Source organism: Eulemur rufifrons, chromosome 19, assembly GCF_041146395.1.
Source record: "Eulemur rufifrons isolate Redbay chromosome 19, OSU_ERuf_1, whole genome shotgun sequence".
NCBI classification, from domain to species: Eukaryota; Metazoa; Chordata; class Mammalia; order Primates; family Lemuridae; genus Eulemur; species Eulemur rufifrons.
Genome location: NC_091001.1, coordinates 49,719,841 through 49,791,929, shown reverse-complemented (window position 1 = coordinate 49,791,929; position 72,089 = coordinate 49,719,841).

Sequence of the window (72,089 nt, the reverse complement as noted above, 5' to 3'; positions counted from 1 at the left end):
TGTTATCCTTATGCTGAGTCTTTTAAAATCTCAGAATGTGTTATATTTTCACATTTGTTCAAATTTTCCTTAATATCCTTTAGTAGCATTTTAAAGTTTTCTTCATATATTTCTTAAAATTTTTGAAAGTTTATTGCGAGGTACTGTAGTTTGAATGTTGTCCCCTCCAAAATGTAGCTGTTGCCAATGCAACAGTACTAAGAGGTGGAGCCTTTAAGAAGTGATTAGGCCTTGACAGCTCCTTCCTGGTTAATGGGATTAAAACCCTTATAAAAGAAGCTTCAATCAGTGTTTGCCCACCTTGCTTTCTTGTTCTCCCTCTTTCAGCCCTGTGAGGACACAGCAAGAAGGCCCTCACCAGATACCAGAGACCAGTACCCTCATTTGGAACTTCCCAGCCTTCAAAGTGTAAGAAAATAAATTTCTGTTCTTTATAAGTTACCCAGTCTCAAGAATTAATTTATAAGCACAAAATGTACTAGGACAATTTAGTGCTTAATTCATGCTTCAAAATGTAGTATTTTCTTTTTTTATCATCTAAGTAGGCTATATATATAAATGCTACTGAACCCTGTATGCTATTTTTTACAATCTACTATTATATAAATTAATATGAATGTTCTTGTGGTTTATGATTTGCTTTTTATTAAAATAATGCTCCTAATTCCCTTACCAGAACCATTCAAAGTTTTCAACTTCCATTCATCTAATTACACTAAATAATGAAATCAAAGGTAATTAATAATGATAATAGAGCATCTTTCTTTTCCTCCTTCCTCAAGCAGAAATGATTTTCAGATTTCCCTATTAAGTGAGATGATGTCTTTGAAGCAAATACATATTTTAAAAATTACAGAAGTATCTACATATTCATAGCTATTAAATGTTTTTAATTGAATTATTGACTTTTTTGTTTTAATGCCCCACCTTAAAAATATGACTGTCACTAAACCACTGACACTTTTCACTTTGACTATGTAGGACATACACTCTACTGACCAAATCCAGATGCAGGGACCATACTCAGATTTCTCCATTTGTGATCTGTAGCCTTTGGCTCTGTTCAATGCTACAGAACACTGTATTATTTGTATATTTTTATTATACACTATTTCCTATATAAATGTCACCACATGTACAAAAGAAGTCCCTTTCTGAGGTAAATGTACCTATCTTCGAGGTGCTCTTTTGAGAGAGACATAAAAGCCAGCAGTCAGCTGGTGGCCCTCAAATTGTACTATGTGATATTTAAATACTATGCATAACTTTAAGGGAGACAATGTCTCCTTTTCTCCTTCCCCAGGACTAAAAATGTATTTTTGAGAAGGACTGTATTTGTTTAAAGTATTAAGTGAGTGGCATATTGAAAATATTTAAAATTCATGAGTATTATATTTAAGTCAAATGCAAAAATTGTGTTTTAATATTTCAAGAAATTTTCTGTGCCAGGCTGCAGAAAAATAAAAAAAAGACTATTTATGAAATTCAGCATTATGTATTCTAGCATAACTTTGGGGAATTATCTATTTTACCCAGATTTCAGTAATTTATAAATAGAGATGACAAAGAAGATAAAGGAAGGCTTTCGATGCAAATAGCTACATATATTTAATGAGGACATTAGCCTCAACATGAAGTACCTTGTGGATTTCAACAACCTGCCCTCCAGTGACTATTCAAATCATACATAGTTAATAATTTCTAGACTTTTCTTGTTAAAATGTTTATGGAACCAAGGTTCCCACAGCTCCTTTAGGAATTGGTACACATTATTCAAATTCTTTACTTTCATTCATTAAAAAATCCAAAATATATTCCTTCCAATACAGAATATTTTCACTTAATTAACGACCACTGAGTACAACTCTCTGCAATAACCTCATAGTCTTTCACATATTTAATGATGGCCATTGTTTCCTTTGCCTTCCTTGTATTAAATACAACTTTATATCTTTTCTCATATAAACTTTCCTTACTTACTTTCATTGAATAATTTAGTAATGGTCAATGAATGCCTAATTTATACCAGCAACTGTTTGACCAGTGGTACTAAAGTGGTAACCAACAAAGAAAAGGGCTCCACTCTCACAAAAATTATTTGTGGAGTAAATGAAGGCATAAATAAATGCGTGGCTGTTATTGTTTTGTTGAAGACAGAGATTGTTCCTTTTTCATATTTGCAATTCTTTGCCTAAGTTTGTCTCTAGTGTTTAATAAACAAATTTGATTAATAAGGATATGATAGAATAGTAACTAAACAAATGCTCAGTAAGGAGAATGAGTGTATAAATTTAATACCAGTTTTATTATGATAATTAAGCGGAAAACCAGGATTGTTGGAGTTTTATTGGTGGGTGTGTGGGTGTGTGTGCGTGAGAGAGAGAGACAGAGAGAGAGAGGTGGGAGAGAAAGTGAGAAAAAAAGAAAGCATAAGATTAAATGATGATAAGCAGATAATTTTTCAGAGAGGTAGAGAAACAAAATTGTTTGCCACCATTGAATTTAAATGGGCAGTGCATTTCAAACACTAAATGTTGGTCTATAGGGGCACAGCTATAATAGACAAATCCAGAAGGAAACTGGAAAAAATGTCTTCAGATCTCATATGATGTCACAGGTTACTTTGAGAGACAAGTTTTTTGGTAGTTTCAGGTGTGTAAGATATTTCTTCCCAACAATTTAGAAGCACTTGTCTCAAGGGCACATAGCACATATTAATTTTATACAAACCCTCACAACTGCTAACACACAGATTTTGTCAGATAGGATTTGTTTCTTGAAAACATGCTGACTTATTTTCAGCATCAGTCACATTACTTCACTGTCTTCTATATCACCTGATTTTCTTATTTTTTGAATTTATCTTTCCTATTTCCAGGATGATTCTATGTGCTAAATAATCTATTCAGTTTTTCTATCCCTTTCTTTCTTTTTTTCCTCCTTCGTAAATATCAATATTTATGAAGATGAGTAAAGAGAGTGGGTTCTTCCTGTTAGCTAAAGCTGGAAGATAAGGAGATGATAAGTGTAGTTAAAGGTGGCAGAGTAGGCCTCTTGAACAATTGTACCACTGCAGAAACATCAATGTGAACAATTGTCTGTACATGAAATTACATCCTCAAAGCTAAGGGGAAACCTGAACACAAGAGTGAGGCCATAAAGCCTCTTTGGACTGGAAAGACAAGTAAAACCACAATTGGCTGGTAAGAAGTTCAGTTCTCTGTGATTATGATCCACATAGAGTGGCTGGATGCATGAAAAATAATGCCCAACTATATACTTTCTCCAAGAGACCCAATTCACCTGTAAGGACATGTGTAGATTAAAATTGAACAATGAAAAAAGATATTCCATGAATATAGAAACCAAAAGAAGCAGGAATACCTACATTTATATCACATAAAACAGATTTCAAGTCAAAAATATAAAAAGAAACATGGGGTCAATAAAGCAAGAGAATATAACAATGAAAAAATATATAAATTTAACATTGGAGCACCTAAATATATAAAGCAAACATTAATGGATCTAAATGGAGAGGTAGAGAGCAATACAATAATAGTAGGAGCTTCAACACCAAACCTTCAGGAATGGAAAATCACCCAGATAGAAAATCAACAATGAAGCATCATATTAAACTGCACTCTAGACCAAATGGACCTGACAGACATTTACAGAACATTTCATCCAATAGCTGTAAAATTCAAATTCTTTCAACCACATGTGGAACATTCTTCAGGATAGGTTATATGTTAGGACACAAAACAAGTCTTAACAATTCAAAAAAGTTGAAATCATATCAAGTATCTTTTCTGAACATAATGGAGTACAACTAAAAATCAACAATAGGAGAAACTTCAGAAGCTCTACAAATATATAGAAATTAAAACATAAACTCCTAAATAACTAATGGGTTAATGAAGAAATTAAAAAAGAAATTAAAAGTTTCTTCAGACAAATGAAAATGGAAACGCAATATAGCAAAACATTGGATACAACAACAAACATTTCTCTTTAGAGACATGTTTACAGAAAGAAACACAGACACACATATATAAAAGGTGTTGAATAAACAATCTAATGATGCACCTAAGGTACTAGAAAAACAAGAACAAATTAAACCCTAAATTATTAGAAGGAAAGAAAGAATAAGGATCAGAGAAAAAAATCAACAAATAAAAAAATACAAAAAAATCAATAAGAGTTGGTTTTTAAAAAATATAAACAAAATTGACAAACTGTTAGCTAGACTAAGAAAAAATGAGAAGAGTCCAAAAAAATCCAATAAGAAAAAGACAACATTACAACTGATGCCACAGAAATATCAAGGAATATAAAATCTACTGGGAAGAATTATATGTCAACAAATTGCAAAACCTAGCAGAAATGGATAAATTCCTGAACATATGCCACCTATCAAGATTGAATCAGGAAGGAATAGCAAATCTGAACAAATCAATAATAACAAGACTGAAGCAGTAATAATAAAATGTTTCATCAAAGAAAAGCCCAGAACCTGATGGCTTCATTGCTGATTTCTACAAAACATTTAAAAGAAAAAAAAGAAAAAAAAAACACAAAAGACCCTGAATAGCAAAAGCAATCATGAGGGAGAAAAAAAAAACAACAAAACCACAGCTGGAGGAATCACATTACCTGACATATTGACAAAGATTACCAATAAATTCCTGTCTGATACATCTATCAACTTCGCTAAATCATCTTCCCTTTTTCACCTTCTGTGACATATTAACTGTTGACTTATTTCTTTATTTATATTGGCACACAGTAATTGTGCATATTTATGGGGTACAATGTGATGTTTTGATACATACGTATGTACATTATATAATGATCCAATCATGGTAATTAGCATATCTACCACCTTAAACAAGTATCATTCTTTGTTGTAAAAACATTCAAAAACACTCTTCCAGCTGTTTGAAACATACAATGTGCTGTTGTTAGCTATGATGACCCTACCGTGCAATGGAGCACCAGAATTTATTCTTCCTAATTGTAACTATTCTACTTTCACCTTCTATGAGATAATAGGCAAAATTGGGAGTACCAAAACATGTTATAAAACTAAAGCATTACAAAAGCATTATATTACCTAAAAAAAATGTGGGCACAAAGATCTGAGTAGAATCCTTAAAGAAAGAAAACTACGTGGTATAGTTGGTTCATCACATTGGCATTTCAGATCAATCAATAAATTAGATCTTACTGAATACACAATTTACAATACCAAAACAAGGGAAAAAAGTAGCTTTCTATTTCACATAAAACATAAAAGTAAATTTCATGAGTAACGACTAATATATTGAAAACTATTAGCTAAAAATACGTCCCCTACACAATGATGGGGGCATGTAAAATGAATCAGGAGCCAGCTGAAAGAGTTCCCCATGGCCAGAGATGGAGTAATTTTAGCATCAAAATAAAATCGGTAGCATTGGATAATAACCCAAAATATGAAATAAATATTTATGAGTCAATTCTGATGATATATTTTTAATAAATAAAGACAAATCACTCATGCAGAGAAAAATCAATCATGCAAAAAAATTACAAATAATTTATATACTTTCAACCAAGTAAGACATAACTGCCTACTTCCCAAATGTGAGCTATGCATAGCAATTAAATTCCTACGGGAATGGAAGAAGGAAAAATAGTAACTTTATAATAGAGAAACTTGACAAACATAACTTCAGCCAGGAGATCAGGTTGATATCAACCCTTATGAGTTATGTTGGTAGTAGGTATTCTTGATATGATGTGATAAGATGGTATTTCACCTCAGTGGTCTTCCTCCCCAAAACACAGTACCCCAGTCTAATCATGAGAAAAAACAAAAAACAGACAAATCCCAATTGAGGCACATCCTAACAAGTGCTGACCGGTACTTCTCAAAACTGTCAAGGTCGTCAAAACAAGAAAAGTCTAAGAAACTGCCACAGTTAAAAGAAGTGTAAGGAGACATGACAACTAAAATGTTGTATCATGTATACAATACTACATCTTGGAAGGAATCCCAGGACACAAAAGGACATTTGGTAAAAACTAAGGAAATTTGAATAATTAATTATGATACATGAGGTATGTTGCAGGGCATATAGGAACTCTACTAAACTTTTCCATTTACCTAAAACTATTTTAAAATAAAAGGTTTATTTAAAAACTCTCTGAGATATACAATCTGCAGTTATAACCTGTGTCATCTTATGATTATCATGAAAAACTGACAAATTGACAAAACATATACTTGACTTTTACAACAATGCGAAACCAGCTAATATGCACAATCACCACTTTTCTTGAACCCAACAGAAAGCTGAGGTCTCAGGGCAAATAACTAATCAAAAATCTAAGGAAAGACAGGTCTCCAAAGCAATTCAGGACCCTTGGAAACTTCTTTCCCTCCTAGTTTTTCTGGATATTAATAAGTATTCAGCTAAAGTAATGAATTTTTAAAAACTGAATGTAGGCTTGCAAAAGAATATAGAACATTTGGGGGCTGACACAGAAGAAATCTGTACTTACTCACAGGCTCTTCTCCACAGACCTCAACAGTTTATGGAAACTATTGGAGGGAAGGATATAGACAGGAACATGCCTCAATCATAGTGAAGGCTTAGGTGAGGGACTTAGAGACTACCGTGGGAAATTATACAAGAACTGTCTGGATCCTGCCGTCCTACATTCCATGTGGAACAAAAGCCTTAAGATGCTTAAGGAAAGGCAGCAAACCCTGTCATTCTAACAGCAGATGTGCAGGCTCATCCTTGGTCACGGGCAGGGAACTCCTGGGTATAGGCCATTAGAGGTCCATTAGTAATGGAGGAGGGGCAGGATCCCATGACTTTGGCACACAGCAGCTGACCAAGACTGTGACTGAACCAGAATAACAGAGAATGCTGTACTCCATCCACACCTGGCAAGTAAGCGTCTCAGCAACAGAGTGAAACAAGAGCATGGAAAGGGGGGATCTCTGAGATCAAGATGCAAAGAGAAATCCTACAGTTTAGGGTAGAATAGTCATTGTGGAAAACCCTGTGGGAAAACCAAACTGGTTGGTCCTCATCTTAAACAAAATATAACACTGGAGAACTTTGAAGCCTGTAGTGCACTGAGGATAACAACGATGAAAACACTTATAACTTTGACTTGAATGACACAAAAGCAATTTATGTAACCAAAAAGTCTGTACCCTATAATATTCTGAAATTAAAAAGAATAGGGAAAACAAAGCCTAAACCCAGCACAACACCTAACTTGATTGATTTAACTCTACCTTCAATAAAAACCTAGCTAAAAAAGTGTCCATTTTCAGTCATGAATATTATATTTTAGTCTCTGTTGCCCTCACATAAGATGCCTGACTTTCAATCAAAACTTACAAGATGAACAAGAAATAAGAAATAAAACAACATACTGCAAGAGAAAAATCAATTCCCCAAACCAGACCGAGAAATGACCCAGATGTTGCAACATCTGGACAGGAATTCAAGATAACTATGATTGATATGTTAAAGGTTCTATTGAAAAAACTAGACATCACACATGAACAAATGGAAAATTTCAGCAGAGAGGGGGAAGGAGAAGAGAGAGAGAACAGGTTGCAATAAATATTTCAAGAGAAGATGTCTGAAAACTTCCCAATTTAATGAAATATACTCTTAGATCATTCAGGCTGTTATAACAAAACACCATAAACTGAGTATTTTATAAACAACAGAAATTTATTTCTCACAGTTCTGGAGGCTGAGGAGTCCAAGATCAAATCACTGGAGATTTCGTGTCTGGTGAGGGCCTGTTTCCTGGTTTGCAGACGGCACTTCCTACTGTGTCCTCATGTGGTGGAAGGGGTGGAAAAGCTCCCTTTGGGCTCTTTTATAAGGACACTAATCCCATTCAGGGGCAGAGCCCTCATGACCCAACTACCTCCCAAAGTCTCCAACTACTAATACCATCATTTTGAGGGGTGAGGTTTCAACATATGAATTTTGGGAAGGCACAAACATTCAGACCATAGCAGCCACCAAATCACAGACCATGAAGCTAAGGGAATAGCAAACATAATAAATGCCAAATAAATAAGTATATAAGTATTAAATCAGTAAATAAACAAGAAAATAAAAACTCAAGATATATCAGATTCAAATTTCTGAAAACAAAATACAAACAGAAGATCTTGAAGGTGGCTGGCAAATAAAATACACACTACATACAGAGGAGCAAAGAACATCAGAGTCTCATCAGAAGTTACACAAGCCAAAGACAATGGTTAATGCCTTTATGTGATGAAAGAAGGAAATCTGTTGGCCCAGAATTCTATATCGAGTGTAAATACCTTTCAAAAATGAAATACAAGATCCTTTTTTCAGACAAACTAAAACTGAGAGAATTCTTTGATAGTATGTTTGTACTATAAATAATATTAAAGGGACTTTTCAAACAAAAGGATATCTATTTATCAGATATAAATTGAGACAGCACACATACACATAAACAAAGAATATTAGAAATTACATAAATGATGGTAAATATAAAGTTTAGCTTTTTCTTATTTTCAGTAGCTGAAAATATATAACACTAATTAAAAATAACAGTAACATATTGTATGTTTATGGCATATGTAAAAGTAAAAGTTATGACAATGATTCCACAAAAAAGGGAAGGAGAAACTGGTGGCATAGCCCTGTGAGATCCGCACATTACACTTAAAGTTGTAAAATATTATTTTAAGGTAGACTATAACTAATTAAACATTTATAAACTAAGCCCTATACAAACAACCAGCACAGAGCAGTTAAAGGAAATGAGATATGTCTCACACTGACCTCTCCCTGCTGGGTGTACAGAGAGAGCAGCTCTCCTTCAAGGGGAAACTGTCAGAAGCTTTAAGAGGTGGCTTTCAGCAAGCAGAAAATTAACCAGTAGCCCAGCAGAGAAAAGCAAGAAGAGCCCAACACTGAGTATCAGATGAAAGGACATGAATAAATGTTAATAGGAGGCAAAATCTCTTCTTTTTCCATATACACTAAGGTAAAGCCTGAAAGCTGCCACAGCTACAAAGGACGATTAAGAAGATACGTTCATAAATGCTGAGCATTCGTGATGTACTGATTAGGAAAGAGGGAGGGAGAACACCCTTGCTATGCTGCCTTGGAAATACGAAGTAATTCAGCAGGCTTGCTTTCCTTACAAGGAACCTTACCATCTTAAGAACAGCAAGAGCTACTACAATTATTCCCAGACTTGGCTTACAGTCATATTTAGATCTGTGTAAGTTGAGGTTGGTTGCAAGAAACAACTCACTTAAGGCCATAAATAACCACCTATGTCAGGGCTAAATCCATTACTTCAGGGACAAAGGAGTGAGTTATTGACTCCAAACGGACCATGCTTAATACATTTGTATACAGGAAGATTAACTCAAAAGCCTCTTAACCCTGAAAATCAATTCTTCCCTTCTTAATATCTGGCTCATGTGGAGACAGTGAAGTTTATAGCATTGCATACCCAATAGCACCAAAAAAGGAGACTTTCATCTTCAGAACAGTCATTAAATCAGGGGAATATTTCCAATCCAAACAGTGTCCGTGCCAGCCCCTGAAGGTTTATATTTATATAGTAAATCACCAAAATAAATATTTGTGAAGTGCTTGTCATTCTAAGATAGAAATTTTGTTCGGCTAACACTGACAGTTCTCAAAAACAACTTTCATTCCAACACATCCTGCCCCCCCCCCCGCCCCCCCTGTCGCCCCGCCCCCCACTCCCGGTGTGGGCTCCCCATGTCCACCCATCCTCTATGATTTTTGGCATATTCTCTAAATCTATAAAACAATAACGGAGCATTTCAGACTAGATTCTTGCAATTTGTTTCTGATTTAGAATCTGGTTTCAAACTCGGATCCATGGATAAAGGAATGCAAAACTTGTATTCATTTTTCCCCTCTTTCTATGCTCTAGAATGCTAAATATGTTGCTAAGAGGAGGTTGAACTAAAGCTTCAGGGAGAGCCTGTGGCAAAACACTGTAGTGGGGAAAGCTTTGGTGTCACCCTGCAATATTCATCTCAGGGCCTTGCACACACAGGAAATTTCTGTATCATGTTTCACTGTTGAAAATTAGAGACTGAGATTTGAGTTCAAGTCCATTTTCTGCTTCCTTGTAATTCGATGACCTGTGACAGTCTCTACATGCTCTGTGGCTTCAGCTTCCTCTACTATAAGTGGAGATCATGTCTACCTGGGACTGTAGTGATATTTAATTAAGGTAATGGGAATTGTCCATCACAGCACCTGATATGTAATGTGCAATTATCATTACTCAGAGTATGCTAACTTCTTTGACTTCCAGAGTTTAATTAACATAATCTCTTATCTTTGTCTAATTATCCTATAAACATTCAGGTAAACTATATATAATCCATTCTTTGAAAGAAAAAAGTATGTAATTACAAAATGATTAATATAGCTTAAGATAGGTGCTCCAAAATATTTATAAATTTTTATTGTATTGTTTATAATATAAATTAATAATATAAAATATAAAAGTTAATCAATTAATTTCTGATTTTTCTATTGTAATAATCCAAAACAAATAAATAAAAAAAAAATTCATACAAAAGATATTCATTACAACATTATGTATATTGGGGAGAAATGTAAAATTTTCTGAATACTCAGTGAATAAGTAAATGTTGGGTCTTTCACAGAATTGAATGTTGTATAGCCTTTGAAAAGTCCTTCTGTGAAGAAATGTTATTAAAATATTAAAATGAAATATATTTATATTATATGCTCAAAAAATCAGGACATATTTTATATGGATTATTAAGTCAATAATATAAAACATACTTATATTATGTATACTATATATTTATACATGTATATCCACATATATACAATTTAAATAATTAAAATATATGTATATTATGTATGTATACATGTAAAGCATGTTTACAGACATAAAAAGTGTGTGTATATATATACACGTATATTTGTGTGTATATAGAGAGAATATATACTAGGCATAGGACATTTATTAGGCATTTATTAAGTGCCAGACAGTAGGCTGAATGTTTTAGATGAAATACTTAACATTTTCATGTTAAAACCATGAGTTAAGTTCTATGTCTTTATTTTACAAATAAGGAAACAGAGACTTAGAGAGACTAAATCATCTAAGAACACTGCCAGAAATTTCACACTTGAAGAATGGCGAAGACTTGACACTTGACATCCAGTCTGTTTGATTCAGTGTGGATGTGCACTGTCTCTGTGCAACACAGTCTCTGAGTGCCTAAGTTCTATGAACATTTGTTAAGTTAAAATACATCCAATGCAAAATAGGGGCTTTCAGGCATATTGATTGCCTCATTGAAGGTTATGATCACTTTTTTGTTTAAGTGTAACTCCAGGGATCCACAGAATTTGGCTTCTAATTGTGATAGTGCTTCAACTGTTGTTTTTGATCATGAATATTTTCTGGGATATTGACCATGACCTGATGCTTCTTGCCTGATTTCAAGGTTTGACTCTAACTTTCGTGATGGCTTCTGTCTTCTGAACTGTCATCTACGGAGTTAATTCCTATTTAAAACACTAAGCTTTAGCCTAGGATTATTGAAATATGTATAAGAATTTTACCATTTCTAGTATTTTGTCATACAGACCAGTAGATCTAGGAAGCAAAATGCCTAAATTAAAATACTAGCTTCAATATTTTTTATTGTGATTTTTGGGGCAGTTAAATTTGATTCTGTTTCTGAATCCATAATAATACTTATTTTAAAGATTTTTTTATGAAGATTAAACAAATAATTATGTATGTAAAAGTACTTAGAATAGTTTCTGGCAATTTGTAATCACAATAGTTTCCCTCTTTTGGTCAATTTCTGTTAAATTCATAAATATGTAAAACACATAGACAATGTCTGGTACATTATAAGCACATTGTAAATTACTATTTTTCTTATTAATTTTTTAGCTTTCTGCATCCTTCACAATCCCCCCATTCACCTATAGACAGTCACATTATCTGGGGTGATTTGGAATAGTATGTCTTCCAAAATTCAAATTTATAAATATCTTTTAAATGCAACTGAAATCTCTGTGTTAAATAGACCAAGCACTCCTCTGCTGTCCACATCAGTCACTTGCTTTGAAGCAGCCTCTGTAGCCACACAGGAGGGGGAGTACAAATGGCCTCTATGTTTACTAACCACAAATCTGCTGACATGAGAAGGTAATTTGAGAATAATGAACACTCCTTCAAGGTACACGCTGAATCTACTGTAAATTCTTCCCTTTAAGTTTACTCATCTATCAAATAGAACAGGAGGGTTTCACCTTATCTCCTGGAAATTGCTGCCAAGTGGATATATTGATTTAGCTGGCCATTTAATGGGCTGGGTGTCTATTATATTTTACCACATTGGTAAATGGGGTTTATTTAATCCCATTCTCAGTTTAAAAGGTTTCAGCATTGATAAAATCTGCAAAGACAGATACGAAATAAATTGTGCTCTTTTAATGGAATTACTACGGAGAATAAAATGCCAAGGAAAGATGCTCACCCCAAAGCGTAAATCGCCTAAGGAATTCTCCACTTCAAATATATTTTGAAAGAAGCGTTGTTGACTAGTTGAATTATTTAACCCTTGTAAATACAGCTTCTTTTTTAAAAACTTATTTTGCTCGTGTCAAAATCATTTGCTTGCAAGTAAAGAAAAGAGAAAGAATGGAAAATTATATAATCCATTTGATTGATAGATTCAGCAAATTGGGATAATGTAGCAAAACCAAATTTAACTTTATACCCATGACTTACCCCTCCTCCCTCCAAAATAAGCAAGCTGTGCACCTTAGTTAAAAAAAAAAGTTTAATATGGCCCTTCTTCCTTCCTGTACATCCGATTATCATCGGTGTACTGTAAATATTTCTGCAGTGCTAAATGATGTTTGATATCTCATTGTTTCATTTATATATTTCTCACCCTATCTTTCATTTTCCAAGCCTCTTAGGAACGATTAAATTCTGTTGCTCTTTCAGACTTTACAGAGATTAGATCCAAACTAATGGTTATTAAGACTAGATGACCAAAGTTTGTATCCTCAGAAGACTAATTCATGTTCATAGTGATCTCAGAAAAAAATGCAAAAGTCTGGAACAGGGGTGGGAAACATTTTCATGTTGAAAGACTGCATTAATTTAGCTGTAATCAAATAAGGCCGCATTCAAGAAACTTCAATTAGATATACTTAAAAATGGGTTATACATTATTTTATAAAAATCTAACTACTATGTACTTAATAATTTCAAAAAATGAAAACTATTTGTTAATTTTAAAGTTACTTAACTTTTACTGACTTTCTTGTGTCTGCTTTTTGTTGGAAAGCATTTGAATATTTGGTTGCAGCGTGGAGGTCCACAGTTTCAGTTGATCCTCTAGATTGTATTTATTTTTTCCCCTCCTTCTATGCTCTAGAATGCTAAATATGTTGCTAAGAGGAGGTTGAACTAAAGATTCAAGGAGAGCCTGTGGCAAAACACTGTAGTGGGGAAAGCCTTGGTGTCATCCTGCAATATTCAGCTCAGGGCCTTGCACACACAGGAAATTTCGGTATCATCTGTGTATACAATGTTATTTTTTGCTTTGATTTGGTATTATATAATAAGCATCTCCTCTAGTCATCAAAATTCTATTTAAACATCATTTGTTATGGTTCCATAATAGTCCATTTAACAGATGTAGCATCATAGTTTCAGATACCTACTTTTATTTATAAATTTCAACTCTTGTGTGCAATGCCTTGAGATATAATCTAAATTTGAGATTTCTTCTTAAGATATCACTCAATCAGCATGTATAGATTGTTTAAGCTCTAATTACATATTGCCAAATCGTTTTCAAAAATATTGTAAAGTGCACAAAACTTTATCAATTTAAATCTAAAATACCCTGATATCTAAAATCTTCTCATAACTCATTTGGTACAAAACTCGACTTACCTGAACTTATTGTCTAAAGCTGACCTAAACAGACATGATGTGGAGGCGTCAAAGCCCTCCAGCCAAAATCACTAGGAACATATCTTCAGCTGAAGAGGTTGAATTTATGACTCAGTGTAGCAAGGAAGAACACACACCATGAGGAGCCATAGGGTATCTGAATGAGAAGGTGTTAGAAAGAACCTATTATAACATTTGGGCTTTTCTTGGGTGATTTGGAAAAGGTGTAAGGAAGTGGGATGCCAAAATAATAATTTAATGCTTAGGGATATATTTAAACAAGGAGTAGACAAATCATTTACTGAAAAGTGCAAATCACTGGATGAAATTTCCACACAAGTGGAAAGGATTCATGAATTGAAAGACTTAATGTATATCAAGAAGACACTAGTCCTTAAATTGGTTTTTAGACTCAGTACAGTATCTGTTACAATCCCAGTGACTCTAAAGCTGACTCTTATATTCACATGTAATTGAGAGTGATCCCCAATATCCAAAACCTCCCAGAAAAAAATCAAAGTTGGGGAATTCACACTTCCCAATATCAAAATTATGACCAATCTATAATAATCAAAACAATGTGGTACTGACACAGAGATAGACATATAGATACTGACACAGAGATAGACATATAGATCAAAGAAATATAATTGAGAGTCCATAAATGAACACATACATTGATGGTCAGTTGATTTTTGACAAGAGCACCAAGACCACTCAATGGGAAAAGAATAGTCTCCTTGACAAATGGTGCAAGGACAAATGGGTATCACACTCAAAAAAAAAAAAATAGTTTGGATCCTTCTGTCACACCATAAATTTAATAATTAACTTTAAATACATCAAAACCTAATATATAAGAGCTAAAGCTATAAAATTCTCAGAAGAAAACATAAGAGTAAATTTTTATAACCTTGGGGCTATCAATAAGTTCATAGAGATCACGAGCCACAAAAGAAAAACAAAAAGATATCCTGGGCTTCTTCAAAATTCAGAAATTTTGTGCATCTAAGAATGCTATCAATAGAGTAAAACTACCTGAAGAATAGGGCAAAATATTTCAAATCAATTTATCTAATAAATGTATAGCATCTAGACTACCAAAAGAAAACAAAACCCTTGCATTTAAAAAAAAACAAAAAGGCAAACTACCCAAATAAATGGGCAAAGGGCTCTAGTGGACATTTATACAAAGAAGATACACAAATGGCAAAAAGAAGTACATGAAAAGATGCTCAATGTCATTAGTCAACAAGGGAAACATAAATCAAAGCCACAATGAGACCACCTCACCCCCACTGGAATGTCTATAATTTAAGAAACAAAATGAAAATGGAAAATATCAAATGTTGGCAAAGATGTGAAGAAATTGAAACCCTCATACATTGTTGGTAGGAATTTCAAATGGTACAGTCACTGTTAAATACAGTTTGACAGTTTCTCAAAAAGTTAATTGCCATATGTATGACATCATGTATCTATTTCAAGACAAATACTCAAAAGAATTGAAATCTGGGGTTCAAATGAAAACTATTAACAGTACTTTAATGTTCATAGTAGCATTGTTAAAAAATAGCAGTATTCATAAAGCCACTATATTTCCATCAACTGATTAATAGATAAAGAAAATGTGGTATATACATGCAGTGGAATATTATTCAGACACAAGAAGAAATGAAGTACTCACACGTTACAATATGGGTGAATCTTTAATACATTATGCTAGGTTAAAGAAGCCAGAGAGAAAGGTCCACACACTGCCTAATTTCATGTATATGATACACATGGAATGGGTAAATATAGAGACACAGTGAGCAGATTAGTGTTTGCCAGGGGGAGTAGAGACAAGAGAATGGGAGTAACTGCTTAATGTGAATAGGGTTTCCTTTTGGGGTGATGAAAATATTTTGGAACAAGATAGTGGTGATGGTTGCACAACATCATGAATGTACTTAATGCCCCTGAACTGTACACTGAAAATGGTTAAAATGAGGAAACGTATGTTATGTGATTTACTACAATAAAAATATGTGTTTTGCTCTTTGATTTCAATCTTGAATGTAGCCTCAGAAGAAAGATGAAGAGGGGAACAAAATCATTTAGAGAACATCACAATAAGATGCACACATTGTAGTGCTGTGGCTCTAAGGACTGCCACCTTCATAAGTTGACCTGTGGCAAATATTCCTGACCTGCTAAGCATAAAAGAATGTATAACTGCAGTGCAAAGGCTAAAAGTCGAAATACTAGTGGGATTTGTCAAATGAGGCACCTGAAAAATTGTGTACTGTAGAATCAGGCACAGATTTTGTGAAGGAACAACAGCTAAACACAAGAGGGAAGCTGTTGCAGCATCTAATTCATCTTAAGAATTTCAATGATTAGTCATACAATAAATGTTCTGTTTTTTTTAAAAAAAAGTTTGTTTTGAATGTTTTGAACTAAAATAGTGATTTTACAAAGGGAAATTCTTTTATCTCTCAAAGGCATCAATTGAATTTTTGATTATTTCTATTAAAGGTATTTATTTAAGTTTATCAAATGTATCAAAACATGATTTTGTTTTATTATCCTGCTACATGCTAAGCTAAGCCTTTACATGTGACATAACAGGCTTATAAGAAATATACTGTAGATTGGAAATGCCATCTTTAAAAAAAAAATGTAAGCTTATGGTATTTTCTCCCAGCCTATTGATGTGGTAAGCAATAACATATGGTCTTGTGATGGACATTTTTATGCTCTTAGCCTAAACTTGGCAATTGAAAATGGAATTGAAAATGGAAACTCGATAGGAAATTTCAATCTCTCTTTTCATGGTTCAGCTCCTTTTTCCCTTTTGATGGTTAACTCCTACTAAATAGACATTTGGGCTAATTTGTTTAGGTCAAGAAATAACAGCCTCTTTGATCTTTCTGTCTTTGGTTTTAGGCTTTAAGAGTAACCATCTTCCTTCCCACATGACAACATTTTCTAGGTGTATGGTGGCCATTACTCTGATGGCTCCAGTATTTTCTGCTATAGGCTCAATGTCCTACTGTGCTAGTAAAGTCCCGGGAATAATATTTCCTAGATCTGCACTGGCTTCCACCTCTGAATACTTGTATTTGTCAGTGTCATCTATAAAAGGCAGAAGTATCAATCTCAGTGACTGTAACTATGTCTATTCTTGAGAATTGCCTGGGAAAGTTCTACTTCAGTGAGTTAAGGAGGGGCTCACATGTTATAATTTTATAAAGAATTTGAGTGCCACTGAGCTAGCCATTACATGATTCTCAGTATTCCCAGCACAATTTCTCTGTCCCTTAGGCTAATCTGCTTGCTCTTCCTTGAGCATCATTTCCTTATACCCACCATCTGGCTTTATAAAAGGAAACAGCTTCTCTTTAAGAATACCTTTATATTTTTCTCCAAAGACCATAGGCATTATTCACTAAAAGTTAACTCTTTGTGGAATGCCTCTGAACCCTGTATGATCAGTCTATTTCTTTCACATTTTCTCAGCACTTCTGAAGAATAAGTTAAACATCGCTTTTTGTAAAGTTCCAGAACAGTGACCTAGTGGCAAGTAATGTTTTTCTGCACAATGGGTCACACATTTCTTTTTTTTTTTTTTTTTGGTCTCTTAATGTTTATTTGACCCAAAGAATGCATATACAGCAGACACGCATTTACATATTTATATTTCACACAGAAAAATGAAAGACAGTTCCTCCAAGATATCAAAAGTAAGCTACATCTGGGTAGTGGAATTAACAGCTGATATTTTTTTTCTTTTGGATTATTTTTCTTTTTTATTTTTTTAAACTTTAATAGATTTATGGGGTACATGTTGAATTCCATTACCTGTATATATAGAATAGTGGTAAAGTCTGGGTTTTCATATATTTCTTAAAGGCAATTATTACCTCAGTTACTGTAAATCACTAATTACATTAGATAGCAATGCAGCACAATGCTTGAATCAAAGGAGTTTCTTCCTAAATATTCATACCTCTCTCACATTTCAATCCTTCCTCAACTCCACCATAACAAATTACATTTTAAGTTCAGGAGTGATATTTATTGTTTTCTTAAGGCTACTACTTTGTACCAATATTTAAGTAAATTCTATTGAAACCATCTCTCTCTCTCCAATATAGCTTATTTGAATCTGTTTATAATGGTCCTTCTGTCTCTCAGTACCAGGCCATTTATTTCATTATCCTGGATTTTAAGAATTGGATTTTACCATTTCAATACACAGAAAGGACATGCAAACAAAATTGTCTGTGCCACTCACCTGGTCAACAATCAGGAAATGTGAGCAGAGACTCAATGTTGTGGATACTTACAGAGCTTTATGCTACTTGGTAAAAGGATAAGGAAGAACTGAAACTAGCTTTGTCCTAGTCATTCTCCCCCAAGAGAATACTGAAGAAGCTATATACAGAAAGAACAACAGCAAATAGTATAGAAGATACTAATTTTTTTTTATCATTTTATAGTGGCTTTTGCCAATATTTTTGGTAAAGGTGAGTGGACTCACATTGATTAAAAAAGGCTAATAGAGGTGACATTGGCAGAGCTCTGTGGCTGGAGACCACAGTTCTGGATGGCAGATTAGTTAAATTCTAATATCACTTTACCCTTATGGATTTAACCCTTGTAGATTTTAAGCCAAATTAGAAGGCAGGCCAGGCAGATGTTTGCCTAGAACAACTCATAGATGCTAAATCATAGCTAGAAATATCACATGATGGGTAAAACATTATCTTTTACCAAAGCTCCTCTTAAGAAGTTCAGTTTTAAAAAATACTCTGATAAATAGCCTGGATTAGTAGGTGTTCAGTCTCTTAAAAAATGAGCATCATGTTTCCTGTGTTCTTTCGCCAGCAAACATATAAAAAAAATGCTCAACATCTCTAATCATTAGAGAAATGCAAATCAAAACCACAATGAGAGATCACCTTACCCCAGTGAGACTGGCCTCTATCAAAAAAATCCCAAAACAACAAATGCTGGCGAGGATGTGGAGAGATAGGAACACTCTTACACTACTGGTGGGACTGCAGATTGGGGCAACCTCTGTGGAAAAGAATCTGGAGATACTTCAACGAGCTGGGAGTGGAAATACTGTTTGATCCAGCAATAGCACTGTTGGACATCTAACCAAAAGATCAAAAGACATTCTATAATAAAGACATCTGCACCTGAATGTTTATGGCAGCACAATTCACTATTGCAAGGATCTGGAAACAATCCAAGTGCCCATCAATTCATGAGTGGATTACTAAAATTTGGTATATGTTTACAATGGAATATTACTCAATTATAAGAAATGACAGTGATCTAACACCACTTGTATTTTCCTGGATTGAGTTTGAGCCCATTATCCGCAGTGAGGTATCAAAAGATCGGAATGGTCTACACATATACTCACCGTCAAATTGGTACTAACTTATCAACACTATAGTGCTCACATGGTAGTAATATTCTACAGGGATTAGGGGGTTGAGGAGGGACAAACTCACAACTAAGGGTCACAGACATGGTGAGCATTGTAGAGGGGAAGGGCATGCCTCTAAACCTCGCTTGGGTGAGGCAAAGTCATAAAATGTAACCAGAAGATATTTGCACTTCAGTGTTTATTACAGCATTATTCACAATGGCTAAATTATGGAATCAGCTTAAGGGTTTATCAAGGGATGAATGGATAAAAATGATGTGGTGTATGTACACAAAGGAATACTATTTAGTCATGAAAAGAAGGAAATTTTGTCATTTGCAGAAACATGGATAGATCTGGAGGACATTATTGTAAGTGAAATAAACCAGGCACAGAAAGACAATTATTTCATTTTCACACTCAAATATGGGACCTAAAAAAAAAATTGATCTCAAGGAAGTAGTGAATAGAATGGTGGCTACTAGAGATTGGTCAGGGTGGTGGGATGGGGTAATGAAGAGATATTGTTGAAGGGGTAATTCTGTTTAATGGAAGGAAGAAGTTCTTTTGTTCAGTGGTACAATGGGGCAACTATAGTTGATGATAGTTTACTGTATTTCAGAATAGCTAGAAATTTTCAAATGCTCCCAACATAAAGCAATGATGAATGTTTCAGGTGAATCTTATCCCAGTTACCCTGATTTGATCATTGTATGTTGTGTGCTTGTTTCAAGATGTAACATGTAATCCATGAATATGTACAATTATTGTGTATCAATTAAAAAATGAGCATCAAACAAATAATTAAATATAGCCTGTTTAAAGATTTGAAAAAGTATGAACCTGTTTTGATCTAACCTGCCTGTATAGTATCTTGGCCAAAGTATGTCAGAATTTGACAGAGCAAGAAATGACTGTGTTGTATAGTCATAAAAATAACAATCATTTATTTAATATTTGTTAGCCAAGCATTTATTCAACACCTACTATTTGTCTGTTATGGAGATCCTACTCTTATGCTTCTAACATTCTGGATGAGTAGGACAGAATATAAACAGATAACAAAAGTAACAAACATGCAAATGTGGGTTAAATTTCTTTTAAAAAGAAATTTAAAAGAACAATCAATCTGTTATGTGTTAACCATGTAGAATAGATAATGATTAAGACAGGAATTCAGCATAGGGAGATACCACTTTGACTAAACTTAGCTCAATTTGAAAATAAAATATCAAGGAAATTGGAGTATTTTAGCTGGAAAAGATTTTAGTAAAATGGGACATAAAATATGGAATTCTTTAATTTGAGAAGAGCATGGACATTAAATCCAAACCACCTTCCCCCATATAACAAATATCATAGATAACTGGTTGGAGTTGGGTTAAATGCAAGGGTTCTAGGGCAATAGAATCCTTTAAGAATTTTATAAAAGTGAGAGATATATACTACAGGAAAAAAATTATGTAGTTTCAGAAATTCATCAGCCAACTTAGGAGAATGACAAGACCATGGGTTAGAAATATATCACTATTTCCTTTGGAATTAATAAGTAACTTTGATACTTATAAACTGAAGAATTGACAGTACCTGTCCAACTCAGACCCTAAGAATTATATAACAAGTACATGTTATCTTGTTTTACATATTTCTGCTAGAAAATAAAAACATAGTTACAATATTATAAAAATGTTGCCACAATGCTGATAATTTTGTAAATTTGTTAAAAATTTAGAATGACATGTAATATTTACCAAGCTCTTTCAAAGTATATTTGAGTAAAATGTACCATAATATTGTCCTTCACATTTTTACTGATATTTATCTTCTATGATCCCAATACACAAGAAAACACAGGGAACATAAATATTGAATTAGAAAGGGATAAATCTTGCTCCATATATGATATTCCTTGGTACATTCCAGAAAGACATGAAATACAGTTCTGTAGATTTCTCTGCACTCTACCATCATGCCCTGAGGGGCCAGTCACAAATGTTCTGAGAATTTATTTTTTGAAGAACTTTATTTCATTTTTCTTGGCAAGTTAAATTTCTCTTGAGTCATTATATGCTCTTGAAATATTTCTGTTCAGTATAAGCATGTAAAGCCAGTGCATCCTACACTCAGATTCCAGGTTTAATTTCAAAGTGATTTTTATTCCCCATATTGTCATTTTCCAAAGCATAATTTTGAATTAATATTGCTGTGATATTACATATTGTGAATAAAAATTCATAATCTTGATTTGCAATCCAGTTCATTTGAAAGACGATTCAAGTGTCATTTCTTTTGCCTTGTCATTTACTGAGGGATAGGTATTCATCTTGATAAATTAAGATATTCTAGAAATAAATGAAGCAATGTAAATCATTTAAATTTTATCAGTTCAACAAAATTCATGTTTTCTCAACCTGCTCTTCAATGTTAACATTTCATCTTTTTGCAATTTTTTAAAATTATTGAATAAACAATCAAGGAAATTTTTCCCTGGAGTGGGAGTTTTTATTGAGCAGCATGTTAGTAAAATGTACCATAATATTCTTCAAATTTTTACTGGTATTTATCTTCTATGATCCCAATACACAAGGAAACACAGGGAACATAAATGTTGAATTAGAAAGGAAAGGAATAAATTTTGCTCTGTATATGATATTCCTTGGTGCATTCCAGGAATGCTCTTTTCTCTTCATTCCAATACTGTAATGTTCAAACCTTAGTGCACACAAATGATTTACCTGGGTGATTGTTAAAATCGTAGAATGACATCCACCACTCACAGACATTCTTATTTTGTAAGTTGAATATGAACCGAGAAAGTGCATTTAAACAACTTCTCATGTGATTCTGTTACAGGAGACCACTTTGATAAACATACTGTCAAGACTTCCTGTTTTGTAATCTGTGATATTTGGAAAAATTTTACTGATTTTCTGGCCTCACATGTTTTCATTTGCTATAATTGACCATAAACCAATTCAATCATTATTACCAATTTTAAATCCAGAATACTCTTCAGAAAAAAACAAAAATAAAATGAGCCTAAAATAATTTCCCATGACTGCAATTAGAATAGTTCCTCTACTGTAAAAACAAATAACATGGGGCTTGGTGATAATTTATCATGGTATCAATCCAAAATAATATATTATATATATATATATATATATATATATATACACATACATACACACACACATACATACACACACACACACACACACACACACATCCCACATTGTTAACAAATAAAAATTTGGTCACATTTCAACCTTGTATGACCAACACCAGTCTCTGAATCATGCTGTGGCTCTAGTCTAATGCAACCCAATTTAAAATAAATAAGAGGTTTGTGTGCATGTCCTAGACTTGTGAAATATATAGCCTTTGTGAGAAATAAATGCAATCTTCTACAGTTTCGTATTTATGATTTCTAATCTTCCAATAGAGGTATAATTTAAAGAAGCAATCTACCTTCCCAATATGCAACAACAGACAAGAAATTCATCTATTTGTGAGAATGCTCACAGCTCTGTCAAGAGCTGGCTTTAGGTTTTGTTTGCCTTATGTTTACCAAGTTGTTTGTTTCTAGTAACTCTTGCCTTATTGGCCTAGTTTGAATGAATACACCAATACTTCTATCTCCCGTTTAGCTTAATGGTGCTCTGTTGGAGCCCAGGTTCACATGCCAGTAAGACTCATTGTTGTTCTTGCCGGCCCTCTTGTCAGATACCCTCTTTCTCGCACCCTTCAGATACCAGTAGAGGTCTGATTCCTGTGTACTGGTTTTCTGTAACCAACATGCTTTTTTTTTTTTTTTTTTTTTTAAACAGAATATCACTCCCTTGCCCTGAGTAGAGAGCTGTGGCATGAGCCTAGCTCACAGCAACCTCCAACTCCTGGCCCTCAAGTGATCCTCCTGTCTCAGCCTCCAAGTAGTTTGGGACTACAGACACACACCACAACACCCAGATAATTTTTCTACTTTTTAGTAGAGATGGAGTCTCACTCTTGCTCAGGCTGGTCTCAAACTCCTGAGCACAAGTAGTCCTCCCACCTTGGCCTCCCAGAGTGCTAGGATTACAGGCATGAGCCACCACGCCTGGCCCAAGATGCTGCTTCTTAATCTCAATTCTGTTGTCTGCCAGAATGGTAGAACAATGCTCACAGCCTCTTATAATTCAATTTTGAAAAGCCTTGGGTGGTAGAGTGAATATTATGCTTTGTAATGGTTCATAGAGTACAGATATTTTCATTAAGTACCAATTCATATGGTTTAAAATTCTGCCAAGCTGGGAATACTTCCATATCTTTTTGTGTGGTTGAGAAACTCATAGATGTATTTATACAAAAATTGGCAGTCAGTCTGAGTCAAGATTTTATTGTTTGCAATTAGGGCAGGTTCTGGCAAAGGCAGAGAGTTCATAAATGTGTGAAAATAAATTAAATATTTAATTATTTCTAGCTTCTGTTATATTAATAGAATATAGAAGAAAAGTGATATACTGTAAAGGTCATGGAGTTGAAAATATGCCACAAAGCTGAGTCTAGATCTAGCGCTTTAGCAAGTATCCGAGGCACTTCGGAGTCAAGTGTTAAATTTTCTACGTGTAGGAGAAATATGATGTTGGATCAGAAAGGTAAACTGGCATACTAAATTGACAGATTTCCTTCATAACACACCGGAAAACTAAATGGCTCACATTGTTCTATTTTCCCTAGTGTCTTAAAAAATTCCCTGGTGATAAATAAAGTATACTAATTTTCTTGGCCTTGCAAACAGTACTTTTTATATAAAATTACAAATGCATGTTCCAATAGGTATTGGAAGGCTCTGTGTTAGAGAATTATAGTTCTAAATGATGGACTGAGAACTTCTCAGAAGAAAGCTATAATAATTAGTCTTTGAATCATCCAATGCTGAGAATGGGACGCCCTTGGACAGTCCTGAAAACCTAGGTGAGTGCTCGCACGCGCACACACACACACACACACACACTTGGGTGCTTGTGCCACTCCAAATAGATTTTTCTTTATTGCTTCTTTATTTTCTTACTATTGTTTACAACAGAGAGAAAATAGAAGAGGATAGAGAGTGGAAAGGCCATACAGCTGCCCAGGAATCATCTACTTGGCACTGGCCAACACATTAGAGAGAAGAAATTTCTGCAGATATATTCTGCAACCAGATGGCTCTGGGCAACATTTGTGAGATATATAGGTGGATATTGCTATTTACAGTCATCCCTCTGTATCTATGGGTGATTGGTTCCAGGATATCCCATAGATACCAAAATCTGCGGTTGCTCAAGTCCTTGACATAAAATGGTGTAGTACTTTTATATAACCTATGCACATCCTCTCATACACTTTAAATTATCTCCAGATTACTTAAAATACCTAATACAATGTAAATGATGTGTAAATAGTTAGTATACTGTATTGCTTGGGAAATAATTACAAGAAGAAAAGTCTGTACGTGTTCAGTACAGACACAGTTTTTAAACAATATATTTGATCTCCTGTTGGTTGAATCCATGGATATGGAACCCATGGATACAAGGGGCTGGCTATCTATATATAACACAAAGTCTCAACTTTTTAATCAGACTCACATAAGTCTTATCCAGCACCAAGCTTGATTAATGCTTAGCAAAAAAATTAAACATGCAACCACCACAACATATGCTACATCAATATCTTTGGGGTTCTGACTCCATCAGACACAGAATTCTGCATCCTTCTTTTCTACCTGAGATGTGTTGGTTTTAGATCATGCCCATTTTAATCCATAGTTATAGAAATAATTTACATATAACTCCTGAACTATGTATGATTAGAGAAACCAATCGAGTAAGAACTTTTCTTAACATCAAACTCTTTTTACTAGGTATAGGAAGAAGATGAAGATATATAACATGAAAAGGAGAGGAATATATCAAACATACACTTTTCTGACTTCACGAACTCTTGGCCAAGAAACAGTATTTCTCTTTGGCTCATGATCCTTAGGATCAATATAATCAGGTAAACTATCTGAGGCAGAACTGTTGATCAATTAGTTCTGGTTTAATAGTGAGTACATGTGGTGTTTGTTTTTCCATTCTTGCGATACTTTGCTTAGAAGAATGATCTCCAGTTCCATCCAGGTTGTTACAAAGGGTATGGGTACAATGCACGCTACCTTGGTGATGGACACACTTATAACTTTGACTCAAGTGGCACAAAAGCAACTCACATAACCAAAAGGTTTATAATACTCTGAAATAAAATAAATAAATAAATAAATAAATAAATGGTGGCGCAGGGACTGTGAGTTTTAGTTATAAATCTCATAGCACTACTTGATTTTTAAAAATTACTCACCTGTGATAATTTGATTTTAAAAATAAGCATTTATTTAAAAATGATAACAAGGTTATATTAGATAATCTTTAAAATTACTCCAAGCTATAAAAGGCACTTATTGAAAACTTCAAAGGAAAAAAAAATCACTTGAAAGAGAAAAGTATGGAAAGTAACTTTCATGTTAAAGGACTAAATAAAGACTTTTTCCTGCAAAAAAAAAAAAAAAAATGATGATACAGAAGAGACAGGATTTAACCAAAGGAATCAATCCTTCTGATTAATATCCCTTATGACTACAACACATCCACCACTTTCCTAGGACTAAAGCATGGTTGGTAAAACCTTTCTAAAATACAACATGATTGCCTTAGAATCAGAATGAGAGGCACCCAGGGAGCAGGAGCTGACTGTGAGGATCAAGGATGGCAGGAGAACAGAAAGTAAAATAAATTCATGCCATCAGGATGAAAAAGCCTCCACTTTTCTGCACATTTTCCCTTGGCATTATTGACACAGTATCAGCCTGCTCTAACTGAGCTGCATTAATGAGTAGACTTCGTTTTAAATTATTCCAGGGAGGAAAATTAAGCCCATTTGCCCCTTGAGAAAGAAACTTCTGAACATCCCGCTAACCTATGGCCATCAGCTCAGCTCTGCCCAGCAGTTCCTAACACCTCTGCGTCCTTTACTGATTACTGCTTTAAAGACAGAAACTGAGACTCCCCTCTCCCTAATGTACATTTAGTGGGAGCCCCCTAAGTCAACATTGTTTGACCAATTGAGAATAAACTCTTGAAGATCTAGTTGAGGAAAAGGTGGTTCTCAATTTCTTATTGTGTAGTAATTATGAAATGAAGTCAGAATCAGACCTAAACCAAAACTATTTTCAGCAGAAGACACAGCAGATTTAAATATGGATCATTCATCATGACAGTGACAGAGACAGGCTCTGTTGGCCTTGCTAATTTGAAGACCACTTAAGTGAAAGACAGTAGATCACACAGTCTTGACTGAAAAAGCACCTTGCAAGAGGATCTGTGGTCATACAGTACACCAAAGACCAGCTTTTAAAGAAGCATGGATCAGGCCCTGTAGGATAAGGTATTCCTTTCATGTCACATATTCATAATACATTATTTTAAGTGTGTGACATTCTAGAGTGAAGCAAAGAAAAGTTGCTTACAATGGCTTAGGAACACTCATATATCGCTTTAGCTGTTCCCATATTCACAGTACTTTATGTCCCGATGTGGGAGACACATCACGCAAGAGTAATTACCACTACCAGTGATTTGCCCTCCCGTGTCCTCTGACTATAAACTATTTTATGTATCTAATTCAATAAAACTGTCATTGGTTTGCTGATAAATGATTATATTGTAAAACGGATTATTCTTACACATTTGCCAAACTAGCGGTTCATATGGGCATCCATGACTGCATTATGGAGGTTGATGTATCATGAAAACAATTCAGAATAGAGAAATGACTGAAAGTTAGTGGATTCGTTGCCTGAAAATCAAGCGCTTTCTCTCTCTCTCTTTCTCTCTCTCTCTCTCTCTCTCCTTGTGCTATGCTTCATTAATTACCATAAGGAGAAAGGGGCATTGAAGTTATCCTTTGACATCCATCAAAAAATAATGTCGTTGTAATAGACATTATGGTTAGCTTCCTAACAGCAACCTCCAACCTCTTGTTCTCCGGCAATCTTCCACAGAGAGTCTTCAAAAGCCACGTGCCCTCACCAGCAACCACAGGGTCCCCTGAGCCCAGTTATGATCACAGAGACATAAGGGATGTTCACTGGTGGTTTTCTGGGAAAGTGCTTGACTTCTTAATAAGAAATAGAAGCTCTTATCCAGATATTCTGCTACATCCTAAATAATTCAACCATTTTATTTTATTAAACCAATATTTTATTAAGACAACCTGCTATTTACTCAGGCCTATCTAAGACCTGGTGACAGCTAAATATTATCTAATATAAAAGAAGGGTCTTCAAAATCAGAAAGATATGCAATTAAATCTCAGCTATGTCGTATATTCTCTCTCCCATTTTGAACATGTTTCTTAACCACTATATATCTTGATTCTCTTGCTTCTAAAATATCATTTTGCCCCATTGACGTTTGTATTGATTTTATGTTTAATACATAAGTAAAGTAAGTTGCAGTACTAGATTTTCCAAATCTGAGCCTTTCTCATATTTCTAAAAGAAACTTTCTTGGTTAGAGTGTGTTATTTGTCAATACGTTCATGTAATCAGTTTGGTTATATGTAATAATATTTTTATCTATATTTATAAGTGATGTGGTGTTATTTTTGTCCAATTTTATTGTGGAATTAGGCCCTACATTAGGAAATTTGAAGTTTTTCATGGTTTTCTGTGCTCTGAGAAAACTTAAACAATATAGACATTCTCATTTTCTTGAATATTTTATGAAAATGACCAGTAAAACCATCTGGGTCTAGTGTCTCTGCCGAGGTAAATACTCAACTATCTTTTATGTCTTCCTCCACAGGGCTAATGGCCTATTCAGCTTTTATATCTTTCCCTGAGTTCATTTTCATAAGTCAAATTTTCTTGAAAAATTATCCATTTCATCTCAACTTTAAAAAATTCGCAACATTTGAAATTGCATATTAAATTCCCTGGTATATTTCAGATTTGTTTATATTTGATTCTTTAAATTTCTTTTCATATTCAAATGCTTATTATTTATCTTTTGTTTTACATTGAGCAGGGTTGTGGTGGGGTTTCTATTTAATAATTTATTTTAAAGATCATTCTTAATTTTATGTTCTTTAATTTTTTGTTTATTTTTTCTTATCTCATTATTTCTTTTCTTTTTTAATATAACATTCTTATTTTATGTTGATTTATGTCCCCTTACTTTATTTATTTTGTATATACAAAGTCTGGGTTAGTTACTCAGAAAACATTCACCACTCCCTTTTCCCTTGCCTTCCTCTACTGTAGTTGTTATAAAGATAAAACATTCAACTTCATCTGCTTTGCACCTAGATGTAGTTCTGGCCAGTGGATACCTTGTGTTTCAGCACCTTCCTCAGTGTCCTACTTCGTTCTTCCCACCATGAACACGGATCTCATGACTGGAGATACCCCAGATATGGATCTTGAAAATAGAAATCAAATGCTAGGGACAGCAAGGAGAAGAAAGAGGAAGAGCTTAACTACATTGATATCACTAAGCTATAATCACAAAGGCAATGATGGCTAGATCCTGACAATGTATTAGCTGAGGTCAAGAAACCGTTTATTCATTTAAGCCAGTATATGTTGGGTTTTCTTTAGCTTCCTGCCGAACACATTTCTGACTAATAATTTATACTGTTTCATTTTCTAGCATATGTGTAAAGCCTAGATGAGTACCATTGGACATATATGTGTCTTTTATGCTAGACATTCTAAATAGTCTGGAATGCTCTATTTTCTGTTTTGTTTTTTATTTTTACCCTTTAGGTTTTTATGAGTGCTTCCTTTTGTTTATTTATTGATATACCTTTAATTTACAAATATTATAGTTATAGTTTGTATTTTGTGTATGCTTCTCTGTTTTAGAATATAGAGTGCTATTTATTATCTTCATTTCCTTTCTGCCCATTAGCTCAATTCCACATCAATAAGTAGCACATACTTACTACTTCTTAGAACTGCTTTTGTACACATTACCAACATGATGAAATCAATAATCAACTATCAGTTCTTGTTTTTTTTCAATTATCGGCATTAATTAATACATTCTTGTGCTTCTTTGCTTGAAAATCAGAACACTAGCCTCTCTTATTCTTTGGGAGGGGACAGTTATGTGTCTCTTTTTTCAGTCTCTTTTGATGGTTTTTCCTCATCTGCTTAACTATGAAATGTTTGAGTAACCAAGAGTTTAGTCTTCAGACATCTCTCTATTTATAACTACTGTGTAGATCATGTAATCAAATCTACTTACCTTTAAATATCATATATATGTTGACAACTCACTCATTTATATCACTAGGTTTGACTTTGTTTTTGACATCCAGATTTTTATATCTAATTGCCTTTCGCATAACCACATGGATGTCTAATAGATATCTCAAGTTTTATATGTCAAAATATACTCATGATTCTCTCCCCCAAAGCATTCCTCTCATAGTTTTCCCTATTTCATGACAATTCATTCTCCTATTCATTCAAGTCAAAAATCCTGGAGGTATTCTTAACTTTTCTTATTTTCTCTTAACCATAAGCAAACTCTGTCTACCTATCTATTAGCAAAGTAAGTTTGTTTTATTATTAGGTAATCTATCTTGAATAATTTATAATTGTTGGGTATTTTGAGGGTAACAAATATTTTAAATTCTTCCTTGTCTATTGAGAAAGAATATTCACATATTTTCTATATAAAGGTCCATAAACTAGCTGTTAAATCAATTTTGATTTTTTTTTTCAAATCATACCAGACTATGTAGCTAGGATGATCAAAGACAGCCCAAAGTTAGACTTAAACAATGATAGTAGCCAGGTTGTAAAAGTCTAGGGAAAAAAAGTTCTATGCAAAGGGACAGCAAGTGCAATGTACTCAGTTGAGAATAAACTTAACTATGTTGGAGATGTCAATACTGGAAATGGGCCTTCTTTACTAGAATGTAATAATTGGAGGCAGAGTGGAGAGAATAATATCTGAGATGTAAAGCTTTGTATAACAAAAAATAGATTTTGAAAAATATTTTTACTGGGTATAGAATTCTAAGTTGACAGCTTTTTTGTTTGTTTATGTTAGTACTTTAAAGATAGCATTGCACAGCTTTCTATCTTGTACTGCTTTCAGTAAGACTTCTGCAATCATTCTTACATTTATCTTCAGTATGTGTCTTCTTTCTCTGGCTACTTTAATAATTTTTATCACTAATTTAAATGATTTGATTATGATGTTCCTTGGTGCAGGTTTTTTCATGTCTTCTGCTTTGAGCTCATTGAACTTGGATCTGAGGGTTTATAGTTTGCATCAACTGTGGAAGATATGAACATTATTATTTTCTGTGATATCCTCCCTCCCTGATTATGGACTCCAATTACTTACACATCTACCTAATTTTGTTTTACAAATTACTGATGTTCTGTTCATTTTTTTCTTTATTCTTTTTTTTTTTCTATTTCATATTGGATCATTTCTTTTGCAATGTATTGAAGTTCACTAATCTTTTTTTCTGTACTGTGCAATGTACTTTGAATCCCATCCAGTGTATTTTTAAGACATCATAATTTATATCTCTAAAGGTTTGATGTAGTCCTTTTTATATTTTACATATCTCTCACCACACATGTTCCCCTAATTTCTTGAACAATATGGAGTGTACTTATAGCAGATGATTTATTATTCTTGTCTACTAATTTTACCTTCTGAGTCATTTGAGGTCTTCAGTTCTATTGATTTATTTTACTGTTTCTTATGACTTATATTCTTCTACTTCTTTCTATGCTTGGTAATTTTTGATTGGTTGCCTGTATTAGTTTCCAAGAGCAGCTGTAACAAAATTCCATGAGATGGGTGGTTGAAAGCAAAATAAATTGACTTTTTCACAGTTCTGGAGCCTGGAAGTCTGAAATCAAAGTGTCGGCAGGGTCTTGTTTCTTCGAAAGCCTGGGGATTATCCTTCATGTTCTTCCAGCTTCGAGTAGTCCTAGGTATTCCTTGGCTTATGGGAACATAACTCCAATCTCTGCCTCTTTCTTCACATGGCCATCTTCCCTCTATCTGTCTATGGCCCAAATTTCCCTTGTCTTATAAGAATGCCAGTCATTGTATTAGAGACCACCCTAACCACCTCATCTTAACTTGATTATATCTGCAAAGACCCTATTTCTAAATAATATCACATTCATAGGTACCAGGGGTTAGGCCATCAACATATATTTTTGTAGTGGCAGGGGGACACAATCCAATGTATAACAATACCAGAACTTATAAATTTTACTTTGTTGGGTGCTGGATATTTTTTCCTTTTTGTAATCTTTTAAATATTTGTAAATTTTGCTCTGAGATGTTATAAAATTACTTGGGAACAGTTTGATCCTATCAAAGTCTGTTTTTAAGCTTTGTGAGATGGAGCCAGAACAGCCCCTAATCTGGGGTTAATTTGTCTTCACAAGTGAGGCAATAGCATTCTGAGTTCTCTTCCTGCTGTGAATTATGAGACTTTTCACTCTTGCTGGATACAAGAACAAAATCCAGCTTTGCATGTGCTCTTGGAATTGTTCTATCTGTTATTTTCTGGTGGTTCTTTCCGCACCTCAATAATTTCTCCACATGTGGGTTGATAAGAACTCAGATAAAGACCCAAAAGGAACTTCTTCTAGAGCTCTGGACCTCTCTGAGTAGCCTTCTTCTCTCTTTAGAATTCTGGCTGCCTTGACATCTTGAACTCTAAAATCTACAACTGAGGGACACTATAGACTTCGGTTTGATTCTTCCTCCCTGTAACTTTGGCCTTGTAATTCCCTCTATGTATTAAGCTGGAGCAACTGTAAGACTTACAATTTCTATTTCATTTCTCTTATGAATTACTGTTCTGCTACTGTTTTACCAACATCTAAAGAATATTTTTTTAATATATTTTGTCTACTGTTTTAGTTTTGTGAGATGAAAAGGTAAATCTGGTGTATGTTACTAATTTATGCCTAGAAATAAATCATAAATGAAATTTGGATTATATTTTCATTAATTGTTAAGCAATTATAGGATTTTAATCCAGGGTGTGATAACATCAAGTTTATTTTTTTAACATCATTCTTCTTGGAAAAGACTTGAAGGAATAGAATAGAGGAAGGGAGACCAGCTAGGAGTGCATTGCTGTGGTTCAGGCTAGATATAGTAATTTCTTGGACCAGGTTTATTGAAAAGGGATGGTTTGGGGATATAATTGGAGATGGATCCCACAGATCCTGCTGAATGATTGGATGTGGAGCAGAAGGAAATAAGAGTAATTGAGACAAATATACATATTTTGGCTAAGAAAATAGAGAATGATGATGCCATTTACTGAGATGCAGAAGAAAGTGGTAGGTGTAGAACTTTGGGAATGGTTGCAGTTACATTTTTTTTTTTTTAATAAATTTTTTCTCCCAACTGAGAAATTTAACCTATATGTGTTTAATTCTGTATTTAGTCTTATTTCTATTACTTCTTTTTTCTATTCAGAACTTTTGCTTGTCCATTTTCCCTCTCCTATTACCTTTTTCTATTTATGATTTTTTTTCCTTTTCTCCAATGCTTTGAAATTTTATTTTTTATTTATGTTCCACTAGAGTTTATCTCTTAAGTTTGTATCCTCCTATCACCATCAAAAATTAATCAATATCTACAGCTGGCAGAGAGGTTTCTAAAACATACATCTGACCATGCTGGACTCTACACAGAATTCTTCAATAGTTTCTAGTGCCTCAGGATAAAATACAGTACTACAATTTATCTTATATCAGAGCTTTGCTTCTTACACATTTCATTCACTTTGACTTCTATAGGAACAGAACCTTCTTGTTACTTTTATAAAGTCTCACAACTAGAATGGCGTATTTTCTTTATTCTCCTGACACCTATTTGCTATAACAAAACCTTCACTCTCAGTTAACTTATTTCCCACACCAGTGAGGGAAGGGGAAACCAGAGTGACTCAGTTGATAGCAAATCAAGAACCTGGACATTCCATGACATCTGATTTATTAAAGATTCAAGAATGAGAGCATTTTGTTAAAAAAAAATCTGAAGATCAGCGCAGTTAGAAAATTTGTTCTTGAGTAAACTAATTATAGCTAAGATGTTAAATGACCAGGATGCGCCCCTCTTTGACGATTTTTCTTGCTTCTCTTCTCTATGGGCCACTGTATTTCTATCAAGGAACTGTTATTATCACAACACAGAATTTTCTCATATAGAACAATACTAGAAGTGAGGTACAAAGGAAAGTGATCTGGGTACAATATAGGTAATTTTTTAAAATTTACCTTTGGTCACTTTTAAAATGAATGGGTTTTCCAAGGGTATAATTAGAGTCTTCTCCATTTCTAATATTTTGAAGGATTATAATTATACACATAGATAGCATATTATACTTGTTCTTCCACACAACACTGTTTCAAGTGTGATATTTAAGAAAAATCAGGTCCCTGAGAAACATCAGAAGAAAAATTGATATATGTTTTTACTTGGAAAACAGAAACTCTTAAATGAAACTTTCAGAGAAGAAATGTTTTAGGAACTTAGAGAAAATAGAGTTGAGAACCCTAGACATAAAGAAGTGAAAAAAATGATATTTGTAATCATAAAGTGGTGAGGAACATGACTTTGTCTCTCACTTTGGCATTTTTCTAATCTGTTCTGTGCCTTTAAATCCACAGTGGCTCTTCTATGGTCAGGTAATATATTGGAGTCACTCGAAATCCACTAACAAAGATATAAATATAACTCAAAGACATTGTGGTTGGTATTGCCTTTTCCTGGTGACTTCATATTTTCAGAAGTGTGGGCGGTGATTTAGCATACAACTTCCCAGTAGTTGCCTGGCAGTAGTGATGTCTGCAGTTAAAAAACAAAAAGTAAATTTTATTATAGCTAATTTTGCCTGAAATGACTAGCTTTTGATTACTGTAGATCTTAATCACTTCTCATCTGGATGACTTTATCAGCCTACTGTAGCAGTCACTACTGGTGCCCTAGGCAATAGACAGTCTTGCTATTCATATGAAGGGAATTATGATTTTGTTGAGGGTGCATGATGCCCAGATAAAAACCCTCATTCCCCAACCTTCCTTACACTAGGTGCTCCCTTGAACATGGGTGGTCAGGTACACATTTCTAGACAATGATATGGAGGGATAAGTCCCTGTTAAGAAGAATGTTTCCTTGAATAAAATTACAATGATGTGTTACTCCTCACACTTCTCTTTTCTTACAGCCTAAAATGCACATGCTATGTCTGTCAGAACAAAGGCCAGCTTTTCACCATGAAGTCAAAAGTCAGGTATTACACATGGTGGAGAACACAGTTGGGTGGAGACTAGGTCCTTTGTAGGGACATTGCTTTCACTTGGAGAGCTTCTGGAGGTCATAGACTGTGTTTTTCTAGTTCGTTCACGGTTGAGTAACTAATGGCCTATATAGTCATATCAATAAATGCTCATTTCCAGAAATGAGTTGATTAGAACTTTCCTTACTTCATTTGGCTTCAGTCTCCCCTTCAGTATGGTGTCATAGTGCCCTGCACTCTGCACGTATTGCAGCCTGCTTATTTGTTTTTGTCTCACATTAGACTGCAAACTCCTCAAAGCTCTTCAGCCAGAATCTCCAGTTCGATTTCTGCTACCAATTCTTAGTAAACTTCATCCTTTATGACATGATTAGCATTATCACCTTAGGGTGTTGTGGTAATTAAACTCCCACACTCATGTCTAAGTACCTATGGTGTCTTACAGAGGGCAGTAAATAAAGAGTACATAGAAGCAGACCCACGTGGGAATCCAAATTAATAGTGTTCTTGATAATCTTAAAGATCAAGCATGATTGGAATTGATTTTAACAAACATTTCTCAGTTAAGGTAGTTTGAGGAATTCTCACCACATTAGAAGTCCTATGTATGGTTGGAGAAATCAAAATTTATTCCTGACATTCATATTTCCTTCCATAGTTTGGACACTGGAGATATTTATTTCTCTCAGTCTCTTAGTTCTATATTTTCCTTGCTGAATAAACCACTTTGTTTACTGAAACTTTCTGTAAATGTGCAATATGGTCAAATTTTGAAATATTCAAATACAGTCACATTTTTGTCCAGCTTCTCTGTACTGGCTCCCCAAATTAATCTCACTGAAGTTTTGAGTATTTACAAACTTTTATATACAAATTTATGAGAAATCTCTTTTATTTCAGCAACTACTAATATATTCATTCACTTTTGAAAATTTTATTGCTATTTTCAAACATGAATTGTTGACATGTGTATGTTTGTAAATCTGAGGTCCATTGTAGGATTGATGTTTAAATAGCAATTTTATTTTATTTATTTAATTCTTTGAGACGGGGCTTGCTCTGTTTCATGGGCTAGAGTGCTGTGGCCTTATCATAGCTCACTGCAACCTCAAACTCCTGGACTCAATCAATCCTCCTGCCTCAGCCTCCTCAGTAACTGGGACTACAAGCATGCACCACCACACCCAGCTAATTTTTCTATTTTTTTTTTTTTTTTTTTTTTTTGGTAGAGATGAGGTCTTGCTCTTGCTCAGGCTGGTCCCTAACTCCTGGCCTCAAGAAATACTCCTGCTTTGACCTCCCATAGTGCTAGAATTACAGGCAAGAGCCACTGCACCTGGCCCTATTTTGTTTTTTATAGAAAAGAATGGATTTCTAGATGATGATGCCAAAAACCTAAATTCTAAATTGTGAATAAGAGCCACAGAAAATCACTACTGGGGGTTTTGAGCCCTAACCCAGAAACTGAGAACATGTACCCAGCTAGATTTTAGTGTGACTATGGTCTAGTAACTGCTGTTGATATCGCATTCCCTACTTTTTGAACCAGATTGTCTATTGTTTTTACCTATCCCTGTCTCAACATTGTATGAAAGTGCATGAGAAACAGATAACATCTTCTTTTTGTTCAGACATCTTCAAACCAGAAGTAACCATACTCAAGGAGTTGTATCTTCAAGGAACTGTACTTGTGGAGCCTTATCCAGACTAGGAGCTGATTCAGAAAATGTTGTAATTGGATCCTTAGAGTGGGTGAGTGAGTGCTACATATGGAAGGAAACTGGGTCACTGTGGGTAGAGGATGGAGTGTGACAGGCTGTACTTTCCAAAGATGGCCACATCAATATTTCTCATCCCTTAAACTCTTTTGAAATTGTAGCAGAAAAAAATGGCCTGAAAAAGGGTAAATATGTTTTCTGTCTATTCAAAACCCCCTCACCCTTTTTGAGAAATAAAACCTACATCCTTATTTCAGGCCAGTGGTTGGGAGAGGCAGGAGAGTGTCCTTTGTTCTTTGTGCCACAGGAGATGATGCTGGGGAATTGCCTGGGTGGAGGTCATGAGATTGTCTTATCCAAAGATGGAATGAGTCTGGGCAGAGGTCACAAGACTGTCTTAGCTAAAGATGGGATTATGGGATTAATTAGAACCTTTAAAATCTCTGCACTTCTGTTCAGAGGCAGGATGCTGGTACTTTAAGACTGGAGTCTGCCAGTCTCCTCATTTGCTGGCAAATTAATAAACTTCTCTTTCTTTCTCCTCAAACCACTTGTCCTTGTTTTTCTGATGTGGCCTTGGGGACAGTGCCAAACTTTTGGTAGCAAAATGTGATTTATCAATCCACTCTCAAAAGCCGGACTCTATGTTTCATCCCCTTGAAACTGGGCAAGCCCTGAAACTGCTTTGACCAATAGAACACAGCAGATACTATAACATGCCAACTGAGATGCAGTCCTGTCATGGATTGAGTTGCATCTCTAAAAAATAATATGCTGAAGTCTTAATCCCCAGTACCTCAGAATATGACCTTATTTGGATATAGGGTCTTTACAGATATAATCAGGTTAAAGTGAGATCATTAGGGTGGACCCTAATCCAAATGATTGATGTCCTTATAAAAAGAGGAAATGAGGACACAGAGACAAGTACAGAGGGAAGACCACATGATGACAAAGGATGGGAGTGATGCATCTACAAGCCAAGGAATGCCTGAGGCCACCAGAAGCCAGGAGACAGGCATGAACAGCGCCTTCAGAGGAAACATGCCCTCTCCAACACCTCTATTTTGTATTCTGGCTTCAGAACTGGGGGACAATGAATTTCTGTTGCTTTAAGCCAACCAGTGAGCATATGGTACTTTGTCACAGCAGCACTTTGAAACTAATGCAAGCCCTTAGTTGGCTTGGAAGCTTCTATGTCCTGCATCTTGGTGTGATTGTTTTTAGAATCCTACCTCTCAGAGCCATATCACTTGCTTTGAGAAGATCAAGCCATATGGAGAAGCCACAAGTAGGCACTGTTAAAAAAAAATAATTGCTTAAAAGTCCCAGTCAAGCTCTCTTGTGACTGGGCATCAATTTCCAGCCATGTGTGTGAGCCCTCTTGGATGTCCAGAGCAATTTAGCCTTCAGATAACTACAGTTACCATCTGAGTGCAGCTGCATGAGAGGTTCCCAGTGAGAACTGCCCAACTAAGCCTAGTCAATCCACAGAGCCCTGGGATGTAATAATAAACTAATATTTAAGCCTACACGTTAGAGTACTTTATTATAAAGCAATGAATAATGAGAATTGCAAGCTTGACATTCAACTTCTAAAATTTCCCAACTCTAAATTAAAAGTTACATGTTTAAATATCTGGTTTTTATTGTTTATTGAGGCAAATTACATTAGAATCCATTGGTATGATAAGAACAAATGTCTCCTAATTTTTAACCAAAGACATTTCACTAGGATTTTCAACCATTTGAATTTGAGTTGTTGTTTTGAATACTGGTGTTTGAAGGGAGGCTAGCTCGAATTGATTAAATAATTGCAAAATAAGCCAGTGATAATTACAACTCAATCATTCTTCTAGTATAAAAATGTATTACAATATCTATAAAAAGCATCTAGCATTATTACACTTGCCACTTGGCTGTCCTTCACTGTCATGCCAGACCCACACATACATGTGTTGTTTGTCTAGGAAACAGGGCTTCTTTTCTTGTTACTAGATTCTTTTTAAGTTATTCCAGTTAATTGTAGCATGCTTTGCCCTGCACTTCCAGGTGTACTCAGGTTAATCTTCCTTTGGACTAAAATTACCATGGCAAAATTTGCATACCTGTGATGAGATCTCGGTCCACCAAAGGTACCAGGACAAGGTGAGTCACTGTTTCTGCTTTTATGAGAAAATAAATTAAGTACTAGATACTTGTCTTCAAAAGTACAAATCCGAAGGACTCATGAGAAATTTAATTTATTCTAAATCAGGATACTCAATCTATACTGAAATTTTATTTCCCATTGCTGTTTTTCATACCCTTTCCATTCCAAACACACTGAAGAAATTGATTTCCCCACCTCATGCACTGATTTTGCAGAATAATACTAAAAGTTTTACATAGTGATTTAACATGTCATATAAAAGTTGTAGGATTTTTATATATATAATTTCATACATTTAATAATATATAAAATGTTCCTCTATGGACGCCTTTATTTATGCTAATTCTTCTGAATTAAGTATTTTTTCTGCCTTCCAATATCTAATTACCCAAATCATACTCATCTCACCACCAAATTCTTACATTATAATTTCAAGGAATCCTTTTTTCTTCACCTCACCTAAATGAATCTCACCATCTAGTGAACACCAATTGATATATGTGTCCTCCTATTTTGTGGCTTTCATGAGTTTATCATGAATTTTAATTATGGATTCACATTACTAAAGTAACAAGCATTATAATAAGTTCTACATATTTGGAGTCTTAAAGATTTACTTGACTTTAGTATATATAGTGTCATATATAGGTGTCCCTCTGTATCTATGAGAAATTGGTTCCTGGATACTCCATTGATTACAAAATCAGTGGATGATCAAATTTCTGATATAAAATGGTCTAGTAATTTTATATAACCTATGCACTTCCACCTGTATACTTTAAATCATCTCTAGTTTACTTCTAATACCTAATACAATATGCATGCTATGTAAATTATAGTTACACTCTATTTTTATTTGTAATAATTTTTATTGTTGTATTGTTACTTGTATTATTTTTTAAATATATTTTTGATCTGCAGATGGTTGAATCCGTGGATGTGGAACTCATGGATACAGAGGGCTGACTACATATGCATTTTGATTGCACAGTGTCTAGCTGACGGACTACCAGGCAGGTTGAAAAGAATAACCTTCCCTGTGAACACCATTAAGTCAATAAACTAGTAATAGCAAAAACATTGGCAAAGTTAGCACAAGTGTTCCGTGGAATATACACCAGGCAGAAAAAAGAAGCTAGGCAGTGACTAATAAAAGTAATAGCATTATGTATAATAGCTTAAAACTGAAAACTCTCCAAGTTTTTATCCACAGGAGGATAAAAAAAAAATCATGATATATTTCCACAATAGAATACTCCACTCTGATTTAAAAAAAAGAAAGAATGGACTATTAATGTATGCAATAACTTGGATGATCCTGATAAACATTTTTAATGAAGAAGTCAGGTGCCCAATAAAGTACATACTGTATGATTATATTTTAAACATTCAAAAACAGGCAACAAAAATTCTACGTTGATAGAAATTGGAAGGCTGTTACTTGTGCTGGGTCTATTTAACAGAGGAAGATTAAAAGAGTATTAGGGATAAATGGATACACCCACAATCACAGTGGGAGACATTAACACAAGCAGAGAAAAAAAGTATTGTCTAAAGAAGATTTATAAAATGAAAAGCAAGTGTGATCTAATAGATATATAATAAACCCCAAAGCAACAATTAGGTAATTATCCTTCTTTTGATACTCATATAGAACAAATATTTATAAAACTGAACTCAAAAATTCCATGTGAGAAATCTCAAAATTTTCAAATTAACTATATCATCATATATTCTACATGAAATTATATTATACAGAACATATTTAGGAAGATAATGTAAATAATTAGAATCAATACTTAAGAGAGTTTCTCATATATATCTGTGCAGATAGATAAATTGATAGCTAGACAGACAAATTTACCTGGAAATATCACAACTTTTATAACCCATACGTTAAAAAGTAAATGAAATTTAAAAACAAATTCAAAATAGAAGTTTTTAAGTATTTAGAAATATGTGACAACAAAAAAAAATCTACTTATCAACATGCTAGGGACTTAAAACACTAGAAATTAAAGACAAAACCAGAATAACTGGAGATGACATATCTCACCAAAAGCAAGTTGCTACTCCTCAATGCCAGAAAATTCTTTTGTGTGAATATGATCCCCGTTCTGACAGTTTCCAATTTTACTTTTTAGAATATCCATGGAAAAGAACTTCATGTAAAGTCTTCCAATTGATAAATGTTGGAAATCAACTTTAAAAAAAATTATGCTGCATAAGACAAGATAAGAAACAATATATATGTACAAACACGATGCTCCTACACAGTAACTGTCCAAGTGGGGGCCTGGTACAGTCGCATCGGGATCACCAGGGAACTTGTGAGGAGTGCGATCCTCAGACCCCCTACCCACAATTGAAAATTCTGTGGGTGGGGCCTTAGAATCTGTCTTAAACAAGTCCTCCAGGTGGTTCTCCCGCACCTTCAAATTTGGGAAACACCCTAGAAGCCTTGAAGTTTGACTGTGATTTCCTATTTTCTCAATTTAACTATTTTTTTCCTTTTCACCTTATCTATATGAAAAATGAGTATCTTTTTTTCCATAACATCAAATTTGCTATCACTCAGGAAGACACAGAATATGTCAACCCATTGAAAGGAAAAGCTTGAGTATTTAAGAATATAGATACAGCACACTGGAGAATAAAGAATAAAAAACAATTTTAAAAATAAATGAATAAAAGAAATAGCATTGTCATAAGGGCTTTATCATTTGAAAGGAAACTCATAGATGGAATTGCCCTCACTAAGGAAGAACAGAAGTTCAGGAGATTCAAGTGTGAAACAATGTCCTTATTTGGATAGAAACAAACAAACAAAAACCAGAAAGACAGGGAGATATGCCTGTAAGGGGGCCCTCAGTAAGCTCCCAATGCAGTTTGCCCCAAAACTGTACATGTTCTGATTGGGTTTTATAGTAATATAACTTTCCAAAACAAAAGACCATTTTCCCCCCTCATGACAACCTGCTATGTTGATTTGTTTTTTAAAAAAAGCCTAAGCCCTAACAAGGCAGCAAAGAGCCATATAAACCTAATAAAACTAGACAACTTGATTTTCTACTAAAAGGCATTATAGTGAATAATTAAATACAGTTCGATCGTTTGCTGAGCTGTTAGCATCAATGGTACTTTAGGGAAGCGAAGTGAGTTCCATAACCTGCGGTTTGGATTCGTGCTTGCAAATAGCCAGTGAAATGTGGTGAATCAAAAATAGAATCTCCATTTCCTGTGACAAGTGGGGCAAGTCTTCTAGGACCAAAGCACAATAACCACAGCTAAAGTGCAGAGACAGTAGATAACAAATACAGTAATATTTTTCATCCCTTATGCTCCTTTGGTAAGATCTAGGGTTAAGCGTAGACAAAAATGAAGTCATGTGAATTTTTTCCAAAATATATTTCCTACCCGACTCATCAAGGTTTGAAATTCACCAATGAAACTTTGTTTTTAAGTTATAGTTCCCTCTTCTTCAATGGCCTCACTTTAATTAATTGAATGGAATGACTCATTTATGAATGAGTTTGAGCTCATCATCAGTCGAGGACAGATAATGTGTGTGAAAGCATCTGAAATGTGATATGTTCAAAGTGAATTGCAATTTGAGATTTGGTTGATGACAATCAGTTTAAAGATATTGTTGATCAATTACTATAGAATGTAACAATCCAGAATAACTTCTTGGAGTGAGTGGCTAGTTGAAACCAATAGATTTGGATTGATGGGGAAGAGGAGAAGGTGTGAAAAAATATACAGAAATAGAAATTGACATGACTTGGTAAAAAACAAAATGGAGGCAATCACTCTTGATTTTCAACGGGAAATCTGCCCCTTTTCTTTCTCAATATTTTAAATCATTAGAAAATAAACCAGCAGTTTCATGATAGTGACAGGAAAATTGGTCTTCATTTTGTTGGATGAAGGTTTTTCCTCAGCATCTTTAGACAGGCAGTGCTTTACCCTACTGAGATGCAGAATACAGTAGAGTTATGTTTTATGGCTCCGAAATCAAATAATCCTGCTCTGGAGTCTGTCCCTTTTGAACTAGATAACTCTTATCCAACTTCTTGGTGTCTCTGCACCTCAGCTTCCCATTATATAAAATGAAGGTAAGTGTCATATTTCCCCTGAAGACCTTAGACAATTGCTCTTATAATGCAATAATTAAGGTAATCAAATTGGGACCTAGTAACTTTCTCATAAATGCTACTATTTTATGTTTATTTTCATTATTATTATAATGATCAATCTTTTTTTAAAAAAAGATACTGAATGAACTGTTGAATCTCTTTGGAACAAAACATTGCATAGAAATTCAGCACCAAAGATATTTTTATTCCCAGAGTAGCTGAGCTGTATGAACATCTATTCTTTTGTTGAGAAGCTACTCAGCCTGATAATTCACTATTTCCCAAGCTGGGGTGCACTGGCATGGCTGATGTTGTATTGCACATTATATTTGGAAACACAAGTTTTTCTTTTTTTTGTTTTTGTTTTTTAGTCTTTAACACCTACATATCCTAGTTTATTTTTACATAAATGGAATCATAATATTTCTATTATCGTAGCTAAGCCCTTCCTGAATATAAAAATAAAGGCCTTAGATTGCTAAGTTTAATGATAATACCAATGAAGTATTTTAAACTGATTAAGGGGGAAAAAAAGAAATGTGTTACAGCAAGGGTTCCTTGGAGTGTAGACTCTGAACTGAAAAATAGCACACAGGAAATTTGTTAGGAGTACTCCTAGAACGATCACTTGGGAAGAAAAAGGGAAGGAATCAGATTGCTCAGAGGGAGCAATCCAATCTTCATGAACAAATAAGCAACTCTGAAGCCCAACTTGTCCTTCAGAATCCCCCAGATTTGGAGTGAGGAGCTAAGCTTTGTGCTCCTACATTGGACAGTCATTCGTTATGGCCTATCCCTAGGGGAGGGCTGTGACTCTGGCAAAAGAAACTTTCCTCAGCCAAGACAATTCCAAAAGACAACAGGGAGTTGAGAGATCTCTCTAGGCAGCTGCTGGGGGAATGAAACCTACAGTCCTATGGAAGCATCTCCCCAGCATATCATACTATCATAGCTTGTATCACAGAGAAAGAGAAAAAATAAATATAACTGTATCTACTTATATATATGCATGTGTATGTGTGTATATACACGCACACATATGTATACATATGCACACATATATATATATAAATTTTTTTACCAGAAGCTGAAATATTATAAGGTACAGATGCTTCCTTGACTTACAACTAGATTATGTACCAATAAACCCATTGTAAGTTAAAACAAGTTTAAAGTGCATTTATTATACCTAACCTACTAACAACATAGCTTAGCCTAGCCTACAGAAATGTGCTAGAACAATTATCTTAGCCTACAGTTGTGCAAAACCATCTACACAAAGTCTATTTTATAATGAACTGTTGCACTTCTCATGTCATTTATTGAATACTGTCCTGAAAGAGAAAAATAGAATAGTTGTATGGGTCTCTACTGAATGCATATCACTTTCATTCACACCTTCGTAAAGTTGAAAAATTGTATGTCATAAGTAGGGAACCATTTGTAATCCAATAGAATGCTAACTTTTTCTTTCCAATTTATATGAGAAAACTTACAGGTAAGTAGCATAGTGATAAATGCATGTTAGGAAGAGTCAATGGCCACAGCACATTGTGCCTTTCTCTTATGGTTTCTCATAAGGTAAGTACTATTTTAAAGCCTAATATGTGATGTTATATTATTCTGCCACCACCGTTCCTAGCCTTGCTCATTTGAAAAGAAAATAAAGGAAACAATTAGTCACGCATTTATATGTGACTCACATAATATAATTATAGTAAACCCAGTATCTACCCACCTGAAAACAAAAAAGAAACTAAGAATGATTTATTCTAAAAGAATCAAGAAGTGAATATGGAAAACGATTTTTGCTTGAACAAGGTTAGGTCTGGGAAGGTTAAGTCTGGTGAGATCACATCAGGCTCCAAGGGCAGACACTTTATTCAAAATGCATAGAAAGCCCAGGTCTGATTCAGACAGCCATTGATACCACAGGGTGGAACGTGGTGGCAGGCACATTGAAGCAGCAATGCAATACAATTGGGAAACCAGGCAGAGTTTCCGTCAGCATAAGGAGGGTTTGCCTGTGGGGCACTACTGTGGGGATTACATCATGATGGGAAATTGATGGGAATAGGTCACCAAACCATGGACGTTTTCTCGCCCTTCTTTCCCTTATGTTTTAGTCTGCAAAGACACAGCAGGCAAGGGAAAATGGTTGATTTTAAATGTCTAAATTTCGGGGAAGATTGTGGCAGGAGGTCAAGATGTTCTAGAAGTACTGAACAGATCAATAAACCAGCAGAGAGAGAAATTTGAATGACAAACACTTTTTTAAAAAAGAAGACTAGTCCAAGAATTGTAGCTAAATGGGAATACATGTACAGTTAAGTCAAGAAGAAACAAAAAATTATATTTACTCATGGAAAAGAAGTCTAGGTATGGCAGGTATTTCTCATTCTTTAATTTTTAGTTTGTTTAGAATCTCAAAATAATTCATGCTGTCATTGTAAATTGTAGCTACATTTTCTAGAACAATACTGACTTTATGTGCTTTATTTACTTTCTAATAATTTCAGCCATATGCAAGTGGAGATAGGCTAAATGTGGACATTTCTTTTCAAGAAATTGAAAAAATAATTCTCATTTAAGTAATCCAAAGGGAAGTCCATCCATGAGGGTAGATATCATCACACCTGAATATATTCAAGTGATGGCTCATGTCCCCTTTCTTGCTTGTTCTTTTCTTCCCTTAAAGATGAATCATCATTATATTTTTAATCTGTCCTATAGACAAAAAAATCTGATTAACAATTTATGTAATAAGTTCTCTTCTTATGGATATGGTGTATTTGACCAAAATATGCGGAAGTTCTTTGAGGGATGTTTTAAACTACAAATGCTCAAAAACAGAAGACTTTAGAAAATAAGAAGTTGATGGTTCTGGATGATCTTTGTCTTATTTCTTCTAAAAAAATGTCTTTGACAAAATAAAAGGATGATTTGATTAAGCATTTTAATTTTTATATTTTTATTTGAATTTTCTTCTGTGAACAACAATATGAATGATTTCCTAGGCAGCACAAAATGTGTCTTCCAGAGGTGAGAAAAAGATAATGACATTTTCCCAGTGTGATAGTGGCTGGTACTCTGCCATGTACCACACTTGCTTGGACACATCTACAATCAGTAGTAGTGAGCACTTGGCTACCGCTCAGCTTCAAAGTAAATGTAAAATCTTTTATCCTCTCAAGTTGAAACAGTGCCATTTGTCATTAAGTGAAACACTGTACTGTGAGAATGGCTTTAGTTTAGCCTTTTCTCATCTTTTAACCTCCCAGCTGGAAATGTGTTCATCTATCATTAGGAGGAACATTGCATGGAGGATGGCTTAAACTTAAAAGCTTTTTATTCTGGGAAGTAGCAGAGTCTCAAAACGTAATCATAGAGATAGAGAAGTTCAAAATAGAAAATTCTTATTTAAAAATTGGCCTTAAATTAGGGGAGAACAAAATTATATCCTGAAACATCCCTACACCTGTCTTTTACTAACAGGTGCATAAGTCAGTGTCCATGCTGTTTCTTAAAGCACTTAAATTATGGCATAACCTACCAACAGCTGGGTTTGAATTATTGCAGAGCAAAGATTAAGGAAGACATTAAGCAGAAAGTTTTGAAATCATTTTAGCTTCAAGTATTATACAGAAGGAAGTTGTATATCATAAAGCAATGAAAGTATTGAAAGTTAGGGGGCTTCAGAAAAGGGGAAAAGAAGAGTATTTTTATAATCATCCTGGGTCAGTTTGTGTATCAAAACAAACAAACACCTCCTCTCCCTGTTGCATAAAGGAACCATTTTGGAACAAATGGTGCAAGGAATTTGTAGAAGGTGTACACCTCCTAAAAACTTGCATTCTCAAGGATTTGTGCAGAATTCAATAGGTAAAACAAAGCTGGGCACAAGAGAGAACTTCCTTTATTCCTGCCCCTATGAAACTAAATATAAATACTTGCAGAAGTAAGGTGATAACCAAAGGAAGAACGATTTTCCCCACTAGAAAATTACATCAGAATTTTTTCTCTTTGTTTCTTTTTTTTTATTTCAGTACATTACGCAGGTATAAATGTTTAGTTACATATGTTGCCTTTGCCCCACCTGAGTCAGAGCTTCAAGCATGTCCATCCTCCAGACGGTGCGCACTGCACCCATTAGGTGTGAATATACCCATCCTCCCTCCCCTTTCCCACCTGTCCAACCCCTGATGAATGTTACTACAATATGTGCAAATAAGTGTTGATTACCCTCTGTGGAAAGTAATGTGGAGATACCTCAAAGAGCTATAAGTAGAACTACCATTTCATCTAGCAATCCCATTATTGGGCATCTACCCAAAGGAAAAAAAGACATTCTATAAAAAAGACATCTGCACTCAAATGTTTATAGCAGCACCATTCACAATTGCAAAGATGTGGAAACAACCCAAGTGCCCGTCAATACATGAGTGGATTAATAAAATGTGGTATATGTATATCATGGAGTTCTATTCAGCCACAGAAAACAATGGTGATCTAGCACCTCTTGTATTATCCTGGATAGAGCTGGAACCCATTCTACTAAGTGAAGTATCACAAGAACAGAGAAACAAGCACCACATATACTCACCATCAAATTGGCATTAACTGATCAACACTTAGGTGTACATCAGAATTTTCAGTGGGCCTATATTTTGAAAAGAATCCTTAAGTTTGGTGGTTCTCAAACCTTAGCATGTATTAGAATCAGCTAGAGGGCTTATTAAAATACAGATCATTCACTCTGGGAGAAGCAGGCTGCCATGTTGTGAGCACCCCTGCAGAGAGGCCCATAGCCTGCCTGCACCCTCTCAAGAGACCTTGGGCCAGAACCAGCCAGCTACACAGCTCCCAGACTCTTGACCTGCAGAAACTATGTGAGGTAATAAATGTGCATTAAGAATGCTATGTTTTAGGACTCATTTTTATAGCAAATAGACTACTAATATAATAGTATATGACACTCGATACAGAAAAATACTAATTTTGAGAAATTATAGACAAACGCTTGTAATAAGCTACAAGCAAAATCTCAACTGTGATATATGTACTAACTAGAAAATGACCAGTATAAAGTAATTTTCCATAAATCATAATAGTGCATGGACTGGTCTGGAAAAAGAAAAGGATCAATGGCTCATCCACAACAAAAGTGACAGGAAGAGGAGTTTCAAATGAGATCAGGACAAAGCTGTGTTCTTGGTTCTTCTATAAAAAAAAAGAATTTCATCCATATACAATATAAGGTTCATGAAGGTGCTGACTCGGGAAGGGGGGGTGGGGAAGGGAGGGATATATACCTACATGATGGGTGCAACGCGCATTATCTGGGGAACAGACACACCTGGAGCTCTGACTTGGGGGGAAAGGTGGTACATGGGCAACGTATGTAACCTGCAATTCTGTATCCCCCATAACAATAAGATGAAATAAAAAAAAATTAATAGGATGTATAATTTTTAACATACTGTTTAAATGTATACAGTTATCTAAGAACTTACATATAAATGTGTGTTAAATTTAAAATAATTGTTTTGTAAACCTTCATATACAATTTTCTGGAAATTGACTTCTCAGTTAAGTATTCAGTTATCTCTATAAAATATCACATAATGATAGCAATAAGTAAGGAAAATAAATATGTTTCAGGTCATAAACCAACTCTCAATATTTCACAGAAACTCGATGGCTCATTCTGTTTAAGAACTCTGATCCTATAACTAGACTAAATGTGGAAAATACAGGAATCATTTACAGATGTCTGTGTTGGGCATAGTGTTGGTAGAGTATTGACATGGCATCAGAGAAAGCAAGCCAATCATTACAGACAGAATCTAGTTTTCCAGAAAAGATGAAACAGATAAGAAGCACCTGTAGGTTTGGTTACTTACTTATTTTAGGTGAGGCAAATTTATTGAACTCAATATATATTAATTCAATGCCACAGAAACATGTGCCACACAATGACATGACCCTTTAGTAAATGGAGGAATAGGACATTCTTGAGATCTTGAGTATCTTTTCTACAAAAATAAATATACATCTATGTAAAATTTGGCCTGTTGTATGTAGTACTACAACACAGCTACTTGGAAATAAGTCAAATGAATATGTACACAAAAATAGTAATAGTGAAGCCAAATTTCTTCCTCTCTGATACTATCATTATGGTTTATTTGTTCCAACCACTTCAGATATTAAATCTAAGTTAATGTAGAGACTGATTTTTAAAAAGCAGGGTGATGTATGGATCCAGTGATTCCTGTTAAAAAGTCAACCATAAAATATCAGCTGTTCCCACACTCAGGAACTTATAACAACCTTGGTCTCCATAATTCAGTTTAAGGACAAATTATATCTACTATTGTTTTCTATATTTACACCTAACAAATGTTTTAGCTGATTTTTTCTCATCACTGAATTGATGTGAGTTTGACTGCAATGTCAGTCTTTTTATTTCATTTTGTTTGGATGATAAAAATATGCTATATAATACTTGAATAATGATAGCTGTAAATCTAATATGAATCTGTGACTATGCTTTTCTGATAATAATATATGTATAACATTATAAATCACCTTGAGGTTTCCTTTTGCTGAAATAGGGAAGTAAACCAGTGTGTGTTAGAGTGCACAAAAGGGTTAGAGAAAAGAACCACAGAAAGTTGTTATCTTTGAGGCCGGCGTAATCTGAGACACAAACAGGAGTCTGGAGTCTCTTGGTTCCAGATTCTGGAATTAACTTTTTAGAGGTTATAACCTAAATCTCATACATTAGTTTTCCAGAGCTTTCATTGTCTCACAGTTCTGGATGCCAGAGGTCTGAAATCAAGGTGAGGGCAAGGTCATTTCCTTCTGAGGGTTGTCAGGGAGAATCTGTCCAACGCCTCTTGCCTAGAGTCTAGTGGTTTAGCAATTGTTGGCATTTCTTGGTTCGTACAACCATCACTCAATGTCTTCCTTCATCTTCACATGGTAGTAATATTTTCCCTGTGTGTGTCTCTGTGTTTGAATTTCCCTTTTTTATAAGGACACCAGTCATATTGGATTGGTCTTAAAATATATATGTATATATACACACACACACACACACACACATTATTACTAACCTAACTAGTTAAGGTAGCTTTCAGTAAGAAATACTATACCATTATCCAAAGACTAGGCTGGGATTTAATGTTTACTTGGCCTATGAGCCAGAAAAGCCATAGGCTTCTCAGAACTATAAAATACCATAAAATATACATGATGACACTTGATGTCAGTAAAAGGATTTTAACTCAACCCAATATAAGGCTGGAGACAAAGGAAGAGAAAAGGGAGTAAATAGATTAAATATAGGTATGTTCGGAATTTCCAAAGACATTGACGGTAGGCTGGTAAGATAATTAGAAGCAAGACAAAAACTCAGGGTCACAGAAAACATAGCTTTCAATGAAGAAAGCAAACCAGAACGTCAGAAACTAAAGGAATAATTAGAATAGTACACATAAAAAACCAATGATAAATATTAAAGCAGATGTGGCTTCTGCTGTATATGAAATGCTTTTTATGTACTTTTTGTTGTGACAATAATTAGTTTCAGGACATGAGTATCCCAAGATTTTCCATGTAATGAGTAAAAATCTAGTTAGGGAAGTGTTCTGTGTTTTTTGTTTGTTTTTATTTTTTTTGTTGTTGTTGTTGTTGTTTTGTTTTGTTTTTTTCTGCTGGCATAAGAATCAAAAGTAAGATCAGTAGTCACCAAGAAGGGTTACTGTTTTGTAAACTAAAATTAGAATAGGACAGATTTATGTGTGTATAGTGCATACAGCACCTGACTACACATCATTCCGTTGACTTGCTCACAGTTCAAGTTTTCGCTGGGTACAAGTGAAAATGATGACGTTTACCCTGATTCTACTAGCACTTCCTACTTTGGCTCTTACTATAACAGTTATTCTGGTGGTCACCAGGCTTGAGTTAAGCCAGATATCATAGCCCACTTTTATCTGGTAGAATTCTCTGAGAAGCATTCCATTTATATCTCTGTGATTACTGAACAGAGCAAGCTTGCTAAATTTTAGGGAGAGCATGTTTATCTTTGAAATCCAGGAAAACATTCCCATGTAATTAAAGTTGGTTGGCCTCCCAAAGCACAAATGCTAAGGTAAAAAAAAAAAAATTCATTAATTATAATCACAAAGGTATATTAAATGGTTCTTACCCTTTGTTAGTTATTCAAAATTTCTTCTGTGATCCTACATTGTTTTCCTTATAAATGATTGCAGTAGAAAAATAGAAAATTGTATTAGAAAGCCAAGATGGTGATGAGCTCTTCGGAGTTTAGGATATAGAAAGTTATGAGCTTTCTATATAAATGTATAATTATTTAAGAGAAAGCTAAAAACATCATAATAATAGATTACATTTCTTGACGCATTTATTTTCATAAAAGTATTTTCCAACAACAAAAAAAAGTTCCAGATAATAATGCTGCTTAACAAACTACTCCAAATTTAATAGCAACCATTTTATTATGTTCACAGATTCTTTGGTTCAATAATTTATAATAGAAAAAAACAGAAACAGTTTGTCTCTGTCCGGCAATATCTAGAGCCTGAGCTGAGAAGTATTGAAAAATTAGTTTGACTTAGAAGGAGGCTGGAATCATCTGAATGCTCATTCACTCACTGTCTTAGTGCATTTGCTATAGCAAACTACCTGAGACTGGGTAATTTATAAAGAAGAGAAATGTGTTTCACTCAGTTCTCAAGTCTGGGAAATCCAAGATCAAGGCTCTGGCAGGTTTGGTTGTCTGGTGAGGGCTGTTTCTGCTTCCAAGATGGGCCTTCATGGTGCATCCTCCAGAGAGCAGGAAGGCTGTGTTCTCACAAGGTGGAAGACAGAAGGGTAAAAAAAGAGTAAACTTTCTTCATCAAGCTCTTTTATAAGTGAATCTAATTCCATTCATGAGGGCAGAGCCAACATGACTCCATTATTTCCTACAGGCTATAGTTTCCAGTACTGTGGCATTAGGGATTAAATTTCAACATGAATTTTGGAAGGGACAAAAACATTAAATTCACATAACTGGCACCTGAGCTAAGAAAATTCAAAGACTAAGGTTTCAAACTGGAGAGCCCACAGATAGTTTTTCCATGTGTCTTTTCTTCTTCAGATCATGGTGCCTTCAGGGTAGTGAGATTTCTTACAGGACTGCTCAGAGCTCCAACTGTGAATATTCCAGCAAGCAAGGAAAGACGTTCCATGGGTTTTTCTTAACAAGATTCAGAAATTACTCAGTGTCACTCCACAGCATTGCATTGGTTATAAGCAAGCTACTATCCCAGATTCAAGAGGAAGGTACAGATACCTCACTTCCTAATGGAATCAGTGTCACGTGGAATGAGAGATATTGTTGTGGTCATCTTTGAAAAGTACAATCTGACACAGAAGTTTCTATCTGCTCCAGATGATTTTTAAAGCAAAACTATAACCTTATAATAAATGTTAACTTTTATGTGTTTAGTTAGCATATATTTAGTGAGTATCATATACTAATAAGCTCCGCATTAGGAATTATCAGGTTTGAATCAAGTATAACACATAGTCCTTATCCTCATGAAGTACACAATCCAATAAAACTTGAATACTTGTTAAGAGTAAGCTATATGAAATCTTTTCATTTTTATTCTATAATCCTCCTTTAATTTCCACTCCTGATAAGGTACATTCAAACTTCTTATTCATTGTGGGATAACTGTTTAAATTTTTATTTAACATCATTAGCATACTGATTTGAAATAACATGAGAATAAACAGGATTCCCTATTTACAGTCACTTCCTTCATTTTTCTCCTGGAGAATTTCAATGCCCTATATTTGCATTATGCAAATGGACTCCTTCTTTCCCTGAAACTCTAACTCAGCAGTAAACTTTTTCTATAAAGCGTTAATAGTAAATCAAAATTACTCAACTTTCCCATAGTGCAAGTGCAGCCATGGGTGATATTAATAATTCAACAAATGGGTGTGACTGTATTCCAGTAAATGCATTGGACCAGACTGGGCCTGTGGGCTAACTTTTTCTGACCTCTGCCCAAAACAGACAAAAACACCTGTTCTCTAGCTGTTTGAAAAACTGTGGAGAGGGATAAAGGGGATTTTATTCCATCAGATAAATGATGTTTAATAAAGAATACCAGAAAGGGCATTAGATTTGGGTCAGTGTGAGAAAAGCACGTAGTGGTTATAATATATCACAAAATAAAACATCTAGAAAAGCGGAAGCTCATAACACATGAGTCCAGGATCATAAAGGATCTGTGTTATCAGCCCTTTATCAGATGTATAGCATGCAAATATTTTCTCTCATTCTGTAGGTTGTCTGTTCCCTCTAATGATAGTTTCCTTGGCTGTGCAGAAGCTTTTTAATTTATTTATTTTTGTTGTCACTGTGATTTCTTTTGAGATCTTCTTCATAAATTCTTTGCCTAGGCCAATGTCTGTAAGAGTTTTTCCAACATTTTGTCTAGAATACGTAAGGTTTCATGCCTTAGGTTTAAATCTGTTATCCATTGTGAGTTGATTTTTTGAGAAGTGAGAGGTACAGATCCTGTTTCAGTCTTCTGCATGTGGCTATCCAGTTTTCCCAGCATCACTGATTGAATAGGGATTCTTTTCCTCAGTGTGTTTTTTTGTCTGCTTTGTCAAAGATCAGATGACAACATGAGGATGGCTTTATGTCTGAGTTCTCAGTCCTGTTCCATTGGTCTATGTCTCTGTTTTTGTGCCAGTACCATGCTGTTTTGGTTACTGTCGCCTAGAAGCTATATAAAACTCAGGAAAATCAACAAGAAAAATTCAAACAACCCAATTAAAAAAGTGGGCAAAGGACATGAACAGAAACTTTTCAAAACAAGACAGACTAGTGGCCAACAAACATATGAAAAATAGCTCAACATTTGTAATCATCAGAGAAATGCAACTAAAAACCACAATGAGAGAGCACTTAACTCCAGTGAGACTGGCTTTTATCAGAAAATCCCAAAACAACAAATGTTGGTGTGAATGCAGAGTAATAGGAACACTCATACATTGCTGGTGGGACAGCAAATTAGTACAACCTCTATGGAAAGTAATATGGAGATACCTCAAAAAGCTAAAAGTAGAATTACCATTTGATCCAGCAATCCCACTACTGGGTATCTACCCAAAGGAACAAAAGACATTCTATAAAAAAGACATCTGCACTAGAATGTTTATAGCAGCACAATTCACAATTACAAAGATGTGGAAATAACCTAAGTGCCCATCAATACATGAGTGGATAAATAAAATGTGGTATATGTACACCATGGAGTTCTACTCAGCCACAAAAAACAATGGTGATCTAGCACTTCTTGTATCATCCTGGATGGAGCTGGAACCCATTCTACTAAGTGAAGTATCCCAACAACAGAAAAACAAGCACCACATGCACTCACCATCAAATTGGTATTAACTGATCAACACTTAAGTGTACACATAATAATAACATTCATTGGGTGTCGGGCAGATGGGAGGGGGGAGGTGGGGATGTGTATATACACACCTAATGCGTGCGGTGCACACCATCTGGGGGATGGACAGGCTTGCATCTCTGACTCAGGTGAAGCAAGGGCAATACATGTAACCTAAACATTTGTACCTCCATAATATGCTGAAATAAAAAAAAATAAAAAATAAATGACTAGATGGGAAGCTTCCAGTGTTAAGAAGTCTATTAGGAGAAGGAAGCAAGAGATACAAATGATTTCTGACATTTATGAAGGTCCCTGGTGAATAAGTGAGAACAATGCTGGTTAAAGAAGTTCTGTACCATCATGTTTGGGAATAAACCTGGTCCCCATCCATCTCTACACTGTATGTCCTAATAGTGTGTCTCTCCCACTCTAGATTCTCTCCTTACTGCGTTATGCCCTAAACTTATAGACATATATCTTGCTCTTCTTCCTTCCTTCCAACACCCACTTGATGGATACATTTGTCTTCTGGTATAATGACTGCTGATCATGTGGCTGAGACAGCTTGAAGATGAATACTGGAAAGTATTTGAATGAATTGTACTTAACACTTACCTAAAAGGATACTTCTAACAAGGAAATATTTTGGCATTCTGTCTTCTTTGAAAGTTAATTCTTTATTATGTTAGAACTTTTATGAAATGTACACTGATTTGTTGTATATTCTGTTACCTGAATTGAACCTTTATGTTTGATAATTTCTTCCATAGCCCAATACCTTCACATCTTGGTGAGTATTGTCTTGACAATGTGTATGAATTTGACTTAACATTGAAGACAATACAAATGGGTTTAAACAGTATGCTTTGTGCACCAAAACAGAAGTTTTGATGTTTGTACTGTTAATTGTTGTTATTTTATGCCAAAACAGTCAAGATTCCACAAGAAGAATATATACTTATCCTATGAGAGTTCTCAAAAGAAATATCTAAACATAAAACATAGCTGTAAAATATGAAAAAATGATTTTGTTTTCACACTAAAGGGCTGTAGACATTCAGTTACTAGGCCCAGAGAAAGAACAAATAGTCAGAGAAGGTTCATGGAAGAGGTGGGCCCTCAACTGAGTCTGGAGGAAGAGGAGCCAATTCAATTCATCCAAAAGTCTTAGTAAGAGAAAAATAAGACAAAATCGTTTCTCTCAAGAGACATAAAAAGATAAGAAAACTATGCAAATGGGGATATAAAGGAAGGAGATATAAAATTTCAATTGAGAGAGTAGGAAAGGATTTATGAAGACAATAGCAGCTGAGATTAACTTGGAAAATGCAGATTTGAGATATAGAAAAGGAAGATAGAAGTTTATGATTTTTTAGATAAGGCATGTACAGAAATACATAGCATAATGTGGCAAGAATATATGATGCATTTAGTAAAATGTGGAAAACAAGAATAGAAGAAATAAGTAGGGTCACAAAATAGTGAAGCTCATACTTTTCTGAAGAGAGGCAGTTCCTGCATATGGGGAAGATGGTGTCATGATTGGAGACAAGCTTTAAGAAGTTATCTCATTCTGGGAGTAGTAGTGAAGGAAAGACTGGAATAGAGAAAAGGTGGGAGCAATGAAATTTCCCTGAAGTCACTGTCAGTGGTTGGCATTCTTGTTTATTTTTAATTCCAGTCAAGCTAGCTTTTTCACCAGTAGTCATTTTTATAAAAATGTTCCTCAAAGCATCGCATTTGTTAAAGAAACAACTCTTAAAAATCTATCTTCGGCCGGGCATGGTGGCTCACGCCTGTAATCCTAGCACTCTGGGAGGCCGAGGTGGGCGGATCGTTTGAGCTCAGGAGTTCGAGACCAGCCTGAGCAAGAGCGAGACCCCATCTCTACTAAAAATAGAAAGAAATTATATGGACAGCTAAATATATATATAGAAAAAATTAGCCGGGCATGGTGGTGCATGCCTGTAGTCCCAACTACTCGGGAGGCTGAGACAGCAGGATCCCTTGAGCTCAGGAGTTTGAGGTTGCTGTGAGCTAGGCTGACGCCATGGCACTCACTCTAGCCTGGGCAACAAAGTGAGACTCTGTCTCAAAAAAAAAAAAAAAAGAAAAAATCTATCTTCATAGATATTTTCTTATTTCTTCTCTGATATTCTTTTAGTGGCCCAGAACAAATGTTGTTATCCATGTGTTTGGTAATTCTCATGCATTTTGATATTGAAATCATTCATGCAAATATATAAGTTGAAACATGTTGAGTCTTTCACCCAATTTTCATAGTCTTACCCATCCTACATTATGAAATGCTCACTCTTACCTCAGGGTAATTCTAAGTGACACAGGGCCATCTTACATAGAAACTGACAGAGGGTACCAATGGCAATATACATATCAAATATCATAACTGGATAAACATGCATATCATAAATTATACGTAAATACAGGTATAAGTTATGTATCTTACATTAAAGGTTATAAATATATATTTTTAGATTAGTAAGATTCATTTCTTCTTTATTTTTTAATAAAGAAGAAATGTTTATAGAAATTCTAGGATTTTCTTCATAGCCCCACTGGATAATCTTCTGAACTGTTAGGAGTACGTTAATCTTACTTTAGAGATCTTTAGTGTAACTCTGTGAAAATAAAGCTGTTGAGGAGAGGAGATGGAAAGGAAAGAATGAATACAAAAGATTTTTGCATAGCTTACTCTAAACAAGAATTCAAGTCTTCCTCTTTACCCAAGACCTCTAACCCCCACAGTCTCTAATTCAAAACAAATGCATTCTTTTTATTACTGTTATCTTGGCCAACAAACACAAGGGTGAAAATCAGAATGGTCTGGAAGAAATTGGTGCTATTTATTAGACTGGATTTTCTTTCCTTTTCTCTAGAGCCAGGTCATTTTTGTTCCTTTTTAGTAACATAATTACCTTCATCCAAAGGTCGTTTTTTCCCTTGTGGCTTTGAGAAATGAGGGATTTATGGAAACATAAAAGACTGATTGTTTTGGACCACACAGACAACTTCCTAATTCTTTCTCATATAATTATTTTGGATATGAGTTAGAGACCTTGTCATAGCTCTTTCCAGATGTATGATATCTTATCACTTTTAAAATTGTCACGTTCTTTATAAAAAAATTAACCTAGCCTGGGCATACAAAATATAAAATTGAGGCAAAATGCAGGTTCATAATATAACATCTTGAAGCCATTGTCATGTGTCACCATTCTTTTACCTGAATAATAAGTTAACATAATGCAATGAGAATTATGTGATGTGTTTGTGTCAGTTACACAGCTGGTTTCCACTCCTGAAAGATGAGAGAGAGACCAGATGAATTGTTAAGGATAGATAGGAATCTTTCCACAACAGATAAGACCCCTTCTTTGTCCTGGGCATCTGCTTAAATGAGAAGCAAAAGGAGCCCGATTTACAGGCCCTGGGGCTGTGCTGACCAATAATTTACCTACAATAATTTTGTAGGTAAGGAAGTTTGAATGAAAAGAACATGAAATACAGGGTAAAACTGGAAATAAAGTTAATACTATCAGAATACTCCTTTCCAGTTTGTCTCTCTTTAGGCAGAGTCCAGTCCTATGAGAAAGGATCAAGGACATACTATGTGAGAAAACCAGGTTTACAAATAGCAAGTAAAAACCAAAAACATTGGTTTTGGTATCAGCCCCTTATATCCTTTCAGAAAGAGTACTCATAATGGGGTAAAAATGGGTGTTAAGAACAAAACCAAAACCAAAAAGACCATAGTCCAAATTTATCCCTGAATCTAGGACTTTATACAATTCTGAGCAACTTTAATTAGGCGTAAATCATCTATGTGATTAACAGTAATAATAGTTATAATATTATAATAAAGCTATTTCTTTTGATGTAGGGTGGATCTCATCAGTTCTGACGTTACTAAGTCCACAATAGTTTGGTGTCTTAGTCAGAAATATTAGCTGCAGACAACAGAATCCATTGCAGGAAACTTCGTCAGAAAGGGATTTATTGAAGAACAGAGAGAGCTCAAAGATTCATTAGAGGCACTCCGAGAGAGACTTTAGGCAAGGTTGCTGCTGTCTCCACCATTATTACAAAGTTCTGATTCAGGAATCTGCTTACGTAGCTACTGTTTCCAGACTTAGGCTCTCCCTTCCACGCTTAGGAAGCTACAAGAACTGGAAGCCACAGCTGCTCTTGCTGGGTACACTACCAGTGCTGCCTCTGTTATGATCAGAAAGTTATAGAATCAGGGAGTTGTCTTTGCAGTTGCTGGCTCTGAACTTAGCTGACTTTGCTAAACCCAAGCCAGCAAAAATGCTTACCCTTGGTCCATCCTCCTTTTCCATATTACTCTGTTCTGAGTTAAGTCTTATACATGTTCATTTGATTGATAGAAGCCAAACTAGAATTATCTGGTACCTAGAAGCAAGAAGCAAGGGAGGCTACACAGTGCGTTTTGGGTTTATTTTATTGTTTTGTTTTGTTTTTAATTTTACATTGGAGTAGCAGGATTTAGACATGGGAAATTATCAAAGTGTGGAAAATATATTCAAAAATATATATACAGCGTTATTGGATAAAATAGGGAACAATAGGATTGAGTTGAGTTGGTCAAACAAGGTCTGATACCACCTATCCAGAACAGAACTAGGAGAATACAAGAAATAAGTTAAGTCATAAATCTTGTGACCAAGTCACTATGAGACCCGTCCCTTTAATTTTTTAATGTTAAAAATTTAAATTAAAATAATTTTTTGAATAAAAATCTTTAACACTCAATTTTCTCTGTCTTTAGCATTATAAAACTATACTGAGTGGTTAAGGGAAGTATGTGGTGGAAAAGAAAAAGATATATTGTTATTTCACTAGATGTTTAATTATTATAATTAGATACAAGAAAAAACAAACAAACAAAAAAACTCTGAAAACTTCTTTCCTTGTGGAAGATCCCAACAAAATTCTGCTCAATACTTACTTTTGTGTCACCATATTTAAGTTAAAAATAATCAAATATTTTTGTCAAGTTGTCTTGTGGCAAAAGTGGAAAGAGGTGGGATTTTTATGTAGCTCTCCTCATCCTGGACTCCCCTTCCTTTGCTCCTTTAGAATGGATGTTTGAATACTCTCACTGATCTATTGCAAAAAAACTTCTCCTTCTGCAACTCTCTGATCCTGTGGCATGCCCCCAAGCACAGCTGTCCAACAGGATTTTCTGGAAGTATTGGATGGAAATAGTCTATATTCTGTATTGTCTATCTAATACCGTAACTATGTGGCTCCTGCGTAACTAAAACGTGCTTAGTATGATAGAAGGACTGACTTCTAAAATTTCATTTTAGTTTAATTTAGTTAAAATTAAATTACAATAGCCACATGTGTAGCTAAGAGCAGTCATATTGAATGGTACAATTCCAAACTTCTATCTTCTCTCTACTTCAACTATTATAATTAAATAATTGTATTTTCTTAGTAGAGCGGTAGAGTTGATCTAAGATATCTAAAGAAAGTAATCCCTGTTTATTATTTTATATTGAGTCACTAATTACTGAATCTGTCTTAACTCTGAGAGCTGTATTTGTGTCTAAAAATAGAAAGATACTTGATTCATTCAAGGACTTTTTTTTCCCAACCCACTCTGTGCCAAGCCCCACACTGGGCACTGGGTCTCTCCGGCAGAGAATGAAACGCAGAGACAACAAATAAACTACTAAATGCAGAGTGAGCCAAGTTAGGATCAGTCCTCCATGAGGGGAAAAAGACATCACCAAGGTAGACAGTTAGGAGATCCATCTGCCTTGACTCTGGATATAAGAAATCAAATTTTTCCTTAGATTGTATGTTAATAGGTCAGGCCTTCAGTGGATTTAGAGCCTGAATTTATACTATGTATATTATCCCAAACTTAAAGTGGACCAAATAGCAGAATTGAAGTAAATCTTCTTTGGAAGAACATAATCTTAATACAGACCTCATAGATTCTTCAGAGACAAAATTCTAGCAAATATGCAAATTAAACACACACAGACACACATGCACATAATAAGAAAATTGGGCATTAAAAGTAAGAATAATTAAAAAATATAAAATGTAATACCAGAATCAAATACATAAGGACTTCAGCTGTCTAAGCAGAAGCCAAGACTTACTGCCCCAAACAATGAAAGAATGACCCCAAAGGCATTTCAGAGATAATGGGGGCTGCCCCTCCAACCACAAGCCCAGAGTGCAAAGGCCTGAGGAGCAGAATTAATTCAAATGAGAGGCCCCACTGCCCAGCAAAATCTCACCGTGTAGGCACAGGCTTGGGTCCAGCACTCCAAAGCCCTACACTTCTGTAGACCCAGGTGTAGCTCGAGCAGGTGTGTAATCTGCTGCTCCTAGCCCCAGTGTGTTCAGAAGTGGGGACCTACTCCCCACTGAGCCTGGAGGGCAGAGCATCAACTCAAAGAAGATTATTCTCAAGGCTTAAGGTCTTGGATTTGCTTGGGACCTGTCACTCTTTTCTTCTTTCCTATTTCTCCCTTTTGGAATGGGAATGTCTGTGCTGTGCCTATCGCATCATTATATTTTGGAAGCACACAATTTGTTTGATTTCACAGATTCACAGCTGAAGAGCAATTTGCCTCAGAATGAATTGTGCCTTTAGTCTCACCCATATCTAATTTAGATGATATTTATATGAGACTTGCAATTTACATTTTAAAACTGATGCTGGGACAAGTTAAGACTTTTGGGGCTTTCAGGATGGAACGAACACATTTTGCATGTGAGAAGGACGTGAATTTTGGGGAGTCAGGGATGTAATGTTATGGTCTGAATGTTTATGTCCCTCAAAATTCCTATGCTGAAATCCTTACCTTCACTTTGATGGTATTAAGAGATGGGGCCTTTGAAGGGTGATTAGGTCATGAGGACACAGGCCTTATGAATGAGATTCAAGAGAGACTCCTTCCATTTCTGCCATGTGAGATTAGAATAAGAAGACGGCTGTTTAGGAGGAGGGGCCCCTTCACCAGATACCAAATCTGCTCGTGCCTTGATCTTGGATTTTCCAGTCTGAAGAACTGTGAGAAATAAATTTCTGTTCATAAGCCACTTTGTCCCAGTCTACAGAGCTTTGTTGCAGCAGCCCAAATGGACTTACGACTGTGGGCATATATAGCTTGTTCCTAAATTTCATGAGAGTATTTCTAACTGTTCATTCATGAGTTTAAGGATCAGCAGAATGTTTCTAGTACAAGGTTCCACAAACTATAACCCATGGGTCAAATGCTCAATAGCCTGTTTTTATAAAGTTTCATTGGAACTCAGCCATGGCCAGTTATTTACATATTTCTTATGGCTACTTTCATACTACAATTGTGGGCAGAGTTGAATATGGACCACAAAGCTAAAAGTATTTTACTATTTGGCCCTTTGTAAAAAATTTGGCTGAACATTTAGATAGACAGATAGATAGATAGATAGATATAAAGAAATATATTGGTTATGTATGTATCTATATGTATGTGTATATATGAAAATATTATGTAAATTTCTTTGTAAATCTGCCATATGATGAACTTTTAAACAAATTAAATGTTGAACTATATCAAGTACTTTTTTTTTCAACTCATGAGACCATATTTGCTTTACTCTCCAATCTTCTACTATAACATTTTTCTTTAATAAAATTATAACATTAAAGTATCATTTTGTCACTAGGATAAACTATAATCTGTTTATGATGTCTTATTAGAATATGCAGAGTTTTAATTTGAAATATTGTAGTTGGGATATTTGCATCTCTATAAATAATATTGTTTTATATGTTTTGTGTACTATTTCTATAATTTTAATATCATTACATTTGTCTCATGGAGAGAGAAATGCTATAAGAATAGTTAATATGCCACATAAAATAAATATTTTATTCTGAATGGTTTAATTAAAAAATGATACTAAAATTACGTAAGCCTACTGCCTTTTTGCAGCAGTTTTTATTTCTATTTTCAATTTCTTCCAACATATTTGATCTATTAGCATGTTCTATGACTCCCAAATTATTTTGTAATGTCTAAGATGTATTTATTTCATCTAGTTTTGCAAATCCAATAATAAATTATCATATATAGCAACAGTCATCAATAGAAACTGCCATTAGCAGTGTCTAGATTATAGATTAGTTTGACAATTAAAAAATATAATGATACTCTAGAAGTTACAAATGGCACAACATTGTTTCAGTAATTTCCATTTCCCTAAATCTGCGAGGGCAAACATACACATATAGGCAATTGGATTTCTTCTTCTGTGAATGTTTTATTTATATCCTTGAACTACTTTTTCTTTGACATTTTTTTCTCAGTAGTTTGTAGCTACATTTTATATAATCTGTAGACTATCACTTTGCCAATTATAATGTTGTAATTATAATAATGATGATGGTCTTTCCTCCTAAGACTTGACTTTTAATTTGGTTTACAGTTTGAGTGTGGATATAAGTGGGATGTGTGGAGTGATAAAGTCTAGAGATGTTTCATTCCCATCTATAGATAGGCAATTCTAAACTTTATCCATGAGTCTAATTTTCACCCCCTGCAACAAACAGGTTACAGAGATGGTCTCCACATTCTGCAGAGGTGCTGAGGTCAAGGATCCTGTGCTACTTCTTACTGTTTGTAGCTTCAGGTTTCAACTGCAACTCAACATGGTATATTCTCCCATTCTTCACTGTAATATCTGAAAATTTTCTCTTTTTATGTTAACTGAAATTTTTAAAAATTATTTAAAGCATTCAATGTAATATTTTTGATGTTTGCAATGGAATGAAATGTTTCAAAATATGATCAATTCACAGTATAACCTTTAAAAAGTCTTATTTTCTGTTCTATCATAATTATTTAATTCTGATAGATAGATAGAAAGTATATGTAAGTATCAGCAACTTGGGAGGCCAAGGCAGGAAGATTGCTTAAAGCCAGGAGTTCAAGACCAGCCTGAGAAACATAGTGAGACCTCGTCTCTACGAACAATAAAAAAAAATAGCCAGACATGGTGGTGTGTCCCAGATACTGGGGAGGCTGAACCAGGAGGATCACTTGAGCCCAGTAGTTTAAAGCTGCAGTGAGCTGTGATCACACCGCTACACTCCAGGTTGGGTGAGAGAGTGAGATGTTGTCTCTAAAAGAAAAAAATATATAGATTTATAAATATATAGAAGTATATATAAATGCATATAAAATATATAAATATACTATATGTATGTATGCTTACCCCTAGTTTCTTTTCTGAGGTGATGTGGAAGTGTGAAACTTCCATTATTTTAATTCAGCTTTTCTAATTCTCTAATGAATGTATTTAGGGTTAGAAAATTCTGCTATATTGTCTCTTTGGCTATATCCTTTAGGTTGGAATATATAGTGTTCTCTTAGTCCTATCTTTCCAAATAATCTAATTTTAATGCTAATATTTTAATGCTAGTATTACTTATTTAAAAATATAAGTGACTATTTTTGACTCTATTGTTAGATTAAATTCTGGCTCTATTTTGTATTCGTAAGAGATTATACCAAGTAAGTTCTGTGTTTTGGCAGTTATTGAATTAATATGTGTGCTCGTGAGCATATGCTGAAGCATGTATGTGGTTTCTTGCAAATGGCCCTTTGAATTCAAATTCTGTTGAATTCAAATACTTACACACACATATACACACATATTGTGTCTCAGGAGACATGGAGGGTAGAGTTGCTCTAGGAATGAGAATTGGCAAAAGTGATGATTTGGACTCAAGTTTCCTTCTTCTCAATGATTTACTCTTGCTTTTTCTTTTAACACCAAGGATGCAAAGTATACACATGAGGTTAAGAATACCAGTTAATTCAAAAAGTGCAATTCCCAGAGTCTTTCTTCTCCTTTCACAGAAGTGAGTTTGAGTTTTGGTGGTCCAAGGCCCATACCTAACATGTACTTGTTACATCAAAAGAGCCCAGATCATGAATTTGCTATTTTTCTCCCTCTATAGACTGAGAAGAGTTGTGGTCATATTTTTTTAATCCAATCATTCTTTGTTTAGCCTTTTTGAATGTTATATATTTTTAGTACACAGTTTCTTTTTTTTAAAATTTCAGAATATTACAGAGGTACAAATGTTTAGGTTACATATATTGCCTTTGCTCGCCTGAGTCAGAGCTAAAAGCATGTCCATCCTCCAAGCAATGCACACCATAGAAGCCATTATGTGTGAATATACCCATCCCCTCCTTTCCCCCTCACTTGCCTGACACCTGATGAATGTTACTACCATATGTGCACATAAGTGTTGATCAATTAACATCAATTTGATGATGAGTACATGTGGTGCTTGTTTTTCCATTCTTGAGATACTTCACTTAGTAGAATGGGCTCCACCTCTATACAGGATATGACAAGAGGTGCTAGATCATCGTTGTTTTTTGTTGCTAAGTAGTACTCCATGGTATACATATATCACATTTTATTAATCCACTCATGTATTGATGGGCACTCAAGTTGTTTCTACGTCTTTGCAACTGTGAATTGTGCTGCTACAAACATTATAGTGCAGATGTCTTTTTTATAGAATGTCTTTTTTTCCTTTGGGTAGATACCCAGTAATGGGATTGCTGGATCAAATGGTAGTTCTATTTCTAGCTCTTTGAAATATCTCCATATTACTTTCTATAGAGGCTGTACTAGTTTTCAGTCCCAGAGCAATATATGAGTGTTCCTATCTCTCTACATCCCTGCAAATATTTGTTGTTTGGGGACTTTTTGATAAAAGCCATTCTCACTGGAGATAACTGATGTCTCATTGTGGTTTTTATTGGAATTTTCCTGATGATTAGAGATGTTGAGCATTTTTTTTTTCATATGTTTGTTGGCCATTAGTCTGTCTTCTTTTGAAAAGTTTCTATTCATGTCCTTTGCCCACTTCTTAATGGAGTTGTTTGATTTTTTTCTTGTTGATTTTCCTGAGTTCTATATGAATTCTAGTTATCAGCCCTTTATCAGATGTGTAGCATGTGAATATTTTGTTTCATTCTGTAGGTTATCTGTTTGCTCTTGTGATAGTTTCCTTGGCTGTGCAGAAGCTTTTTGATTTGATCAGGTCTCACTTAATTATTTTTGTTCTGTGGTTGTCTTTAGGGTCTTCATAAATTACTTCACTAAGCTGATGTCTATAAGAGTTTTTCCAACATTTTCTTCTAGAATTTTTATAGTTTTGTGCTTTAGGTTTAAGTCTATTATCCATCATTAGTTGATTTTTGTGAGAGATAAGAGGTGCAGATTCTGTTTCAGTTTTCTACGTGTGGCTATCCAGTTTTCCCAGCACCATATATTGAATAGGGATTATTTTCCCAAGTGTATATTTTTGTCTGTTTTGTCAAAGATCAGATGGCTACATGTGGATGGTTTTATATCTGGGTTCTCAGTTCTGTTCCATTGGTCTATGTCTCTGTTTTTGTGCCAGTACCATGCTGTTTTGATTACTATAGGCTTGTAGTATAGCTTGAAGTTTGGTAAATTGATGTCTCCCAATTTGTACACAGTTTAGTTTAAAAGCAATTTTACTTAATTATGCCCAAATGCATTTGAGGTACAGTAATATCAATGTCCATTAAATTTACATAAATCAATTACCATTTCCCAGTACCATTGAATAGCTAGCTTATGGCTGACCAACTCTCCTAATGAGACAAACTAAAAATCTGGTTAAAATACAAAGGCACCTTAGGGCTGCTGAAGCAACGAGGTCGAGGGGCCAAAGTTCTGCAAGAAGAGAACCATAAAGATCTCAGCTACTCGTCTGTAGCTGCTTGTTACATGGGGCCACTTACCAATAGTGGGTGAAGGACAAGAGACCAATAATAATTTATTTTCATGGTTAGAGGGCTGCTGCTGGAAGAATGAAAAACCATTTGGGCATGTGTCTGTCTTGTGGGGCTTATTAGATATTGTTGTAGCCCTGGGTAGTCAAGTTGTCCTTAATTCTGAATACGTTTAAAATGGACATACATGAAATGTAAAAAAGTTCAAATAGTAGTTAATAGTGACTTCACCATAAAACAAATATAAAATACAACATACAAGGATATAAAGATACAAATATGATGCTAAAGATTAATTCTGTTTATCTTTCTCACTTTCTTATTTTTTTTTTCAGTGGATAGGTTAAGTGGTAAATGTCTGGGTCATGGTAAAGGTGAGTATAGAATATTTGTCTCACCTCAAATTATGAACATTAACTTACTGAGAAGTAAATTAAATGACTCTAAGAAGACTCAATGCATGAAGGTGTTGATTAGATCCTAAAGTGGTTGCTAATATTTTAGGATCACAATTAAGCATATTAAAATAATAGTATTTTGGTTAGTATCTGTCAAGCCTTATAAAAAAGTACTAAACTGTGAAATATTCCTGCATTTTACATATAACATATTTCTGGAGTTTGTTTGTTTCATTCACTTTATAATTTTGTGGATGGTTGTCTAACTAGTTTAATACCTTTAGTGTATTTTATAACTATCTGACTCAAATATGTTTTAATATACTTCTTTCAAAGTAACAACTGATTTTCATTTAAATTGTTTTTAAGAAAAAGTACAACATTAAATCAATTGCAGAAACAGTTGTAGCCTCCAGCTGTGGTATATTATTAAATACATCGAATGATTCAAAAATGTACAGATTCATTTTATTTTTTTTTTTTTATTTTTTTTTTTTTTGAGACAGAGTCTCACTCTGTTGCCCGGGCTAGAGTGAGTGCCGTGGCGTCAGCCTAGCTCACAGCAACCTCAAACTCCTGGGCTTAAGCGATCCTACTGCCTCAGCCTCCCGAGTAGCTGGGACGACAGGCATGCGCCACCATGCCCGGCTAATTTTTTGTATATATATATTTTAGTTGTCCATATAATTTCTTTCTATTTTTAGTAGAGACGGGGTCTCGCTCTTGCTCAGGCTGGTCTCGAACTCCTGACCTCCAGCGATCCACCCGCCTCGGCCTCCCAGAGTGCTAGGATTACAGGCGTGAGCCACCGCGCCCGGCCCAGATTCATTTTAAAGATGATAATCACCACTGGCCTTTAGCAATGAATGACTGCAGTTTTACTGTGCCTCCTCCAAAACTGTTTAGTAGTGCTTATCATATTCTTAGCTCCAATCATTCCATAACAGAGATGTTTAATAATATGTGTAAAACATTGCACCCAAATAGTTTAGTTTAACTCTGCAGTTTTTACCTTGGTTATCTTTTCTGTGCAGAGATCTCATAGCATATAATTTAAAGGGACAAAGTCTTTAGTAGCCTGCTGGGTGGTATGACCCTTGGGAATGACAGGCTTCCTCCCAAAATCCTGCCCTTACAAATAAAAAGCATCTCCTGTGTTTTATGTCATATGTGGGTTTTGCAGCAACTTCTATCCTTTACTCATCAGAAACAATTTGACCAGTTCCAGTTTTGACTTCTGAAAGTGATTATCAATCATTATGTAGACATAAAACATCACTGAAAGGGATCTGCTTTTAGAGCAGTTAAATGGCCAGAGTCTCTAACCATTGAGTTGTGACCAGTCAAGCTTAATCCACTCATAAAGGTTCATTTTCCTGTCTCCACCCAGGAGAGGGGCTTAGGAATGAGTAGCAATAAGTGAAGCCCTTGGGCCCCAGGAGGGGATGAAAGCTCATTTTGTCTTTTTGTACCACTGAATCTGACCTAATTACTTCTACATTTTGAATCTTGTTGTTCCCTCAGGACTATTTAAGGTTTCAGAGCAATGAGTCTGACCATAGCCAAATACACACAGATTTCATGTCTAACTATATCTACATGTCTCTACAGAACGATGACAGATACGTTGCTCATTTTGCTTTTTCTATATTTCTAATTGAGTGAATTTCTGATCTATGTGCCACTGTAATCATAGATATGCTTATATTCTTTGCATTTGTTAAGTTCTTAAAAGTTTGTAACTGCTGTATCTTTCCAACGGAATTTATCGTCTATTAATCATAAACATCTCTCCTTATGAAATTTTTTACTCTTATTTTCTTTTGTGTCATATTTATAGTGTTAGTCTTACGTTATTTTGTCATTGTTTGTGTGGTGGTGAATTATATATGTTTTTATTTCCAAGTCTTTGACATCCTTTAGTTTCAGGTGTGTCTCTCAAAACTGGCAGGATTTTATATTTGTTATTTCCTCCGATCTTTGCATGATGGCGGTAACAACAGCAGCTAACATTATTGTTCTCTCACTATGGTCAGGAGTTGTTCTAAGGGCTTTAAATGTAGAAGATTGAATCCACAGAACAATTTTATGAGGCAGTTACTAATCCTATCTAATTAGGCAAAGGTTTGTTCTAATTCCATGTTGGACAATTCTTTTCCATCTGGTGGAGAGAACAGTCATATTCAACAGTCTGGCTCCAGTGCCTACACTTTAACCACTGCACTTCTTCAACTTTAGAGCTGTGTTTACTTCTCTATGTATATTTAATAAGGAGTGAGAAAAGACATATCAGGGGATATTAATTTCATGTCATCCTAATTGATATAATGTATTATAACATATTTAGCTACATGCTATGGCAAAAGAGAAGTTGTAGCCCCTCTTTCAAGGGACTTACAGTCCATCAGGAAGTTAGGGCTGGCAAACATACCTAATGTAACAAAGGAAGTTTGTGACAGTCTAGAATGAGTGCTGAATTATGTCATATACACTAGGCATGCTGTGGAACTCAGAAGATGCAAAACCTCATGAATAGCTTTATTTTAGGTATGTTAAAAAATAGCCATATATTCAACTTGCAGTTAATCTGATACACATCTTACTTTGTCTTCTGAGTGTTTACACATCTTTCAGTAGAAAAACTTAGGAGCGCATATAAATCAATATATATAGACATATGCAGAGATGCTGAAAGGAAGCAAACTCAAAGTCATTTTTTTCAGCAGCTACTTATGATTTAAACACATTATGTTTACTTATTTAGTCATTATGATTATCCTTAAGGCACAAGGAGTAAAAGCAGATGGAACAAATATTTATTAACAATGTTTGGGCCATACCATGCCTTTTCATTCATTCATTCATGCATGCATTCATGAATATATGTATATATTAATACCTTGATTTAATGGTCATTGAGTGCCCTACTATGTACCTGGCAAAATTATAGATAATGGAGATGCAGACAATACTGGGCAATTTAATCCTCACAACAGCCCAGTAAAATGTTGCCCACTTTCAATTTACACTTGATAAATGATAAAACTTATATTCAACAGTCTTGAAACTCAGGGTCAGAATAGCGTCACATGTAATTTCCCTAACTTTAAAATCCATGATCTTTTCACCAGTGCTACTCTCCACCAAGAATGAGGAAGCCTCTTAAAATATTGTAAAGGGATATACATTTGGGTGGTGAACATCAATTTTACTTCCTTAATAATTTATAAAATAATAATTAAATATTAGATAAATCAATTTTAAATAATTTTTTGCTTGATGGACTCAGTTAATAACCAAAATAACCAAACTTCATTCCTGTTCTTTAAATACATAGTTATGTTTTTCTCTATTATTTATTGGCTGTCATGTGCATGTCACAACAAAAAGTCAAAGGTATTGAATTTTTCTGTGTTTCTCAGTCATCTGGAAAGGCAATTTTCAGCAACTGTATTAGACAATACTGTACCCCCATCATTCATTCCAATGGCTTCAAAATGTTTTATTTATGCTACAATTATGGAAAGACTGATAATGGTACTCATCAATTGCTGCAGGAGAAATTATGCTAATGAAACTCATTTTGACTCCAATATCCCTGACCAAAGGAAAAAAGACAGAATTTAAGAACCTAAAACAGAGACATCATCATGCATTTTTAAAAGATCACAAGAGGCCAACTGGTAGGATCGCTTGAGCTATTAGGCCAGAGAAATACACAGACAATACTAGTCAAAGTCCTCACTTGCATGGCAATAAATTCATCTCCTCAATATTAAACTGTTCAGAGACTTCCAGTTTCTTAGTTATGAATGCATTTTAAAAATCCTTGGTGAAGTGATACTTTCCTGGGGACTTTTAAAACTAAATAGCAACTGTTATATTCCAGTTGGAAAATTCTTAGTATGCATAGGATTATGTCAAAGATAATAAAGTTATGAATGGAGCGAGCCCAAGTCACACCAGTTCAAGGATCACTTCCCGTAAAGCTTTGTTCATAAATGCTGAAGTCAACTCCCTGGTGGCCCTGGAGAAAAGCCAAGCACATTTAAATTACAATGTGATATAAACTGGGTGCAATGTATTTTCTAGTGAATGACAATCATCTGTCTGGAATGAAAGATAAACGCAGCAAACTCTCTATATTGTTGTGTTTCATTTCACAACTGGCCCACTCTTCTGCTTATTTGGAATGCTGGCTGATGCTTTGAGGAATTACAGATGAAGAATATAAAAGGAGCATGAGCTAATGAGACATCTGTCTATTATTTCCCTTGCATTGTGGAGAATGCACCACCTAAAAAATTATCTTAAAATCTTCTCTTTTATTACTGTGGTTATAGGCCTAATGTTCAACTCCTCTCCATCTGGTAATCTTTAGCTACTTTTTGTTGAAAGCCTAATGTACAAAACAAATTTGTTGCAACAAAAACAACACTGTCCTTTAATAGTTTCAAATGGAAACTATAAAATTAATAATTTGTTTATATACATTTTAATTAAAATTTTCACATTCAGAAAATGGTAACAAATATAATAATAAATACACATATACTCTATTTTTTAAAAAATTCCTTCAAAAATATTGAAGTAAAATATGCCAGGTTAAAACCCTTTTGTATTCCCTTCAGATCCCAATATTTTTTTTCTCCTTAGAAGTAACCACTCTTATAAAAGTGATATGTGTCTTTGCAGTAAAAGTTTTTGTAGGGTATTACATTTGTATATATCTATAAACAATATTTATTGTCATTTTGCATGTCATTAAATCTGTCATGCTTTATATTTCATACTGTATCTTGCCTATTCATTGCAACATAAAGTATTTGATATTTTTTATTTACTTGAGTTTCTCTGTGGTTTTGAACTTTATGAATATATACATCTTCCTGTTGATAGACATTTACACTGATCCGCTATTTGTTATTGCAAGTAGTCTTGCAATTAGATCATAGTCCCCTTGTGCATGTAAAAATGCTCTATATGTTATATTCTGAGGTGACATTTATGGTCATCTGCAAATTGATTAAATATCACAAAATTCTTCTCACGGTCATCGTACTAATTTAAACTACCAGCAGTTGCTATGAGTTCTCATCTCCCTAAATTTTTGCCCATTCTTGGATTAGTCTTTAATTTTTCCATACCAGTTTTAGAATTAGATTACTAAATTCTATAGAAATTTCTGTTAAAACTGTGATTGAAATGGCACTAGATTTTAAGATCAATATGTAGGAAAATGATGTCTCTATAGTATTGAGATGTATCCGAGTATATATGTCTCATAACTATTTAAATTTTCTCTCATGCCTTTCAAGAGCATTTTGAAAATTTATCCATAATATTATTACACATTTATTTTATATTCCATTATAAGTAACTATATGCTTAAATTATATATGCATAAAATTTCTATTTGAAAATTGCTATTAGGTTTTATTTCTTGAAATTTTTTCAGCTATATTTCTGGATTCTTTTTTAAGTTATAATTGTTTGACTATATATCATATGTCATA